Source organism: Schistocerca piceifrons, chromosome 1, assembly GCF_021461385.2.
Source record: "Schistocerca piceifrons isolate TAMUIC-IGC-003096 chromosome 1, iqSchPice1.1, whole genome shotgun sequence".
Lineage (NCBI taxonomy): Eukaryota > Metazoa > Arthropoda > Insecta > Orthoptera > Acrididae > Schistocerca > Schistocerca piceifrons.
The window spans coordinates 124,348,730-124,420,818 of record NC_060138.1 but is presented as its reverse complement, the minus strand read 5'-3'; the positions used below and the strand labels follow the sequence as shown (position 1 = coordinate 124,420,818).

The window sequence follows — 72,089 nt, the reverse complement described above, 5'->3', positions numbered from 1 at the left end:
AAGCCACATACTTATTTCATGAACTACATTATTTGATACTGTTTCAATATTACACACAAGATCCTTCACTACCATGCTGGTGTCATCAGCAAACAGACATATTTTTGAATCACCTGTAATACTAGAAGGCATATCATTTATATAAATAAGAAACAGCAGTGGCCCCAGCACCGACCCTTGGGGAACGTCCCACTTAACAGTGCCCCATTGTGACTGAACATCACTACCACTCTCAATATTGCGGAGAATTACCTTCTGCTTTCTGTTCTTAAAGTAAGAGGCGAACCAATTGTAAGCTACTCCCCTTACTCCATAATGGTCCAACTTCTGCAGTAATATTTTGTGGTCAACACAGTCAAAAGCCATCGTTAAATCAAAGAAAACACCTAGCGTTCGCAACCTTTTATATAATCCGTCCAAAACCTCACAGAGAATATGGCATTTTCAGTTGTTAAACCGTTTCTAAAACCAAACTGAACATTATGTGAACATTATGTGAATTTAAATGTTCCAGTAACCTTGTATATACAACCTTCTCGATAACTTTAGCAAACACCGATGGCATAGAAATAGGTCTAAAATTGTCAACATTATCAATGTCTCCCTTTTTATAAAGTGGCTTCACTACCGAGCACTTTAATCGGTCAGGAAACCGACCACTCCTAAAGGAAAAGTTACAGATATGACTAAGTACTGGGCTAACATACATAGAACAATACTTCAGTATTCTGCTAGATACCCCGTCATATCCATGAGAGTTCTTGGTCTTTAGTTATTTAATTATTAACTCAATCTCCCTCTTGTCAGTATCATGGAGGGGCATTTCAGGTAACAGTCTCGAAACACTTTTTTCTAGGAGCGCTATATGATTCCCTGTTGGGACTAGGTTTCTGTTTAGTTCACCTGCTATATTCATAAAGTGATTATTAAATACTGTACACATATGCGACTTATCAGTAACACGGACATTCCCACTACGCACTGATTCTATATCCTCTACCTGTCTCTGCAGACCAGCCACTTCCTTTACGACTGACCATACGGTTTTAATTTTATCCTGAGACTGAGCTATTCTATCTTCGTACCACATACTTTTTGCCTTCCTAATAACATTTTTAAGCACCTTACAATACTGTTTGTAATGAGCTGGTACATTTGGATTTTGACTGTTTCTAACGTTTTGATATAATTGCCACTTTGTTCTACAGGATATTCTTATCCCTCTAGTCAGCCACCCAGGCTGCCTGTTTGTCTAGTACCCTGTTTTGAACGTTCTAACGGAAAGCAACTTTCAAAGTGCACGAGAAAAGTCTTGAGAAAAGCATTATATTTATCGTCTACTGTATCAGCGCTATAAACATCTTGCCACTCTTGTTCCTTGATAAGGTTTACAAAGGTCTCTATACAGCAACTGGATCAGCTTTCCTAAACAGTTGATGACTATATTTAGCACGTGTTGCAGCACAAAAATCTTTTAGAGTTAAAATTTGTGCATCATGATCTGAAAGGCCATTCACCTTTTTGCTAACAGAATGCCCTTCTGGTAATGAGGAAAGAACAAAAATGTTGTCTATGGTTGTTCTACTGTTCCCTTGCACTCTCGTTGGAAAGAATACGGTTTGCATAAGATTATATGAATTAAGGAGGTCTACCAGCATCCTCTTCCTTGCACAATCACTTATACAATTAATATTGAAGTCACCACATATGATGCGAGAACTGTGGGAGACAGCGAGATTCCAAGATACTGCATAGCTTGGTACAAAGCTGGAAAGTGAGTTGTGTAATCAGGAAACGCCATATGGCCTCCTAATCCAGTGTGAGCGCCACGCATGGGGAGGATCCTATGCTTTGTAGAAGTGGGTCCAAAGGAACGATTCATTAGAGTGGACTGAGGAACACCTTACAAGGAATGTTGACTCACCGTTAATTTGCTCCCTGCTGGTCACGTTTCTGGTAGAGATCGGAAATGGGGCGTTTACGTGCTCTATTTTGCAGGTTGCATACTTTATAAATCAAGGCCCGGCTGTTACACCTGGAAAGACGACTTCGATTTTTATCCCGCCTCTGTCTGTCCATCTCCTCCTCCCCCCTTTCTCTGTCCACCTCATCCTCCCCCATCCCCCAGTCACTCTCCATCTCTCTCCTTCTCCCTCTCTCTCTCTCCTTCTCTCTGCTCAGCGGTGACCATCTGCACATAAGACCCCTGGCAAGCCTTGCAATACAACCTGCACAACACATTAGTCGTGCAGGAAGCCTGGATTCAGGGGGGTGGGGTTACAAAATGAAAGAGAGAAATAAAACCCAACCCCCATCCCTATTGGAACTACGTGGTTCTTACCACCACGTACTTCCTCCAGCCAATAAGTACCAAAATTGGTTGAAATCGATCCTTGGGTTAGGAGGAGGTGTGGAGCGCTCGCGCGCACGCGCGCGCGCTCACACACACACACACACACACACACACACACACACACACACACACACACACCGACAGATTTACTTCAAATTTTTACCCAAAACTCTCATAAACATTTGGACAGATATATGTTATGTATTCCTTACTATACATATTATATTACTATGGGCACGTCAAAAATTACCTACATTTTTCATTCTACGATTTATTAACATGAAGCTAGAGCTATACAATTCACATAATTTTTCTACGTAATCTCCCTTTTTCTCAATGCACTCGGCCCAACAGTCAACAAGCTTTCGTATTTCTGCCAAATAAAAGGCTTTCGGTTGGTCGTGAAGCCACTTTTGCGCCGCATTTCAAAAATGATTCAAATGGCTCTGAGCGCTATGCGACTTAACTTCTGAGATCATCAGTCGCCTAGAACTTAGAACTAATTAAACCTAACTAATCTAAGGACATCACACACAGCCATGCCTGAGGCAGGATTCGAACCTGCGACCGTAGCGGCCACGCGGTTCCAGACTGAAGCGCCTAGAACCGCTCGACCACACAGTCCGGCCGCCGCATTTCGCACGTCCACATCTGAGGCAAATCGGCGACCATGTAAAGCACCCTTGAGTGGCCCAAACAAGTGAAAGTCACTTGAAGCAAGGTCTGGGCTGGAGGGAGGGTGTTCCAGTATCTCAAATTTCATATTGTTGATTGTTTCAATAGTGTGACGGCCCGTGTGTGGCCATACATCGTCATGCAACAACAACACCTTCTCCGACATCGGCGTTTGGTGCGAATTGCTGGCTTCAGCTTCTTTTCCAACAATTCACTACACCCCACGCTGCTGATAGTTGTTCTGTTTTCCATGATCTGCCAGTATGAGTCCCTGTGAGTGCCAAAACACGGTTAACACAACCTTTCCTGCAGATGACCCGACTTGAATTCTTTCTTCGTCGGCGATCCAGGGTGTTTCCACTGCATACTCTGGCGCTTTGCCTCAGGCTCGTAGTGATGCAGCCATGTTTCATCTCCGGTGACAGTTCTGCTCAAAAATGCATCACCTTCGTTGTTGAAGTGAGTGAGTAAGCGATGGCAGACCCTAACATAGGTGAGCTTATGGTCGTCGGTAAGCCTTCTTGGTAGCCACCGCGCACAGACCTTATGGAAACCAAGCTCGTCGTGGATGATGTGATGGGCGGACCCATGGCTGATGCTCAAAGAGGATGCTACCTCTTCGATAGTGATTCGCCTATTCACCAGAACCATCTCTAGAGCTTCTTAAATGTTGTTATCTGTAGTGGAGGCTGATGGCCGTCCCGCTCCCTCTTCATGCATTACGCTTGTTCGACCACTTTTAAGCTTCTCGATCCACAAAAACACAGTGTTACGTGATAGTGCACTTCTTCCATATTGTGATGATAGCATGCGATGAATGTCTGCTCCTTTGACACCCTCTGACCAGAGGATCACTGCCCGTTGTTCCTCTCTGGTGCGCACTTCTAATGGAGCTGCCATGCAATATCTGCAACAGAAGGAAGGACAATGACTGTCACGGCATTACCACAACAGTATAACAATGACAAGTGCGAGGACAGAAGACAACGCGCGCAATGTAACAAACCTTATGGCAAAAGTGTATCTAATTTTTGACTTGCCCTCGTATATAATATATGAAGGGGAAACGTTATTAGCTAAAATCTATAAAAGTTCTTGACCGATTTACTCCAAAGTTTTCCACGATACTCTGAGACACCGTTCACACCGAGATGATACGAAATTCGATCGAATCATTGCAATAAAGATCGTGCGATGCGATCCTCATTGGTGAGACAATCGTGTTCCGACTGGGATGGTTTGACATGCGATACATGATTTGGCTCGCCATACAGCAGGCAACATGACATCACTTTTCTATTTCAGTTGCGATAATGATCTATTCTGAAGAGGACATTATTGTGGCTTATCATTATTTAAAGCTCAAAAAATTGTAAAGGAAATGCTGGCTGCACCATACAGTGCTATCTCAAGTATAGTTCACTGTGATTTCTCGTCAGCTCTGCCACCACGAACACAAATTCCACTTATTCTGCAGAAGGAGTCCAGAGAGTTTCCACATCCTGGTGCTACTAATATCAGCTACTCTGACAAAGCAGTAGACAGATTTTCGACTTTCTGCTAGTCCTGCTGAGAAGCTACTCGCTGCAATTAAGCAAGCTGATGTAAGTGTTTGAGTGATGTTAAAAATGTCTCAATGGAAGTTTCATTTTTAGTAGGACCACCTAGTATGCTACTTTTTTTCAGTGTGTGCTTATATAAATAAAGGTTACAAATTAGTAAAGCTAATATAGTATTACTACGACTGTTCCATTCCACAAAGTCATATATGATACCGATTGAGGAGTATTCAGAAAAGACGTTGCTGGATTGGAAGGCAGATCAAACACCATCGACGGTGTACCTGTAGGTGGTGTTCTCTGCGTGTTTGAAGAAGTGGAAGAAAGCCATGGTGATAAGGGAAATCCTGATGTGTCCTTCTCGGCTTCGTCCAGCTACTCATGCAGAAGTAATAGAAATTTAACTTTCAGGTTTCTTTTAGAACTGTTGCAAAATCTCCTGAAATCAGAGAGCATGGACAGAAAGGAAAAACAGTCAGCATAGCCAGATGGCGGGTCCCAGCGTTTTTTATTTATTTCAGTAAGCTTTTTCATTTCCAGCTTCGGCTTGTACGGGCTTGTTTTTACCAGTCCACAGCAGATACCCAGATAATGCAATATTACTTGGCGGTGACCTTAACCTACCGAGTATAGATTGGGACGTTTATGGATACGGTGCAAGAGATGCAGACACACTGTTTTACAAAGAACACTCTACGGCATTGGCCCCTTAACTAGCTTGCATTTATCCGTGAATCTCCCGCCCAGCACAAAGTCCCTAGCGACTGGAAAAAAGCGCAGTTGACTCCAGTATATCAGAAGGAAAAGAACGGATCCACAAAATTAAAGAGCAATACCCCTAACCTCGGTTTGCTGCAGAATCCTTGGACATACACTACCTTCCACAAGTTTGGAAACACCTGGCAATTATAGACAATGGAAAGGAAATACATTATATAAATGCATTTTGTTATTGTCCAAATGTTTATTAAGCTCAAATAATACACAAGAAGATGCAACAAATAAATTTTCGATTCCTCAAAATAGGCACCCTTTGCTTTCATCACTGCCTTGCACACTCTCGGCATGCGTTGCGTCATTTTTCAAGGTTTCAGTTGGAATTAATCTCCATTCTTGCTGCAGGACCTCGCACAATTGTGACCCACTCACGATTTCCCGTTTCCGGATCCTCCTGTCCAATTCATCCCATAGTAGCTCGATTGGGTTACAATCAGGGGATTGGGGCGGCCAGTCAATTTTTTTCAATATTTTACGAACTTCTAGAGACTTCATATAGTTGTGACACAAACGAGACGTATGTTTCGGGTCGTTCTCTTGCTGCAAGACAAAGCCTTTCCTATCAGACGCAAACCAGATGTCTTAGCATGTCACTGGAGAATGGCATGATAATCCTTTTGGTTCAATTTTCATTTATTTTCACCAAATCTCCGACTTTATTCCCTCCAAAGGATCCCCATACCATCACAGAACCCCATCCATGCTTTGCAGCTGGAATTACGCACTGAGGATTCAAGCGTTCATGGGGTAAACGGCGTACAAATTGACGGCGTTTACTTCCAAATATTTCGAACTTGGATTCATCAGAGAATAAGACTCTTTCCCAATCCCTCGCTATCCAATGTTGGTATGTCTTAGCTCACTGAAGCCTTTTCTTCTTGTTGACAGGACCCAACAGTGGTTTCCTTGTTGCTACATAACCTCGGAGGTTGTTGTCTGCCAGGCGTTGTCTCACTGTTGACTCACTCACCTGTATATCCCTCGTTGCGTTTAATTCATGGACGGTTTTTAATCTGTTATGTTTACTGGTCACCACCAAATACTTTTCCTGGCGTTCTGATATTTTCCTGGGTGCTCCTGAGCGAGGACGATCTCCATAGGAGCCTGTTTCTCGATGCCGGTTTATGGTTTTGATAACTCCGCTGATGGAAATCATCAGTCTCTTTACTTGTCGGACACTATTGCTTTCTTGCTGCAAAGTGATTATCATTACCCGCGATTCATGTGGAATCTGGCACTTTGGGGCCATTTTGAATTACGTTCGCGGCGCGTTATACTTTTATGCAAACGCAACTACAAGTGAACATAAATGTAAACAACGTACCTCTACATCGCCATGCGGTCTACTGGCGCCACCTGGCGTGTTTAGTATGTATGTATGTATATGTACAGTAATTAAGTGTATAATACTGTACGTGTCATTATTAAGAGTTATATGAGCTTGCTATTCCGTATTCTAACCAATAACTCACATAGATCAATTCTATCTTGCTCTGTTGTAATATGCAGCATGGTGTTTGCAAACTTATGGAGGTCAGTGTATTCTCAGTTCAAATATAATAAACCTTCTTGAGACTGAGAAGCTTACGTCCACAAATCAGCAAGGTTTTAGAAAGCATCGCTCATACGAAACTCAGCTCACCTTTTTCTCACATGATACACTGAGAACTATGGATGAAGGACAAGAGGCAGATTATACATTTCTAGGTTTTCGGAAAGCATTTGACACAGTGCCCCATTGCAGCCTGTTAACGAAGGTACGAGCATATAGAATAAGTTCACAGATACGTGAACGGTTCGAAGATTTCTTAAATAATAGAACCCCTTATGTTGTCCTCGACAGCGAGTGTTCAGCAGAGACAAGGGTATCGTCAGCAGTGTCCCATGGAAGTACGATACGACTGCTGTTGTTCTCTGTATACATCAATGATTTGGTGGACAGGCTGGGCAGCAATCTGTGGTTGTTTGCAGATGATGCTGTGGTGTTCGGTAAGGGGTCGAAGTTGAGTGACTGTGGAAAGATACAAGACGACTTAGACAAAATTTCCAGTTGGTGTGATGAATGGTAGTTAGCCGTAAATATGGACAAATGTAAGTTAATGCGGATGAGTAGGAAGAACAAACCTGTAACGCTCGGATACAGTATTACTAGTCTGCTGCTTGAAAACACTCAATATCTGGGCGTAATGTGGCAAAGCGACACGAGGTTGAATGAGAATGTGAAAAGTGTGGTTGGGAAGGCAAATGTTAGTCTTCGATTTATTGGGAGAATTTTAGGAAAGAATGGTTCACCTGTATAGGAAAGCGAATATAGGACGCTGATGCGACGTATTCTTGAGTACTGCTCGAGCATTTGGGATCCGTACCAGGTCGGACTGAAGGAAGATAACGAAGTAATTCAGAGAAGGGGTGCTTTATTTGTTATCGGTAGGTTCGAACAAAACATAAGTGTTACGCAGATGGTTCGGAACCCAAACGGGGATCCCTGGAGAGAAGGCGTCGTTCCTTTCGGGAAACACTATTGAGAAAAATTATAGAACCGGCATTTAAAGCTGACTGCCGAACAATTCTGCTGCCGCCAACATACATCGCGTGTAAGGACCACCAAGATAAGATACGAAAAATTAGGGTTCATGCGGAGGCGTACAGACAGTTGTTTATCCTTCGCTCTACGTGGGAGTGGAACATGAAAGGAAATAATTAGTAGTGGTACAGGTTACCTTGTTCCACACACAGCACGGTGGCCTACGGAGCATATGTGTAGACGTAGATATAGATACGAAAAAGGGAAACAAGAGGCAGCTCCGCACTCCGCATTGTACACCATAGCGCAGTGATCGTCAAAGCTTTTTACTCGAGAGTCAGTATTAACACTGAGGGACGACACCTCGGGCCGCATGTGCACCAATCTTATTACTAATTGCTAAGCTATACAAATCGGGAAGTTGGAAGCGTCCAGTAGACTAGTAGTGGTAAGGGCGCGATAAGTCGGCAACCGTCCCTCATGTAGTGATTGTTAAAAATCGGTACCATTCAGACCACTTCGTGTCGGCTGATCTCTATTTCAGACTGTTGCACCCTCAGCGACCCCAAAGTCGTAGCACAGCTCTGCCTAACTAAGTCTTGTGTTGTCTGTGTGAATGGATGGTTAATTGTGTTGTGGATTGGCAAGAGAGCCAACCCACTATGAAGGGAAGCCGAAAGGCACGCGTTTTAGCTCACGCCGGCCGGCGTGAGGTCTGGAACAGGACAAGGAAGTTAGACTAGAAAAAGAAGGATGTAGCTGGTGGAATACTTAACTTTAATCCATTAATGTTGAACGTAGCTCTTGTCTGTACATTATTTACAATATCAATAGCAACTGATAACGGCGCCTTGCTAGGTCGTAGCAAATGACGTAGCTGAAGGCTATGCTAACTATCGTCTCGGCAAATGAGAACGTATTTTGTCAGTGAACCATCACTAGCAAAGTCAGCTGTACAACTGGGGCGAGTGCTAGGAAGTCTCTCGAGACCTGCCGTGTGGCGGCGCTCGGTCTGCAATCACTGATAGTGGCGACACTTGGGTCCGACGTATACTAACGGACCGCGGCCGATTTAAAGGCTACCACCTAGCAAGTGTGGTGTCTGGCGGTGACATCACAAATTGGTTAATAAAAGCAACTGTACTTATGATTCACAGCGTTATTCAATATCAGACACTATGACATACACTCCTGGAAATTGAAATAAGAACACCGTGAATTCATTGTCCCAGGAAGGGGAAACTTTATTGACACATTCCTGGGGTCAGGTACATCACATGATCACACTGACAGAACCACAGGCACATAGACACAGGCAACAGAGCATGCACAATGTCGGCACTAGTACAGTGTATATCCACCTTTCGCAGCAATGCAGGCTGCTATTCTCCCATGGAGACGATCGTAGAGATGCTGGATGTAGTCCTGTGGAACGGCTTGCCATGCAATTTCCACCTGGCGCCTCAGTTGGACCAGCGTTCGTGCTGGACGTGCAGACCGAGTGAGACGACGCTTCATCCAGTCCCAAACATGCTCAATGGGGGACAGATCCGGAGATCTTGCTGGCCAGGGTAGTTGACTTACACCTTCTAGAGCACGTTGGGTGGCACGGGATACATGCGGACGTGCATTGTCCTGTTGGAACAGCAAGTTCCCTTGCCGGTCTAGGAATGGTAGAACGATGGGTTCGATGACGGTTTGGATGTACCGTGCACTATTCAGTGTCCCCTCGACGATCACCAGTGGTGTACGGCCAGTGTAGGAGATCGCTCCCCACACCATGATGCCGGGTGTTGGCCCTGTGTGCCTCGGTCGTATGCAGTCCTGATTGTGGCGCTCACCTACACGGCGCCAAACACGCATACGACCATCATTGGCACCAAGGCAGAAGCGACTCTCATCGCTGAAGACGACACGTCTCCATTCGTCCCTCCATTCACGCCTGTCGCGACACCACTGGAGGCGGGCTGCACGATGTTGGGGCGTGAGCGGAAGACGGCCTAACGGTGTGCGGGACCGTAGCCCAGCTTCATGGAGACGGTTGCGAATGGTCCTCGCCGATACCCCAGGAGCAACAGTGTCCCTAATTTGCTGGGAAGTGGCGGTGCGGTCCCCTACGGCACTGCGTAGGATCCTACGGTCTTGGCGTGCATCCGTGCGTCGCTGCGGTCCGGTCCCAGGTCGACGGGCACGTGCACCTTCCGCCGACCACTGGCGACAACATCGATGTACTGTGGAGACCTCACGCCCCACGTGTTGAGCAATTCGGCGGTACGTCCACCCGGCCTCCCGCATGCCCACTATACGCCCTCGCTCAAAGTCCGTCAACTGCACATACGGTTCACGTCCACGCTGTCGCGGCATGCTACCAGTGTTAAAGACTGCGATGGAGCTCCGTATGCCACGGCAAACTGGCTGACACTGACGGCGGCTGTGCACAAATGCTGCGCAGCTAGCGCCATTCGACGGCCAACACCGCGGTTCCTGGTGTGTCCGCTGTGCCGTGCGTGTGATCATTGCTTGTACAGCCCTCTCGCAGTGTCCGGAGCAAGTATGGTGGGTCTGACGCACCGGTGTCAATGTGTTCTTTTTTCCATTTCCAGGAGTGTATGATTTGAACATCAGTTTTCTTCTAGTCATTTCACTGTATTATAATATCTTTAATGGAATGTTCCTCGCTGCAAGTAAGTATCACATCTGAAGATGACCGTCTCTGTAACCCGCATTGCCGGCCGCTGTGGCCGAGCGGTTCTAGGAGCTTCAGTCCGGAACCGTGTGACCGCTACGGTCGACGTGGATGTGTGTGATGTCCTTAGGTTAGTTAGGTTTAAGTAGTTCTAAGTCTAGGGAACTGATGACCTCAGATGTAAAGTCCCACAGTGCTAAGAGCCATTTGAACCATTTTGTAACATGCATTCACAAACCCATGTTACTTCCGTCTCAAAATTCATACAGTAGCAGCTGATCGCTGCGAGACGCTCGCACACGTGAGTTATCGGTACTGGAAGACAAAACAATAAACGTTTCCCGGTGTAACGCAGCAGTGGCCGCGCTTCTTGACATACCCCTGAGGTAACTTTACTTAGCTCATGAACGAATTCATCAACATCGATTAAAATTAAGCACATCTTAAAATCGTGACTGGCTGTGTAATTATTTTTTGTTACTAAGCAGGAAAACTACAGCTCTTAACGTTAGTTGACGTTTTGGATTCGGCTGTTAGTTGTCAGATGCATATTGTTATAAAATGCGGCTGAGAATCGTGGGCCACAAGAATACTTGATTCGGGTCGCATGCCATACGACGACCACTGTCATAGCCGGTGAGAATTCCGTCTCATGTGGCACCTAGCTGCCGATCTCGACGTGGACAACCTCGAATATATCTCACATTTTTTCTCGAGAACGGAAAATGGCATCGCTCTCCATCCAACCTTTAACACTTGCGGTTTGTTATCTATATTTTGTAAGCCTCAACGAATGACATAAAACTGGCTGTGACTTCGTTTTTCACTACTGCACGTCGCCACTGCGACGGCCACCACCGCTAGCAGCGAAGGGCGCACTGGTGTGTCACGTGGGCTAAGCCACTTGAACGGATCTTGTCCCGTGCTGTGCGAAGTGCTTCGTACCTCGTCATATTGCTACATCTATAACGACCCTGCTTTGTTTCTGGACAGTCTCATCTAGGCCATTGGTGTACATTCAGTGTGTGTCTTATGATAACTCTTATTGTAGTGTCACCGCCAGACACCACACTTGCTAGGTGGTAGCTTTAAATCGGCCGCGGTCCATTAGTACATGTCGGACCCGCGTGTCGCCACTGTGTGATCGCAGACCGAGCGCCACCACAAGGCAGGTCTCGAGATACGGGATAGCACTCGCCCCAGTTGTACGGACGACGTACCTAGCGACTAACTGACGAAGCCTCGCTCCTTTGCCGAGCAGATAGTTAGAATAGCCTTCAGCTAAGTCAATGGCTACGACCTAGCAAGGCACCATTAGTAACATTGCATGTATCTAAAGAGTCTCACTTGTATCGCCACAATCTCCAGATGTACCAAAAGGATGGATTAAAGTTAAGTATTCCAGAAGCTACGTACTTTTCTTTATAGCATTCATTATGTATCCTGTTTCAGACCTCACGCCATCCTGCTTTAGCTTAGCGCGTGCCTTTCGGCTTCCTCTCATTGTGTCTAGGCTGTCTTGTCTAGACACAACACTTATTCTGTTTGTAGTTTACACTTTCGTAACGAAAGTGGACGGAAAAGATTGACTTAAGGGAACAGAGGCGAAGTGACTGAAAGATACGTCATCCCTCGCCCTCATCCCGCCCACCCTCCCTCACGTCCCTGCCCCATTTACGTGCTTGTGTATCTGTGTTCACAATATTAGTATCTTCTACTACGTGAAATACTGATACTAGTGAGTGGACACTTCGATTTTATAGTGTAGAAACTTTATAAAGTTGTCGCACTTGTGAAAGACTGCGTGACCTAAATACTAGTACTCTCAGTTCTTGGGACAAATGTTTTCTAAAGCGGTTCTTCTACCTTCTACCTTCTACTTGCGTGGAATGAAATGTAGCAAACTGTGTCCCACCTCCCCCCCACCCCCCGACACACAACAAGACCCTGGATCTGCAGTTGACCTGCAGTGATCAGATAATTGAATGATTCGTGGTCAACTTTATGAGGCAACAATATTTCAAATCTGCACGCAATGGGCTTTCCAGAAATTATGTCAATGATCTGTCGTGAGGATTTTGACCCGGGTAACGTCACACTGACTGGTTGAGGAATTTGACAGGGCACCAGGAGTAGACAATATCCCGTTAGAAGTACTGATAGCCTTGCGAGAGCCATGACAAAACTATTCCATCTGATTAGCAAGATGTATGAGACAGACGAAAACCCGCAGGTTTCAAGAAGAATATAAAAATTCTACTTTCAAGAAAGCAGAAGCTGATAGATGTGAAAATTACCGAACTATCAGTTTAATAAGTCATGGCTGCGAAATACTAACACAAATTCTTTACAGACGAATGGAAAAACTGGTAGAAGCCGACCTCCGAGAAGATTTGTTTGGATTCCGTAGAAATATTGGAACACGTGAGGCAATACTGACCCTACGACTTATCTTACAAGATAGATTAAGGAAAATCAAATCTACGTTTCTAGCATTTGTAGAATTAGAGAAAGCTTTCGACAATTTTTACTGGAATACTCTCTTTCAAATTCTGAAGGTGATAGGGGACAAATAGAGAGAGAGAAAGGCTATTTACAATTTGTACAGAAACCAGATGGCAGTTACAAGTGGAGAGGCATGAAAGGGTGGAACCAAGAAAGTGGCTGGGAAGGGAGTGAGGCAGGGTTGTAGCCTATCCTCGATGTTATTCAATCTATATATTGAGCAAGCAGCAAAGGAAACAAAAGAAAAATTTGGAGTAGAAATTAAAATCCACGGAGAAGAAATAAAAAGTTTGAGGTTTGCCGATGACATTGTAATTCTGTCAGAGACAGCAAAGGGCTTGGAAGAACAGTTGAACGGAATGCACGATGCCTTGAAAGGAGGATATAAGATGAACGTCAACGAAAGCAAAACGAGGATAATGGAATGTAGCCGAATTAAATCAGGTGATGCTGAGGGAATTAGGTTAGGAAATGGGACACTTAAAGCAGCAGATGAGTTTTGCTATTTGGGAAGCAAAATAACTGATGATTTCCGAAGTAGAGAGGACTGGCAGTGGCAGGAAAAGCGTTTCTGAAGAAATGAAATTTGTTAACAAAGAGTATAGATTTAAGTGTCAGAGAGTCTTTTCTGAAAGTATTCATGTGGAGTGTAGCCATGTATGGATGTGAAACATGGAGAATAAACAGTGTAGACAAAAAGAGAATAGAAGCTTTGAAATGTGGTGCTACAGAAGAATGCTTAAGATTAGATGGGTAGATCACGTAACTAATGAGGAGGTACTGAAGAGAACTGGGAAAAAAAGAAATTTGTGGCACAACCTGACTAGAAGAAGGGATCGGTTGGTAGGATACGGTCTGAAATATCGAGAGATCACCAGTTTAGTACTGGAGGAAAGCGTGGAGGGTAGAAATGTAAGGGAGTGACCAAGAGATGAATACAGTGAGCAGATTCAGGAGGCTGCAGGTTTCAGTAACTCGGTGATGACGCTTGCACAGGATACAGTAGCATGAAGAGTTGTGTCAAACAAGTCTTTGGATAAGTTTGAAGAGCACAACAGCAAGCAACATCACTCTGCTGCCATGGTCAACGAGATGTTAGTCACAAAGGTACTTCAGATTGTAACAGCATCTATATGAAGAGCAATGCGGTAGGTCATTATCATGCTTAACCAACTTGTGCCAATGCCAGACACCTGCTAGAGATTCAGAGACCACATTCCCATATAAATCAGCTAACTGTTCATTACAGGGCATGGAGAATAATAAAAGGTGTGCAATAGACTTGTAAAACTACCGTATACCAGTATACACTATCACAAGCAAGTGCAGATTACAATAGTTTTCCTAGTAGCTGTGGTCAGTAAGCTCGTACCTGCGTTACCAGAAAGTTAACTATGTTGCATACCTATTGGGCGTTGCCTCATAAAGATCGCTTCGTTTATGTAAGGAGTCAGTTATTACTCGATTTCCCGAAAAACAGGGAAGTAGTGAACCGTCTAGAAACTGAATGAGAATATATAAAGGCTCAGGTAACCTATGGAACATTTTTGTTTTACATAGTTATCCTCCTGTTTGTTATTTAAAAGTAAACAGTGTTATAGTAAAATCTAAACTGTTGGTATGTGACGTGAAACAGGGATGTTGTAGTAAAAATAAAGAAAACAATACAGATTTATCATATAGCGCTAGAAAATGCAGTTTCCTCTACAAAAAGGTAAATAAAAAGAAACCGCAAAACAAAAATATATCTGTTGTGGTTGGCAGGAGAGCCAACACCGTGTTACTAGAGGAGGCCGAAAGGCACGCGTTTTAGTTCACGCAGGCTGGCGTGAGGTCTGGAACAGAACAAGAAAATTAGAATTTAGAAAAACGGACGTAGCTGGTGGAATACTTTAATCCATTAATGGTGAACGTCGGTCTGGACGGTACATCATTCACAATATCAATAGTAACTGATTATGGCGCCTTGCTAGGTCGTAGCAAATGACGTAGCTGAAGGCTATGTTAAACTATCGTCTCGGCAAATGAGAGCGTATTTTGTCAGTGAACCATCGCTAGCAAAGTCGGTTGTACAACTGGGGCGAGTGCTAGGAAGTCTCTCTAGACCTGCCGTGTGGCTGCGCTCGGTCTGCAATCACTGAAAGTGGCGGCACGCGGGTCCGACGTATACTAACGGACCGCGGCCGATTTAAAGGCTACCACCTAGCAAGTGTGGTGTCTGGCGGTGACACCACATTCCTCCCCCGAAAATCGGCGTATGGTTGTGGCATAAGGCTTCCGCCCGCCGTGGGGAGGACCCCACGTTGACGTATGCGACGAGGTGGGGAGCCTAACAACAGGCGAGGCCCTGCCACCCGCACCCTGCCATTCGGACCACGGGAAGCTAGGAAACGCCTGAAAACCTGTTCCAGGGTGCACGCCAACATGCGGTGTGTGCGCCCGCAGAGAGACAGGAGGGGCCGAAGGGTCGACCTCCATCGGGTCGGGGCACCCGACGGGCGAAGACGACATATGGTCCAGAGCTGGCAAGAGTTCCATGTCGGAGGACATTCGGTCACGGGAAGCGATCGGCGGCTCGTGACCCAGGGAGGCGCCCGGCGGTTGCAGCGACGCGTCCACTGCAGGCGTCGCCGGCGGGAGAACAGGCGGCGGCGGCGGTTCAGGCGGCGCGTCGCCATGGGGCAAAATGGAAGGCAGCGTCGGTAACACCTGGGGGTGAGGCGTGCCAGTAGATGGGTCCCCAGGGCGCTGACCAGACGGCACCGTCGCTGAAAGCAGACGGCGAGCGGCAGATCACATGCGACGACAGAGGCGTAGATGGTTGAGATGCCGGCGCACCTCACCAGAGGCCCCCAAAACCAGATACATAGCGCGTCCGAGGCAGCGAAGAATGCACCCGTCGAACCAACGCCGTGAACCTCGGTAGTGACGATAGTAGACAACGTCGCCTGGAGCAAAAGCAGGTGTCTGCCGCTGCACAGGAACCTGATGCGGCGGATGTAGCAAAGACATCAAGGTTCGATGGGGACGACCGTGGAGCAACTCACCCGGCGAGCGATCATCTCGGGGCTGAGAGCGATACGAGGACAAAAAGAGCAATAACGCGTCCTCCCGAGAATGCGACTCTTTCAACTTCAATATCTGTGACTTGAAAGTCCTGACCAATCGTTCAGCGGCACCGTTTGACTGTGGCGAAAACGGCGCGGACGTCAGATGTTGAATACTATTGGCCTTGCAGAATGACTGAAATTCTGCGGACATGAATTGTGGGCCATTGTCGGAAACAACAGTCTGTGGAAGACCTTCAAAGCAAAAGATAGCAGATAACGCTTGGATGGTGACAGATGACGTCGTGGAAGACATCCGGACAACAAAAGGAAAATTAGTGAGTGAATTTACCACAACCAACCATCGAGCATTCCAGACTGGACCAGCAAAATCGATGTGTAAGCGTTGCGAAGGGGAAGTGGCTTTTGGCCATGCAAAGAATTTCCGCGGTGATGCCGATTGTTGTTCGGCACACACCATGCAAGAAGAGTACATATTCGTAATCGTGGCATCGATTCCGAACAAAGTACAGTGCTGACGAGCAAGTTGTTTCGTTCTCACTATACCCCAATGTCCTTGGTGGAGAAGCTGTAATACAGAGGACTGTAACGAACGTGGGACCACGACCCTGGACTGATCATTATCAGAACGCAACAGCAAAACACCACGTCGAACAAAAAGTCTCTCCTGGTGAGCAACAAATCGGCGAACCTACGGATCCCCGATCCGTGACTTTGACAAGGTCCATTGCGTAGCAACAAAACGCAGAACGGTAGCAAGGAGAGGGTCGGCAGCTGTGGCTGTAGCTACATGACAAAAATCAATCGGAAACGATTCGACCACGTCATCGGTTTCCGCATCAATGAACATGCAAGCAAGTTCGGAAGAATCGAATGCTCTGTCCTCAGCAACAGGCAAACGGAACAACACATCGGCGTTTCCGTGTTTAGCAGTGGGCCGATACAAGATATCGTAGCGGTACTGCGAGAGGAAAATAGACCAGTGAATGAATTTGTGCGCTGTACGGGGAGGTACAGGCTTGTTCGGATGAAAAAGCGATGTCAAAGGTTTGTGGTCTGTGATGATGGTAAAGTGACGACCATACAAGAAATCATGAAACTTTGTAACACCAAATACGAGAGCCAATGCTTCTTTCTCGATCTGTGAATAATTTCTTTGCGCAGACGAGAGTAATTTGGACGCAAAGGCAATAGGGCGATCGTGCGATCCATCTTTGTGCGCAAAGCACAGCACCGATCCCGAAATCCGATGCATCCACCATCAACAAAAGGGGCTTCTGGGGATCGAATGGCGTAAGGCAAGTATTGGAAAGCAACGCAGATTTCAACTGGCGAAAGGCGCGTTCGCATTCCGTCGTCCAGACGAACGGAACACCTTTACGGCGTAAGCGATGAAGCGGAGCTGAAATGGAAGAGGCATGCAGGATATAACGGTGATAATAGTTGATTTTTCCCAGCACACTCTGTAGCCGCTTCAAATTCTGCAGCGAAGGCAAGTCTTGTATGGCACAGAGGTGCTCGGGACTGGGATGTATGCCTTGGGCATTGAGTACATGTCCCAGGTAGGGCAAGTCACGAGCAAAAAACACACATTTGTCCTTCCGCAAGTGAAGTCCATTTTGTCGCAAGACCTGAAATATGTTCTGAGATTGGCTAAATGTTCTTCTTCCGTCTTTCAGGAGATCACAATATCGTCCAGATAGTTTGCTGCAGTAGGGACCGACGCACAAACAGTTTGGAGATAGTGCTGAAACAATGCAGGGGCGGATGCACACCCGAATGGCAGTCGTTTGAATCGATACAAACCAAGTTGCGTGTTAACCACCAAAACGCGCTGGGTGTCTTCGTCCACCGGTATTTGCAAGTACGCATCTGCTAGGTCCAACTTCGAAAAATATTTACCCGGGCACAGTTTGTCAAAAAGATCTTCCGGGCGGGGTAAAGGAAAAGTTGCAAGCACTAGTTGTGGATTCACTGTTGCCTTGAAGTCCACACAAAGTCTCAATTTTCCGGAAGGTTTTGGCAAAATTACTAAGGATGATGCCCAGAGAGAAGCCTGCACACGTTTAATTACACCTTGTGATTCCAAATCGTGTAATGTTTTTGCAACCTCACCACGCAATGCATGGGGAAAATTGCGCGCTCTGAAAAATTTCAGTTGCGCGTTTACTTTCAGTCCCAAATGTGCTTTATAGTTCGTAGTGCACCCAAGGCCCGGTGCAAAAATGTCTGCAAATTCTTCACATAGATGAGAAACACTGTCTGAAGGCACAGTCTGGTTCACTGATAGGGCCTGATTTACTATAGACAAGTTAAACAACTGAAATAAATCTAAACCAAACTAGTTCACTGCAGAAGAAGAACGAAGGACATAAAATGACACAAGTTTTGTTTGTCCCTTGTATGTTGCAAGAAGGCTGCACTGTCCTAACACAGGGATATCTTGTCCTGAATAACTAGTTAACTTAACATTTGCGGCCCGCAACGGAGGTATGCCCAGCTGTTTGTACGTGTCTTGATTGATCAGTGAAACTGCAGCTCCGGTATCGAGCTGGAATGGTATCACTTTGCCGTTAATGTCCAAGTCTACAAAAAGTTTATTGTCCTGCTGACAACAAGAGTGACTGTCTCGTGCAACGTGAACTGACACTGATACAGAATCACTTGCGACTTGACGGGATTTCCGGCGATGTCGACGCACACTATTTGTGGGACGAACACAGTCACTGTTAGAGAGAGTGGCAGTGAGTGGAGTGGAATGAACTACATGAATTTCCATGGGCGAAGTTTCACGAGCCAGAGTATCCTTGGTTCGAATTCGGCGCAAAGCAAAGTGCCTGGAATGGTTGTGAGTTTCCGATCTGAGCTTTCTCTGGCAAACACTCTGAACATGTCCTTTTTTATTACAGAAAAAGCAAATAGCCTGGTGTGACGGGCAATTCTCACGTGCATGTCTAGTAACGGGCATGATTTTAGCACTCTATTTGCTTGCCTGCACGGCACACGTGGCTGAGAGCCTGGTGGCAGCGGCGCGGCCGGGCGCGAGAGCTGTTTACTGCTCCGTGCAGCTCGCCCGGCGGGCTGGTTAACCTGACACACGGCTGGTGAAGTTTCAAATGATTCCTGAGCAAAGTCAAGTGTGTCCTGCCGATCCAATATGTCCATAACTTGTTGAAGGGAGGGATTGACTAGTTTCAAAACCTGTTCCCTTATACGAACATCAGAAAGGTTCTGAGCAATTGCATCACGTACCATAGTATCTGAATAAGGGAGTCCACATTGACACTCAAAAGCACAATCCATTATTGGTGAACGTCGGTCTGGACGGTACATCACTCACAATATCAATAGTAACTGATTATGGCGCCTTGCTAGGTCGTAGCAAATGATGTAGCTGAAGGCTGTGTTAAACTATCGTCTCGGCAAATGAGAGCGTATTTTGTCAGTGAACCATCGCCAGCAAAGTCGGTTGTACAACTGGGGCGAGTGCTAGGAAGTCTCTCTAGACCTGCCGTGTGGCTGCGCTCGGTCTGCAATCACTGAAAGTGGCGGCACGAGGGTCCGACGTATACTAACGGACCGCGGCCGATTTAAAGGCTACCACCTAGCAAGTGTGGTGTCTGGCGGTGACACCACAATATCAAACATTGCTTCAATAATTCGTCGACCTTACATACAACTTGTTTCCGCTATTCACAAACAACTTTCGCATTTATCTATAATAACAGGAAACTTCTGCCTTTGATCATGATGAAGGACGTTCTATTGAGCGCAAAATAGCAATAATAATTATGAATATATATTTTTTATGTTTGTGCGTACAAACTGTACTTGCATCAAAAGTAATTGCTTTGGTTACATAAAAGTGCAGAAGATACGCGGTCAGCTAATTTTTATTGCTTATAAAATGCAATTTGTATTCCTTAAGGCTGTAAAATACACATTGAATGATGTGAGGCTCTAATTAATTGAAAAACAAACAACCAAAACAACAAGAAAAAAAACAAACAAATAGAAGTCTTCGGCTCCTAGTTCCTCTCTTACACATTCATTTGTTTCTTTCCCTACAGATGTTACCAACACTACCGGTAATGCTACCATTTATGTAGTGTACCAAAACTACCGAACGGTAGTTCTGGTAGGGCACAACTCTAGTGTGCCGTAATCCCAACGAACTCTCAAAGTAAAAAGGTGAAAGGTGGCCTAGACTGATAAGAGGCGTAACTCGCTAGAGTAAGTTCTTCGAAAAGCATGATACCTGCTCCAACAGGGTGTAATTCAAACTTTGGTGGCACCCTCGCATGGAGAGTGTTTATGTGAGATAAATTGGGTTTCGTAATGTATCTGTCATCATTTCTCACAGACAGACGTTACAAGAACCTGCTGTTAGATGTAGTTAGTTGCTTATTCGGCTGTAGCGGCCTGCTGGTTACCAATAATTACAAACAGTAAATGTATCAGGCTACCGTTGCCGAGCCGCCTAAGAGTGATTCGATGAGTGCTCCATGGACATAAACGTACATTCATGGTCCTTGAGAGCACCAGGCTTCGATGTCGATAAGCACATCACCGATCCGTTTCTGGATACATGACCGTCTTGACTGTAGTCAGTTGCTATCATTTGTCGAGTAATCACACATGTCTCCAGACTCGGGCGATTCTCGTTCTTCTTTTCATGTTCATTCATTTATTTATACATTCCTTCAGAAGCAGCACCTCTGTAACGTCTACAGACGACAGATATTGACAAATCCTAATCTATTCACAGTAATAGATTACTTTATATGTGTACATTAGGAGAAAAACAACTATTTTGGACGAAGCCACTGCTCCTTCTCCTATACTGCTCAGCATCTGTTCTTATTCATACTTGGAACATAGCATTTACGTAACTTTACAGAGACGAGTATCATCTGTGTATTGTCTGTGACAATGGCAAAGACAAGATTAGTTTTTCGGAATTTACTTCCCCTAGTTCTGATATTCCGATAAACTGTAGGAGTGGCTAATGCTTACATGGTAAGTTAGTTTCATTCTTATCCCTTCAGCGTAGCAAGTTTATAGTTTTTACGATATATTTAAAGATGCTGTTCTGTACGCCGGGCAGTGAGGCAAAGATGTGTTTTTGCTCTCCGGGACGTTCAATTGTCTTCCTCTTTACGGAGGCAACAACGATACCAGAGAGAGCAGTTTGTGTTCATCAGCTCGTTGAATTACACGCTTCTATTACGAATTCCGCCATAACTTTCGTGTTTAAACCAGTAAAAAACCAAAGAGGTAAAAACAATTCCGTTTTGTTGTTTCTCTGTTTATTAATCCAGTCAGAATTTTGCGTTCCCGAGTAAAGTGGCCGCAGAGGGATGGGAAAAAAGATATTTGTTCTATTATTCTCGGTAATTAACTGCTTTAAAGAACGTTAGAGCGAGGAACCCGCGGCGTTATATTATCCACACCAGATAATATTATCGTTAAATAGACATTTGTTGTTGCCATACGACCTACAAGAGATATAATGTGGTAACATTTGGCTTCTGGGAGGTGAGATATAATATGTCTTCTTTCACTTTGATTTTTAATATTTAGAGATTTCTAATTTTCTACCTGCAATGGACATTCGCACCAGGGTATTAAACTCCTCTACAAAGGGACGCATAGTCTATATCGAAAATATTTTTACTTCTAGCAATATGTTTGTGAGTTGTGCTGTTCATCCTAAATTCACTCAATACCATTATGGAGTACATATAATGGAAAGTAAGTTTTAGAATCACTAGGTCCCAGAAGAAACTTCAACAGATGTTCTGTTATCGGCTTCACAAAATATTCATACTATACACTTTTCTCGAATAAATACTCTTTTGTCTTTAGCTGGATTGTCTTGGACACTAGATTATGCCATAGATTAGTACTGACATGCAAAACTACATTAGCTATCCCACCTGCAGGTCAACACATGAGAGAGACTTCAAAGTGCAAACCTGAGAGAACGGAGCTTTCTTGTTAATTGGCCACCTCAGTTAGTTATCCGCCTGGATGCTTACGAACGCCACTTAAGGAACCTCATACAGTGTGTATCCACTGATCTCTATTTCTGGTGGGTAAACCATTCTTATTCGTTTAGGATGTCGTAATATTTTGTAAGATTAAAAGATAAGCTGTTTGCTGTAGATTAGTCGTACGTTTGTTCCACTATTCTCCTAGCTGTGTCTGGTACGAATTCAGTTTCTGCCCGTTATCAGTGTACTTGTACATAAGTAAAAATCATAGTTTTTGAAGTCCCAGATCAAGTAATTATGTAGGTCAAGAAATGGGCTCAAATCAATTACTGTACGTTGCTAAATTCTATGTTTAATGTTTCTCCACTACGAATTTAGTCGTACTCCTGTCGAATAATTTGTCGATGGGTTTCTCTGTCTTTTTATTGTTCAGATGAGTTTGCATCTATACAAGATGAATGCGTTCAATGGAGTACTGATCTGTAAGGGGCAGTCAAATGAAAACGAGACAAATGGAAAAAAGTAAAGTGTTTATTACTTCAAAAGTAATGGTCAGAACTGTTAATACATATAGAGAAGCTCATTTCCATAAGTTGCCAAATCTATGAAATCTAATTTAACAGGAGAGACAAAAAACGCGCCGGCCGCGGTGGTCTAGCGGTTCTAGGCGCTCAGTCCGGAACCGCGAGGCTGCTACGGTCGCAGGTTCGAATCCTGCCTCGGGCATGGGTGTGTGTGATGTCCTTAGGTTAGTTAGGTTTAAGTAGTTCTAAGTTCTAGGGGACTGATGACCTCAGAAGTTAAGTCCCATAGTGCTCAGCGCTATTTTGAACCATATTGATTGTGTGTTACCGCAAGGTTACCCACGAAGACATACAATTCGAAGTGGGGTTACTGTTTGTTGTCTTAAACTGTTCTGCTTACCAAAACATCACGGGTAACTGCACGGTAAATTATTTGCAGTATCCTCGGGTTTATCAAAATTACCTCTCATTATGACACATTTTGGTTAGGAAGCATAGGTTGATAGGAAATCATGTCCTGTGGCGTCAAGGCATAGTTAACTGGAAGGGATGAGTGTGTTTCGGTTGGGTGGTAAAAACTGTAGATGGAGACTTCAGTGTGTGTGAAATCTTACGGGACTTAACAGCTAAGGTCATCAGACCCTAAGCTTACACACTACTTAACCTAAATTATCGTAAGGACACACATACACACCCATGCCCGAGGGAGGACTCGAACCTCCGCCGGGATTAGCCGCACAGTCCATGACTGAAGCGCCTGAGACCGCTCGGCTAATCCCGCGCGGCAGACGGAGACTTATAAACAGACAAGTAAGCAGTCGATCGGAGGTACGATGCAATAATTATGCTGATATGATGAGATTTGCACATGGTAAGTGCTACATCACAACACTCTTCGGACTGTAGGCTACATCTACAAAGACAAAATAACCACGTTCAGATCGTGGGAGGGGAAGGTAAGTGTGACAGATTTAGGCTCAACTATCAATTTCAACACATAATTTATTTTTCGTATTTCTGTGAGCAAAAATAAATACTAAACAATTTTACAACAATAAAAGTGTGAACCACATGCATATGACGGAGCTACGGCTAATGCTCCACAAGCTTGAATCATGTCTTATCAGTCTTAAGTATGTAATGTAATGACAAACATATACACATTATACAAAACGTTTAAATTAGTAACAGTCACATACAGCGTTGTGCTGCGGAACACAAGAGCCTATATTCCATCACAATCTCAGTACTTCAGGCAAATGGTAGTTTGTCCATGAACATTCCTTGCTGAACACAGGCGCTTGTGATGATGCAGTGTCACAACTGTCTTCCAGACAGTTCCCACGGCACTGAATTTTGCTCATATCGCAGAGAGCGAATTAAGATGTAATACTAGTATTTAATGAGACCCGCTTCCTTGCGGAGAACTCTGAGGCGAGAGAAGACTTCGTCCCAGTCGAGGAACTGGCCTATGATGTGCCTCTCGTTGCCCGGTTTGTCGTCGTAGCCTTCACGGGCGTGGATCAGCCGGATGTTGTCGAATGTCAGGATCTCTCCTGGAATCAGGACACGATATTCAGCCAGGCTACACTAAACAACACATTCTCTTTACATCATCGGAGAAACCAATGTTGTTTATGACTAGAAGGTTTTTAGCCTTGAAAATACCTGGACGGGTCTTGAAGCGAACTTGATTCTTTGGGCTGTGTAACTCTTTGGTGAAGACGTTGTACGCTTTATACCAGGCAACAATCTGGTCAAGAGTGGCATTGAAGTGTGAAGATCTCTGAGGCTGGCTGTAATTTATCCTCATGAACTCGCCAAACATGTCATTACTGAAAAGAAGTAGCATTGTTAGAATAGGTGCTTATTATGGTGTTCGGTGTCAAACTGAAAACAGACGAAACGTAGGTCAGTGTCAAACTTTGAAATTGCCAACAATAATTAAAGAAAGTTAGTTTTATGTACCACCAATATCTGCTGATAAAACTTTACTAGCTACCAGTTACGAGCAAAACGATCACCAGACAACATAAAAATGGGTAGCAGCGAAATTGGCATGACATTAAAATACAGAGGGGTCCAAAAAAATTAATCTCCACTGTTTAAAAGTCCATAATTGGCAAACTAATTGATGGAGTTGTGTCATCCTTGGTCGTGTAATAGTTTATAGTTCCGGCAATCGCCACACAAGCGTTGTATTGCGTTGTTTTGTTTTTATTTATTTATTTATTTATTTATTTATTGTTCCGTGGGACCACATTTAGGAGAAGTCTCCATGGTCATGGAACGAGTCAATACATGAAATTATAACACGATTGTAGAAACACATAAAATGAAACAAGTCGTTAGTTTAAATAAAGAAAATCAAGAATGTAACACTGGAATTTGCTTAATTTTTTATCTCTTCCAGGAGCTCCTCGACAGAATAGAAGGAGTGAGCCATGAGGAAACTCTTCAGTTTAGACTTAAAAGTGTTTGGGCTACTGCTAAGATTTTTGAGTTCTTGTGGTAGCTTATTGAAAATGGATGCAGCAGAATACTGCACTCCTTTCTGCACAAGAGTCAAGGAAGTGCATTCCACATGCAGATTTGATTTCTGCCTAGTATTAACTGAGTGAAAGCTGCTAACTCTTGGGAATAAGCTAATATTGCTAACAACAAACGACATTAAAGAAAATACATACTGTGAGGGCAATGTCAAAATTCCCAGACTATTGAATAGGGGTCGACAAGAGGTTTTCGAACTTACACCATACATAGCTCGAACAGCCCGTTTTTGAGCCAAAAATACCCTTTTTGAATCAGAAGAATTACCCCAAAAAATAATACCATATGACATAAGCGTATGAAAATATGCGAAGTATACTACTTTTCGTGTTGAAATGTCACTTATTTCAGATACTGTTCTAATGGTAAATAAAGCGGCATTTAGTTTCTGAACAAGATCCTGAACATGGGCTTTCCACAACAGCTTACTATCTATTCGTACGCCTAGGAACTTGAACTGTTCCGTCTCGCTTATAACATGCCCATTCTGTCTGATTAAAATGTCAGTTCTTGTTGAATTGTGGGTTAGAAACTGTAAAAACTGAGTCTTACTGTGATTTAGCATCAAATTATTTTCCACAAGCCACGAACTTACTTCATGAACTACATTATTTGATAATGTTTCAATATTACACACAAGATCCTTCACTACCAAGGTGGTGTCATCAGCAAACAGAAATATTTTTGAATCACCTGTAATACTAGAAGGCATATCATTTACATAAATAAGGAACAGCAGTGGCCCCAGCACCGACCCTTGGGGAACGCCCCATTTAACAGTGCCCCATTGGGACTGAACATCATTACCACTCTCAATATTGCGGAGGATTACCTTCTGCTTTCTGTTCTTAAAGTAGGAGGCGAACCAATTGTAAGCTACTCCCCTTACTCCATAATGTTCCAACTTCTGCAGTAATATTTTGTGGTCAACACAGTCAAAAGCCTTCGTTAAATCAAAGAAAACACCTAACGTTCTCAACCTTTTATTTAATCCGTCCAAAACCTCACAGAGAAAAGAGAATATAGCATTTTCAGTTGTTAAGCCATTTCTAAAACCAAACTGTACATTTGACAGCAAATTATGTGAATTTAAATGCTGCAGTAACCTTGTATATACAAGCCTCTCGATAACTTTAGCAAACACCGATGGCATAGAAATAGGTCTATAATTGTCAACATTATCCCTGTCTCCCTTTTTATAAAGTGGCTTCACTACCGAGTACTTTAATCGGTCAGGAAACCGACCACTGCTAAAGGAAAAGTTACAGATATGGCTAAGTACTGAGCTAATATACGTGGAACAATACTTCAGTATTCTGCTAGATACCCCGTCATATCCATGAGAGTTCTTGGTCTTTAGTGATTTAATTATTAACTCAATCTCCCTCTTGTCAGTATCATGGAGGAGCATTTCAGGTAACAGTCTCGGAACACTTTTTTCTAAGAGCGCTATATGATTCCCTGTTGGGACTAGGTTTCTATTTAGTTCACCTGCTATATTCAGAAAGTGATTATTAAGTACTGTACATATATGCGACTTATCAGATGACAGTCGCCAGATAGACAGGGTTTTGTTCTTAGTTGCACCTAGTTACTCGAGTAAACATGGCTGGCGCAAGGCTTACATTCGATGACAGGAAGTCAGTTTTGAAGTGGTATTTTAAGTACGAAAACATTAATGAGGTTCAACGGCAATGGCGAAATGAGTATCAAACAGAGCCACCGACACTTTTAACGATTCGTCGTATTCGAGACAAATTTGAAGCCGAAGGCTGTGTTAAAGATGTACACAAACAACGATATGGACGACCTGTTACACTAACAAGCCCAGCTAACTCCCGTAAGTACTACATCCCACGATTGCTACACGCAATGAACGAGCACGACCCAGATCGTAGAATGGAGTACTGCGAGTGGTTTACTTACATGGTGCTCAACGATGAAGAGTTTGCAGAGATGATTGTGTGGTCTGATGAGGCACAGTTCAAACTCAAATCGCCACAATTGCATCTACTGGGCCGCCGAAAATCCAAATGTCCATTTAGACAAAGTCGTGAATTTGCCTTGAGTAAATGTGTGCTGTGGATTGTCTTACCGTGGCTTGATTGGGCCATTCTTCTTTGACGGGACAGTTAACGGTGAGGTGTACCTTCAGAAGCTTCAGACATCCATTTTACCAGCCATCCGAGACTTGTATGGAGACGGAAGAGTTTACTTTCAACAAGATGGTGCCTCAGCCCACTACCAAAATCGTGTTAGGGCGTATCTCGATGAAAATCTACCACAAAGATGGATAGACCGTAGAGGTGCTGTGGAGTATCCACCACGTTCCCCAGACCTAACTCCTCTGGACTTTTATCTGTGGGGAACACTAATAGACATCGTTTATCGATAAAAGCCACGCACATTGGATGAACTTCGAGAATCCATCGTACATTCATGTGCAAATATCCAACTGAACACGTTGCAGTCAGTAGTTCGTGCTGCAGTTCGGCGGCATCGTTTGTGTGTGAATGTTAATGGTGACCATTTCGAACACCTACAGCGATATCTTTAAGTTGGACTTTAAGCTACACTTTCACCAAAACTGAGACAACTCCGTCAATTAGTTTGCAAGTTATGAACTTTTAAACAGTGGATACATTTTTTTGGACTCCTCTGTATTATTAGCCATTTTGCATCACTGTCGTTAAGCGTAAAATAGATTTACAATGGGTGGCAAAATAAAACTGGCGCAGAAAATATTTCATCCACCTCAAGACAGACAGTCCAACTTACATCACCCCCTCTAGTGCCAGATGGTATAAGTTGGGTTGCCTGTTTAAAGCGCATGAAATACTTTCTGGGCCAGTTTTGATTTTGCTCACCCTGTACAATATTGCAAAATCTTACACTACTGTCTGTTTCAATGTGGAGTGCACTCTGCATGTTCAAGTAAATTTCAGTTTAATTGTGGCACATATTCTAACAGAGTCTAACTCATGACAACCTTCAGTACTTACGTATTCAATACAACTCTTGTGTTGCAGGTGCGCATTACACTATTCTTGTACTGGACTTACCATATGACAGGTGCCCTGTACAAGCTGTAGAACGTCTTCCCTCCGTCCTCTCCGATGTCTGCCCACGTAACAGGGACCGTGCTAAGAGCTTTGTAAGCCTCTGGGTTTGTAACTTTCAGCTTTTCGCTCAGGTAATAAGCATCAGCCAATAGGTTATCACCTCCAGCTCCCTCTGTCTGAACCAGACAGTGCAGCATGTTTATCTGAAATGCAAAAAGGTGTTGTTCATATTACTTGTGACTCTGAGCTGTTTCTACCTACAGAATTTCAAGTACTCATTATTGTTTACTGTAGGTTGGTGTGAGAGTCTTACCCCAGGTTTGTACTCGTAGTACATAAGGTCGGTGTGCATCTCTAGCTTCTCCTTAAGATACGCCACATTTGTGGTGTTGGGTTTGTCCCTTATGTGGAACTGCACGCTGCAAATTTAACGAACATTGGATATGAGTTTGTGTATTTTATGTCTCAACAACTTTTCGCTGACACAAAACAGTAAATACTTCAAACAGAGAACCAAAGCATTTATAAAACAGCAAAAAATATGTAATGAATTTTACCCATAATGCGTCCTTCTTGGGAACATCACTTTGTCTCCCAATTCGAGCAATGACTCTTCTGTTGGTGGTGTGTCGTACACTATAGCGACACCATATACAGCCATAGCTTCAAGCCAACCTCGAAGGTGTTCCTTGCTGGAAGTCAAGAGGAGAAAGGCAAAAAAATGATTTAGATGGCTCTGAACACTACGGGGCTTAACATCTGAGGTCATCAGTCCCCTAGAAATTAGAACTACTTAAACCTAACTAACCTAAGGACATCACACATCCATGCCCGAGGCAGGATTCGAATCTGCGACCGTAGCGGTCGCGTGGTTCCACAATGAGTGTGATTGCTACTCTGAGGTGCCACAAGAGAAGAAATCGAGGTTGATCACATCAAACCAGTCAGTAGACTAATGAAAACAAAAAAAATTACTTGTGTAATGTTCATCAGTAGTTCTTTTGGCTTGATGAGTGACTCCAGAAAATAAAAAAAAATTGTGACTTTAGATTAGTTTCATGGGGAGCGGGAAAGGGGTAAATTAATGATCTTGCATAAATTTGTTATCCATAGCTTTTCATCCGAAAGCACATTCTATCGGAATATAAAGTTCTAAAATTATACACAGTTAACTGTCTCGATGTAGATTCACTTCCTTGCAACAGCGAAAATAATTTGCGAAGTTTACGTAATCGAAATTCGTAGAGCAGAAACCGTGCACAGTCATGTAATGGTTTGCCAGTATTTCGTTCCGCCACGCAACAGTGGCTCATTTCTTGATTTAGTTCTTACCTGTTTACAACGTCACTGTACTTGAATCTCTTGAGGATGGAGTTGTAGTTTTCGGCGTTCCAGGCAACCTTTGGGAGCCTGTAGGTGGTGTCGAGCCACTTCCTTTGGTCTTCCGGCAGGAGGCTGCGGTCTTTGAGCCACTCCAGCGTGAACTCGCTCCTGTGGCCGTCTGACCACTTCACAGCTAACTTTTCTTCGTCCGCCTGTCAAAAAGAGTAGAATACGGAGTCACACCACAAATTTTCCGTGAAGTTTAGCTGTGAACATGGTTGTTTCACCTAATGAAAAGATTCTTATTTGCAATATTTGAAAGGCGTTGCTGCTCCAGACGATTAGGTATAAACACACGTAAGAGTGAGCGTCTGAAAATAAGTTCTAGGAAAGTGTCGTGATTATAAAAATAAAACAAGGTTCATAAAGTGTCTTTTAGCTGAAGTTCATTTTCCTCATTAGAATTAATTTTTTTATTATTGTTTATTTGGCAACGGCCTTGGCGCAGTGGACACACCGGTTCTCGTGAGATCACCGAAGTTAAGCGCTGTCGGGCGTGGTCGGCACTTGGATGGGTGACCATTCGGGCCGCCATGCGCTGTTGCCATTTTTCGGGGTGCACTCAGCCTCGTGATACCAATTTAGGAGCTACTCGACCGATTAGTAGCGGCTTCGGTCAAGAATACCATCGTAACGACCGGGAGAGCGGTGTGCTGACCCCACGCCCCTCCTATCCGCATCCTCCACCAAGGATGACACGGCGGTCGGATGGTCCCGGTAGGCCACTCGTTGCCTGACGACGGAGTGCTTTTTTTATTATTTATTTATTCGAATAGGAGTTTACAGCGCACGTTAAAACAATATTTCAATTCTGGCTGCACACAGTCTTCTTCCTCTTCGCCCACATTCGTTTCATGTGTTCCGATCTCTGCTTCGCGCACTTTTTGAAGCAGAGACCTTTCTTGTTCGTTACTGAAGGCAACTTTCTGAATTTTGTTCATTAATAAAGTCCTGTTATGTATGTCCATTATTTTGATGGTTGCTTCTTTGAGTTCTTTCAGTGTCCGTGTAAACCAAACCAGTTATCGTTTCAGGTTCATAACTGCATTACAGATATGCTTCGTCAGCGTGTCCTCATACTTGTACATGTCCAAAGAACAACATTCTTCTTTTGAAGATGGTGCATTGTGTTCTTTACATGTTCATAGATTTCTGTGCTAATTGTTGCCCTTGGGCCAAGTATAATTCTAACCAGTTTGCATTCTATTTTCGTAATTTTATTTACGCACCCTTCCGCACTAGTTATAGCGATTCGGAACCGTAGAGAGCTTCGAGTCTCACTATTTTACTATGATGTTTAATCTTGGTGTCACTCGCCAGAGTCCTCTACTTGTGTATGTTTCTGGTATTCTGGAATGCAATGTTCGTCTTATTTACTCTTATCTCGACACTGTCCTTCTCACTGTCTTTAATGCTCAGCATCTCGACCAAATGTTTGAAAGAGCCGACATCCTTTGTTTTGTTTTGATTTATGAGTAATTTCTGTGAACGATTTTTAATGTTTGTCATAAATTCTATCTCTGGGAAAGCACATTGTCTTTCTCACTGTCGTTTATGCATAGCAACTCAACCAAATGTTTGAAGGAGCCGACTTCCTTTGTTTTGTTTTGATTTATGAGTAATTTCTGTGAACGATTTTTAATGTTTGTTATAAATTCTATCTCTGGGAAAGCAATTTTTAAACTCACTTTTCCTATTTAGGTTTTGGCATTTCCTGGTGCATCTGTTATCAAGGAAATGCCGTCTGCGAATGCAAGGCAATTTTCATAGGCATTATCTTTTGGTCCCCAGTTTGATACATTTCGTGTCGGATTTTCACCGATCTCCTTTTTCAGAGCCCAGTTGAAAAGCGAAGGTTACAGTCCGCCCCCGTTATTCTTCTACTATTGAAAATTCACGTCTACATGCACGCGTGATCCATACATAGCAGTGGGAGTCAAGTACCGACGAGGGGAGGGATCCATCGAGAGACGGAGGCAACTTAGTCACTGAAATCTTCAGGTAATTTACATGCTTACTTTTTTAAAGTGAGAAACTTGGCTTATTGTCGACCTAGAGGATAAGGAATTGGCACTTACCTGTACGTCGGTGGGCTTGACGCTTGTGTCCAGCTCGTCCCAGTAGATGATGCGCGACATCTGCTGGCTGTTGAAGCACTTGGGGCACTGGCAGTTGTCCCTGAGCCACATGGTGGGGAGCTTGTGATGCTCCCCAGAGGGCAGGTGTAGCGACACCAGATCACCGTCCACAGTCGCCACGGGTTTTGGGTGCTGCAAACAACAGCAGTCATTCACATTACTACTAGTGGCGTTATCGTTGGCCCAAAATCGACTGCAAGTCATTGTAAATCACTTCAGAGGAACTGTTGGGATCACAAATTACTGCAACGAGTTTACCTAGTACGCATTGTCAGTGAATTTCTTTCCACCACTAGCTACTTTGTCCCAAAGTGTCCTGCTTACAGCGCTGATGAAGCCTACAGTCCTACTCGACGTCAACGGAAAGCTGACCACTAGCATGTTTATTCCAACATGATATCAGACATTGTTCGAAACATCAAGTAAAATGCGAAACAATAAAATGCTCAACACCGGGCAATAAAAACTTGTCTTTCGAAGAGAGTCCCATCTCTTCAACTCGTCCCACATGATGGCAAAAGCTGCAGGTGTAATCAGTATATAGGCATTTTCAAGTTGAATTTCGTGATGGTGCAACGTGGGTGACTATTGGTTTTCCTTGTTGTTCTGGACATAGTAGTTGTGTGGGACTGAAGGGTTTTTCCATTTCCTGATATGTTGGCTTACAAGACTTATAGACTGAATTGGAGTACATGTATGTGTTCGTTCACAGTATCCACACGCCCAAAGAATCCTGTCGCAGATGATGTTTGATATCTGCTTCCCTTTCCACCTTATACATCTATATCTACATAGATACTCCGCAAACCACCATGAAGCGCATGCCAGGGGTTTAGGCTTTCTACCCATTCGAGTCGCGTATAGAGCGGGGGAAGAATCACTGCCTCGCTTCTTTAAGTGCAGCAATTATTCAAATCTTAACGGCCCGTACGGGAATGATAAGTATGGGCTCAATATTACACTCTACATACGTCACTTAATACTCCTTCCTGAAACTTTGAAAGTAGCCTTTTAGCGTCTGCCAATCCAGGTTTTTCAGCATTTGCATGACTTCCTCTCGTGACGAAAACCTGTCACTTCCCGTTCTTCTGTGTTTATGTTCAATATCTACTGCTAGTCCCATGGTATGTGTCCCGGATACTGAGCAATATTCTAAGATGGAACGCACTAGTGATTCTTAAGCAGTCTCCTTTGTAGATTAACTGCATTTTTCCCGCATCCTGTCACCGATCCGATATTTGCCATCTGCCTTTTCACGAATGAGCCTATGTAACCGTTTCATTTCATATCTCTACAAACTGTTGCATCTTGGTATTTATGTGAGCCGGCTGCTTCTAATTGTAATGCACTGATTTTGTACGATACTTCTTTTCTGCGTTCCGTTAACTGCACAGGTTTGCGTTTGTGAACATTTAAAACAGATTGCCAGTCTTTGCACTACATTGAACTTTTCTCAAGAGCTGACTGCACATTAATGCGATTATTTTCAGACAGTGCTTCATTATAGATTATTGCGTCATCTGCAAAAAGGCCGAGGTTACTATAAATACTGTCTGCCATGTCATTAACATACACAACATGAACAACAAGAGTCCCAACACAGTTACCTAAGGCCCACCTGCATTTCCTTTCACTTTCTATCTTGGATTACATGCTGCGTCCTTCCTCAACCCAGTCATATATTTTGTTTGATACAGTGGAGACGCGATTACACGGTCCTCGGTTACACGGATTCGCGATTATCCGGACTGTGAACCGCGAGCAAGTGTCTTTGTACTGTCTAGTCCGTGTACTATCCGCCCGCGACCCGTGAGACAAACGAACAGCAGCAAAAGCAAGAAAATGAAACAGAAGGAAACAAAGGTGCAGAAGATCATCCAGAACCATCTCATGCAAGTGCATTTCAAGCCCTCGAAACAAATTTCATAAGGTTCTAAAAAATGGTTCAAATGGCTCTGAGGACAATGGGACTTAACTGCTGGGGTTATCAGTCCCCTAGAACTTAGAACTACTTAAACCTAACTAACCTAAGGACATCACACACATCCACGCCCGAGGCAGGATTCGAACCTGCGACCGTAGCGGTCGAGCGGTTCTAGACTGTAGCCCCTAGAACCACTCTGCCGCCCGGCCGGCTCATATGGTTATAAAAACAAACAGAATGTGATCCTGTGAGTTTACTACAATTAAAATGAATTCCGGATGTAGCAGCAATGACGAAAAACTGTTTACATGAAATGACAGTTACCAAATATTTTAAACAAACTTAAACTACAGTGACGTCGTATGCGACTTTTGTTAGATATTCCGTGACTAAGGTTGCAATACTTTAGTAATTTAAGAAAATATGTACGTATGTCTGAAAACGTGTCCCTAGCCTCTTAACAAACCTTGATTTTTGTTGATTTTGGTAAGTTTAATTTGTTTTTCTTGTTTTGAATAAACACCTAACGTGATGTATTAACGGTAGAGAGGCAATTATATTAAAACGTACCTAAAAGATAACCATATGCAGCGACGTAGTTTATCTGTCTAGACTTAATAATACAACAATCACCAATCTTCATATCCATATTTTCGGTTATCCAAGTGACTTACGAAACTAATTAGTCCCCTTAATCGAGTCTCCCTGTACTTCATACAATTGTTATTTCGTTACTAAATGTTGCGGTTGTATAAGTCAACTGCTTCGCGGAAGCCGTGTACCTGATTGCATCGATCCATGGTTTTCGAAATGTCATGAAATAAATGCGTGAGTGCGTTTCCGCATGATGGATGTTTTCGTAATCCATGGTGGTTTTCATGGATAATGTCATTCCTTTCCAGTTACTCCATTACTTTAATGAGAAATCTGCGTCATTCTAAAACGTTAACAACAGCCAGGTATGAGGGAAAACGAAATGATAGAAGTTTTGACTACAGAGGAAGTGAAAGTCAAATAATGCATGGAAATCACCTACCTGATTATCTCGATCCTTGGTTTTTAGAATGTCGTGTAATAAATGCGTAAGTTGCGTTTCCGTATGGTCGATGTTTTCCCAATCCATACTGGTTTGCAGGGAGGATATAATTCCTTTCGAGCTACTCAATTACTTTAATGAGAAATCTACGTCTTTGTAAAACAGGTATGAACGGAAACGAAATGATAAATGTTTTGACTACAGAGACCATACACAGTGGAGATATTATTGTGGCGTCACAATTAAATGGTTCAAATGGCTCTGAGCACTATGGGACTTAAATGCCGAGGTCATCAGTCCCCTAGACTTAGAACTACTTAAACCTAACTAACCTAAGGACGTCACACACATCCATGCCCGAGGCAGGATTCGAACCTGCGACCGTAGCGGTCACGCGCTTTGACTCTAGCGCCTTGAACCACTCGGCCACTCCGGCCGGCGGCATCATAATTAAAGAATTTCTTTGCATAGCTATCCCTTCAGCAGAGAAACGTGGAACAAGGAATTTAATAGGTCCTAAAGCAGTGGGGAAGACAGGCATGTGTAAGGCTAAGCTAGTGGTGCTCCAGTCTTAAGTGTTGGACGTACCTGCTGAACGGCTGCGGCAGCCTGAGTAGCCACCAGACGGCTCTGCCTGCTCATGGGCACCAGAGAACGCGAGGCGCTCACCAACAGGTTACGCAGCATCTTTCCCTTTTCTGGAAGACAGAAAGAACAAGTGGTTATAGCAAGCAACAAAAACAACCTCTGGACAATGTGGATTACGCTCAGGACGATGACCGAATTCGTAAAATTATTGCTGTTGGAAATCTTTGTCAGTTGGCGAAGACTTGACTGTGTCAACCAGGGCCGGCCACGGTGTTCCAAATTTCACGCGTGCAGGTTGTGCGGGTTGCGGGCAGGGCAAGGCAAGGCGCGCCGTGACACTGGGGTTTACACGGTTCTTCTCGGAAGCAGCCGATACAGTGCCACGTTTCATTTAGTCTAGTGGTATGACATTTTTAGGTCGGTACAACTTTATTAAGTTCGGGATTAAGCGACGGGTATTGTAAATTTCCTATGTTACGATATTACAATACTGTGCAGAAAGAACTGAAAGTTAATTGGCAATGAAAACCACAAAATTTACAACTATCGACAGACGGGATTCATTATTCTCTACCTCAAGAAGCACTTTTTGTAAAATTTGCAGTCATGGAGCACGTGGAGCGGTTGGTGATAAGAACAGAATAGTTCTGAAGTCGCAGTTGCTAGAGTTGTCGATAGAACTGAACGAAGACAATGGATCTTTTACATATTATTGCAAAGCACGTTGGTCAAGAGGCATGCTAGGATCGATTTTTCGAATTTTCGATTTAAAACTTACTATCGTTGAATTTATGAAGGAAAAAGGAGTGCAGGAACGAAAATTAGAACATCTGGAACCGATTGCAGACCTCGCATTTCAAGTGGACGTAACTGGATACCACCTACAGTAGGACACTGAAAGGAGAGAAACAACTTGTTTCTGATTTGTTGGGGACACATTTAAAGAGAAATCGCGTTTTATGAGGGACACGTTCTGACCAACACAGTCCAGTTCCCTAAGTTCACTGACGTTAAAAGAAAATGCGAGGTTTGAAGAACACTTTGGGGTCTTGAAAGATTTACATGTTTAGTTTTCTACTCGTTTTGAGGACACTGCCAACCTTACATCTGTTTTTGAGACCGTTTGCCATTTCATTTGAAAGCGACATTGTGTATGTGTAGATGTGACTCACTGACCTGCAAGGTAAGTCCTAGTTTAAAGACAAATCCCTTTAACGTTAACGCTGTCCGGGATGTTTACATCGCTTTTCTCGGGTAGAGTTTCCACGTCTCCATAATGAGATGATCAGCATATGTGTGTTAAAGACGTTTTTTCGATTATGAAACTAAATAATTCACGATTATGCGGCGTCTTGAGTGCGAAAATTTATGAAATTGTTTACGCCTGTCCGTATGTCGGCAGTTTGTACCAGATAAAAACTATGTGGCTTCACTGTGCTAAAAGAAAGTTAAATAACACTGAAAATATGTTTTGCTTTTTATGTGTGTTGTTGAAAACTATGAAATATAAAACCGAGTCCTGCGCAATGCGTCTGCATGGCCATTTAAATGCGGCCCGTTCGCAGTTTCTTCCTCACGTTCAACTTGGTGTGGCGGTGCAGAAATCGTGACCCAGCCCGGCTGCGCTCTATGGCATTCGTGTCACGGCACGGCCTGTGGGCGGAATTCTTGGCCACTCCTGGTGTAAACCATGATATCCACATTCAAAAGTTAAACATTGTGGGAAAGTAGAAGTGCGTTCGTCGTTTTTATCTTATAAGCATGACAGAAAGCTTGGTTTAGCAGTTTCATGTCCCTCACATACCAATTAACACTCATAATTTTGAAACATCAAGACAAAGTGTTCTGCTGGGTTCTATTTTGGATCCAGAATTGCTCACAAACCTGTATCGTCAGTAGATGCTAATTTTGACTAAATTTGCACATTATGAGCAATGTTAGGCTAGATGAGGAAGAAACTGGAATTAAAGTAGCTGGGATAAATATAAAGAACTTTAGATAAGCTGATGATACCATACTAATGGCAGAAGTTGAAGAAGATGAAAGATCCGCTTACCGAAGGTGAAAAAAGAAAGTGCAAAGACTGATCTAATGCTGAATGTCAAGAAAACGAAAAATTATTATCACTTCATAATATATAGGAGCAGAAAAATTGAGGTAGTTTCTGTGTTCAGTTCTCAACGGCTCCCAGATTTCTGGTGATGGTGACTGAGCTACGAAATCAAGAGACGCATGCTATTTGGCAGGAACGTAATGTTCACCCGTGACAGTGTTTTAAAGAGTAGCGACATAACTTTAACTACAAAGGATCGTATAGTTAGGGCTACAGTCTTTGCAGTTGTGATATACGGATGTGATAATAAAGGCTGAACGGCACAGATTCCTTTGAACTGTGGTATTGTATGAAGCTCCTTAGAGTTGCATGAACCGCAAGGAGAACGAATAGGTCAGATTACAGCAAATTAAACCAGATTGCTCCTTGAAAGATCTGATACTGAAACAAAAACTGACCTGCGATGAGCGTATTATAAGAAATCACGAGTCGGTGGTAAAGACGTTAATGCTGGGGAAGATCGACAACAGAACAAGAAAGCGGCAAAGTATGGTATGTATCGACTGAATCACAAAAGTAATGGATTAGAAACTGGAAAGTCTGCGGGAGAAAGTGCAGGACAGAATAAACTGGCGCGCTTTGGTTCGTGGGTCACGGAGAGTCGGAATCGAATAAATGAATAGAGAGAGAGAGAGAGAGACTCAGTACATGCAATCCAGTAATAATCGCAGAACTTAAAAGCTATAAAACATTCTGTTTTAAAAATTAAATACAAGTAGAAAGTGATCACGTTTTGGGACGACAGTTTGCAGCCTTAATTACCAACCCTCACCCCACAAATAATGAAGTGCATTTGTGCAGTTACGTGTAAAGTACGCATGATTACTACTATAGGTGATTTAAACATGAACGAATTAGTTTAATCTGCAGTTACAGAATAATGTTCAGGGGAAACTCAACAAATATTTTCACAATGCGTGAGTGTATTATAAAAATTCCAGTTGGCGATAGTTCTAGAATATGCTGCAAAAGTCTTTAAAAATGTTACATTTTGACAACTGCTTCAGAACAATTAGGTTCATTAATATCATGTGTCTTTAGCAATATTTCACTTTTCTCAAAAAATACCACGAAACATGAATGTAATGCTACGACGAAAAAAAAAAACTCAACGAAGACTTCAGGAGCTCAACAGCAATATACAAAGGAGTCGGATGCATTTAGCAGCATGCCAGAACTTATTAAATTTTCTAATGGGTAATGAGGTGGAGCTTAAGACTGAATTAAAGGACTTACTAACAACAGCTCCTCCTACTTCGCTGAAGGGGTATCTTCATAGAAACTCTTAAAATTATAAGATTCCTAGTTTAAGCAGCAATCGGGGTTTGAGTTAACGAATTTTTAAACCATACATGTGACTGACTGCTGCTCATATTGTAAACCTTATAATAGTACCAGACGCGTTTCTCAACATGCCAAGATGTTGTAGCATTAGTCTTAGTAAAAGTATTTTAGCTCATCTTATAATTAATATTAATAGAGCAATGCAATAATATTTTGCAATAGGAAGCGTTTCCTGAAGCTTTTGAAATGTGATAATACAGAAGAATACTGAAGATTAGGTGGGTAGGTAGAATAATTAATGTGTATGTTCCGAATCGAAATAGGGAAAAAAACTTGTGCCACAATATGAATAAAAGAAGGGATCGTTTGACACGACACACCCTGGAATCAAGGAATTGTCAGTTTAGTAATGGAGGATATGCTAGCAATAAAACTTGTGAGGGATACCAACGCTTGAATACAGCAAGCAAATTCAAATGGACGTAGGTTGCGGTGGTTGAGATTAAGAGGATTCCACAGGATCGACTAGGGAAGAGAGACCTGTATCAAACCAGTTTTCGGGCTGAAGACAAGTTTACTATTGGTTGTTACGAAAAATGTAAAATAGCGCACATCTAATGGAATACAAGCGAAACTGGAAATAGACTGACACTTACTTGTGGTTGCGTCGGGAGAGAGTGAAAGAGTACAAGCACTCGAGAAGGCTGACCCGAAGTGTGGGCTTTGTCAGGCTACAGACTGTATCCACCTAGAATGTGGCCGCGGTTTATATACGCTATCTCGCACATCGTAAAATCCCCGCGAACTAGCTCCGCGTGCGTCTTATCAGCACGCCTTTGCCCCATCGCATGACCTATAAGGCCTCTGTTTGACAATAACAGTGAAACGTGACGCCGGTCACCCAAGAAAATAACTTCACGTTTTCCTCAAGCACGCGGACATCAGGGAAGGTTACAAAAGTCCTTTGCATAGCTCTACAATATTTCGAAGTCTATTCGCTCAGTAGCTTATCAAGCTGCCACGTCACTCACATTGTATCCAGGAGCGTTCTCACAGGTTAGTTAGTTAGTTAATTAGTTCCATGTTCCGTTCATTATTTTACACAGTACATTTTAATGATGTGGAACGAGTCATTTTACATTCACATTGCTCTTTAATTTGTATATACGGTTACATTCCGAACATTAAGTTTTTTGTCCAAAAAGAAAAAAAGATATTCAAATGTTGTGAGTAAGTCCTAACAACCGCCTTTTATACATTACAGGAATAGAAATTCTTCTACGGAATAGAAGGAGTTGTCAAGAGGAAACTTTCTGTTTGTTTTGAAATTTTACTTTGCTGTCTGTCAGATATTTCGTATCGCAGGGTAAGTGATGAAAATTTTTTGTTGCAGCACTGTGCATCCCTCTTTGTGGTAAAGACAGCGTTAAAGTGGAGTAATGAAAGTCATTTTTCCTTCTGGTATTGTAATTATGTACATAATTGTTCCTTTTTAACTGTAGTGGTTTATTTACAACAAACTTCAGGAGAGAACAAATGTATTGCGAAGCAGTAGTCGGAATACCCAGCTCCTTAAACAGACGTCTACAAAGTGATTGTGGGTGAGCACCACATATTATTCTTACAGCACGTTTCTGCGCAGTGAAGACTCTCTTTCTGAAGGATAAGTTAGCCAAGAACATTATTCTATATGAAATTACTGAATGATAATATGCAAAACTTTTCAACCTACTGATTTGTCTATCCGCAAGACTTGCAATGATTCTAAGGGCAAATGTGGCTGAACTAAGATGTTTTAGAAGTTTCAAGATGTGCTTTTGCCCATTTAAGTACTCATCAATATGGACACCCTATTTACTAGTTCCTCGCCATGTGTTACACTTATCATAGGTGTAGTGCCCCTAAATGTACAGACCCAATGTTGTGTTTTTTTTTTTTTTTTTAAATGAGTGTGAAACCATTCGCAGAAAATCAGTCAATGATACTTTTAAGAACTTTGTTTATCATTTTTTTATGTTTCTGTATGTATGCTTGGATTGAAAACAGTACCAATGTTACCTGCAAAAATAACTAATTAGGCTTGTTGTATATTAGACGGAAGATCGTTTAGATATATGAGGAACAACATTGAATCTAAGATTGAGCATTGAAGAAACCCATTTCGTAAATTCTCCCCAGTCAGAATTATGTTACCAGACTATACTGGTAGAATTACTAGGTACAACTTTCTGCATTCTTTTTGTTAGATATGATGGTGCCTGTACAACATAATAACGAATCACCTAAAGTAACTGATAACAATGACCTGTTCTTTATTGCTCTGTTGATTTTATACTGAAGACAGGCATAAAGTAGTAAATATCATTAAAAGCTACAAGTCTATATCCTTCTTTAGGTACTTGACTAAACTGATGTATGTTAGTACCAGTTTGCATGTACACTTAATATTTGGGTACGAACTATGGTTAAACTACCTCCAAAGTGAAATGCTTAATTTTATCATAGCGTCGCTGCTGCTCCAGCCCTTCTTAATAAATGAGAAAAGACTGAACTGGAAATTGTTAGATTATTTGTTCAAAAGAAAGGGTAAAAAGACGTTAACGGTAGTGAACTACATAAAAAATCAGAGAACGTAATATTGATAAATAAACTCAAAAATTAACCAACAACTTGTCTTTGGGCAGCATGTAAAACCAGGCTAGTATTTTAAAGAACATTAACTTGCAAAAAAGAAGGTGGGTAACAGGACACAGGATATGAGCTTTTACTAAACATATTTATTCATGGATAGCCACAACGAATCAGTGGTGGACATCCTATCAACACTCTCAACTGGTGCGTGAACATAAAATAAATTAATTTGCTTTGAGAAAATGAAATTACGTTGTATGTACATGAGGGGAAAGAGAAGAAAAGGAACAGGAAACGCACGACTTCATTCATCCAATGAAGATTCACACAAAAAAGACGAAGTTCAGAGGAACAAAGCACCACAAATACGTCCATGCACTAACCTCGGAGAGGTTTATACAGACTCAAACACCTTGTTACCATAAATACACGACGTGAGAATTCACACACACAACATACAATGAACCGAACTGGCCCCGCAGTGGACTAATCACACATTTAACCGTTCCAAACAGAAATAAGCGGAAAATCACGGGAAGTATGGAATCAGTGAGGGAATACGACTACAGGAACGAAGAGATCATGAATGACACCGAATTGTTATCAAAACAAGCAAGGTGAAAGACGCCACTGGTTCAAGCAAACACGTGGCCCCCACTAAATAAAGGCAGTTACCAAAAGTTCCCACAAAACACGAAGGCCCAACAGCTCAATTAAATCTGTGGTGTCACCGCCAGACACCACACTTGCTAGGTGGTAGCTTAAATCGGCCGTGGTCCATTTAGTACATGTCGGACCCACGTGTCGCCACTGTGTGATCGCAGACCTAGCGCCACCACAAGGCAGGTCTCGAGATACGATATAGCACTCGCCCCAGTTGTACGGACGACATTGCTAGCGACAATACGGACGAAGCCTTCCTCTCATTTGCCGAGAGACAGTTAGAATAGCCTTCTGCTAAGTCCATGGCTACGACCTAGCAAGGCGCCATTAGCCTTACCTAGTTTGAGAGTTATCGTATAAATGTCTCAAGAAGAACGTTGTAAACCAACAAAGATTAAAAGTTAAGTATAAAGCAGCTACGTACTTTTCTTGGTACCATTCAATAGTTATCCTGTTCCAGACTTGACGCCAGTCGGCGTGTGTGTACGCGTGCCTTTCGGCTCCCTTCTCAGTGTGGCGTAACTAGCTTGTTACGCCACAACAGATTGGCGACGAGAGAAGTGTTCTTTCTGATTGCTTACATTTACTTGTGTCATGGCTTCGCCAGATGTACTGTCCGAATTTTATCGCTTGCAGAATCAGCAGACGCAGGCGTTATCGGATGCCCTTGGACAGCTCGCCAGGGTCAACGTGCCATTCAAACCGATGCGGCAGCCGCCGCTTCACCGCTACCGCAGCCACAACTTGCAGTTGCACCGCCTTTTAGGCACTACGATCCAGCGCAAGAATCGTAGCCAGAATGGTCCCGACAGTTTGGCTTTCATCTAGCCGCCTACAGAATTCAAGGTAATGAGCGGCAGCCGTTTTTGCTTTCTTGTGTCGGTGTGTCCACCTACCGTGTGATAATGAAATTGTTTCTCCGACGCGACGTAGCAACTCTGTCCTACGAAGAAATTTTGTCTGCTTTAGACGCCTATTTCAAAGAAACAGTCAATGTAGTTGCAAAACGGTATACGTTTTTTCATACAAAACGTACGGCCGGTCAAACTAATAGGGAGTGGGTTGCAACTTTGCAAGGCCTTACAAGGGACTGTGCCTTTGACTGTGACTGTGGCCCTTCTTATCAGATACAATGGTACGTGATGCAATTGCACAGAACGTTTCTGATGTTCGCATACGGGAGCAAATTTTGAAACTAGTTAATCCCTCCCTTCAACAAGTGATAGACATATTGGATAGACAAGACACACTTGACTGTGCTCAGGAATCTTTTGAAACTTCGCCAGCCGTGTGTAACATTAACCGGCCCGCTGGACGCGCTGCGCGGCCCGGTAACCTTCCCTCGCGCACTTCGACGCAGCTGCAGCTGCGCTCTAAACCAGGTGTGCCGCGCCAGCACCCAAATGCAGTGAAATCATGCCCGCGGTGTGCTACTAGACATTCGCGTGAACATTGCCCGTCACGCCAAGCTATTTGCTTTTTCTGCAATAGGAAAGGACATGTTCAAAGTGTTTGCCAGAAAAAGCTCAGATCAGACAATCACAACCATTCCAGGCCCTTTGCTTCGCGCCGGAATCGAACCAAGGACACTCAGGCTCGTGAACCTTCGCCCATGGACATTCATGTCGTTACTTCCACTTCGTCCAGTGCCACTTTCTCTAACAGTGACTGTGTTCATCCCACAAAAAGTGTGCATCGACGTCGCCGGAAATCACGTCACTTAGCAAGTGATTCTGTACCAGTGTCTGTTCAAATTGCACAAAACAGTCGCTCTTGTCGTCAGCAGGACAATAAACGTTTTGTAGATTTGGACTTTAATGGCAAGGTCATACCATTCCAGCTCGATACTGGAGCTGCAGTTTCACTGCTCAATCACGACACGTACAAACAACTGGGCAAACCTCCGTTGCGTGCCGCAAATGTTCAGTTAAAAAGTTATTCAGGACAGCCGATCCCTGTGTTAGGACAGTGCACTCTTCTTGCAACATGTAAAGGACAAACAAAACTTGTGTCATTTTACGTTCTTCGTTCTTCTACTGCAGTGAACTTGTTTGGTTTAGATTTATTTCAGTTTTTCAGTTGTTTAACATGTCTATTGTAAATCAGGTCCTATCAGTGAATCAAACTGTGCCTTCAGACAGTGTTTCTCGTCTGTGTGACGAATTTGCAGACATTTTTGCACCGGGCTTAGGTTGCGCTAAAAACTATGAAGCACATTTGGAACTGAAAGTAAACGCGCAACCGAAATTTTTCAGAGCGCGCAATGTTCCCCACGCATTGCGTGATGAGGTCGCAAGAACATTAAACGATCTAGAATCACAGGGTGTAATTGAACGTGTGCAAGCTTCTCTCTGGGCCTCACCCTTAGTAATTAGCCAAAACCTTCCGGAAAATTGAGACTTTGCGTGGACTTCAAGGCCACAGTGAATCCACAACTAGTGACTGCTACTTTTCCTTTGCCCCGCCCGGAAGATCTTTTTGCTAAACTGTGCCCGGGAAAATATTTTTCAAAGTTGGACCTAGCCGATGCGTACTTGCAAATACCAGTGGACGACGAATCCCAGCGCGTATTGGTGGTTAACACGCATCTTGGATTGTACAGGTTCAAAAGACTGCCGTTCGGGTGTGCATTCGCCCCTGCATTGTTTCAGCAATATTTACAAACTATTTGTGCGTCGGTCCCTACTGCAGCAAACTATCTGGACGATATAGTGATCTCCGGACAGACAGAAGAAGATCATCTTGCGAACCTACGAACATTATTTCAGGTCTTGCGACAAAATGGTCTTCGCTTGCTGAAGGACAAATGTGTGTTTTTTGCTCGTGACTTACCATACCTGGGACATGTAATTAATGCCCAAGGCATACATCCGAGTCCAGAGCACCTCCGTGCCATACAAGAATTGCCTTCGCCACAAAATACGAAGCAGCTACAGAGTGTGTTGGGTAAAATTAACTATTATCATAACTTTGTGCCGCGCGCTTCTTCCATTTCAGCTCCGCTTCATCGCTTACGCCGTAAAGGTGTTCCGTTCGTCTGGACGACGGAATGCGAACGCGCCTTTCGCCAGTTGAAATCGGCGTTGCTTTCTAATACTTGCCTCACGCCTTTCGATCCCCAGAAACCCCTTTTGTTGATGGTAGATGCATCGGATTTCGGGATCGGTGCTGTGCTTGCGCACAAAGTTGGCTCCCATGATCGCCCTATTGCCTTCGCGTCCAAATTGCTCTCGTCTGCGCAAAGAAATTATTCACAGATAGAGAAAGAAGCTTTGGCTCTCGTGTTTGGTGTTACTAAGTTCCATGATTTCTTGTATGGTCGTCACTTTACCATCATCACAGACCACAAACCTTTGACATCGCTTTTCCATCCGACCAAGCCTGTACCTCCACGTACAGCGCAGAAATTCATTCGCTGGTCTAATTTCCTCTTGCAGTACTGCTACGATATCTTGTATCGGTCCACTGCTAAGCACGGCAACGCCGATGCGTTGTCCCGTTTGCCTGTTGCTGAGGATAAAGCATTCGATTCTTCCGAACTTGCTTGCATGTTCATTGATGCGGCAACCGATGAAGTAGTCGAATCGTTTCCGATTGATTTTCGTCGTGTAGCTGCAGCCACAGCTGCTGACCCTGTCCTTGCTACCGTTTTGCGTTTTGTTGCTACGCAATGGCCTTTGTCAAAGTCTCGGATCGAGGATCCGTTGGTTCGCCGATTTTTTGCTCACAAGGAAAGACTTTTTGTTCGACGTGGTGTTTTGTTGTTGCGTTCTGATAATGATCAGTCCCGAGTCGTGGTCCCACGTTCGTTACAGTCCTCTGTTTTACGGCTTCTTCACCAAGGACATTGGGGTATAGTGCGAACGAAACAACTTGCTCGTCAGCACTGTACTTGGTTCGTAATCGATGCTGCGATTACGAATATGTGTTCTTCTTGCGTGGCGTGTGCCGAACAACAATCCGCACCGCCGCAGAAAGTCTTTGCATGGCCAAAAGCCACTTCCCCTTGGCAACGCTTGCACATTGATTTTGCTGGTCCATTCTGGAATGCTAGATGGTTGGTTGTGGTAGATGCATTCAGTAATTTTCCTTTTGTTGTCCGGATGTCTTCCACGACGTCATCTGCCACCATCCAAGCGTTATCTGCTATCTTTTGGATTGAAGGTCTTCCGCAGACTATTGTTTCCGACAATGGCCCACAATTCATGTCCGCAGAATTTCAGTCATTCTGCCAGGCCAATGGTATTCAATATCTGACATCCGCGCCGTTTTCGCCTCAGTCAAACGGTGCCGCTGAACGATTGGTCCGGACTTTCAAGTCACAGATGTTGAAGTTGAAAGAGTCGCATTCTCGAGAGGACGCGTTGTTGCTCTTTTTGTCCTCGTATCGCTCTCAGCCCCGAGATGGTCGCTCGCCGGCTGAGTTGCTCCACGGTCGTCCACATCGAACCTTGATGTCTTTGCTGCATCCGCCGCATCAGGTTCCTGTGCAGCGGCAGACTCCTGCTTTTGCTCCAGGCGACGTTGTATTTTATCGCAACTATCGAGGTTCACGGCGTTGGCTCGCAGGGCGCATTCTTCGCTGCCTCGGCCGCGCGATGTATTTGGTTTTGGGGGCCTCTGGTGAGGTGCGTCGGCATCTCAATCAGCTGCGCCTCTGTCGTCGTACGGGTTCTGCCGCTCCCCGTCTGCTTTCAGCGACGGTGCCGTCCGGTCAGCGCCCTGTGGACCCATCTACTGGCTCGCCTCATCCCCAGGTGTTACCGACGATGCCTTCCATTTTGCCCCATGGCGACGCGCCGCCGCAGCCGCCTCCGCCGCAGCCGCCTGTTCTCCCGCCGGCGCCGCCCGCAGTGGACGCTTCGCTGCAGCCGCCAAGCGCCTCCCTGGGTCACGCGCCGCTGATCGCTTCCCGTGACCAGCCGTCCTCCGCCATGGAACTCTTGCCCGCTCCGGACCACATGATGTCATCGCGCGTCGGATACCCTGACGCAATGGAGGTAGTCCCTTCGGCCCCTCCAGTCTCTTTCCGGGCGCATCGCTGCATGTTGACGTGCACCCTGGACTAGGTTTTCAGGCGTTTCCTAGCTCCCCTCGGACCGAATGGCCGGGTGCGGGTGGCACAGCCTCGCCTGTTGTTAGGCTCCCCACCTCATCGCATGCGTCAACATGGGGTCCTCCCCACGGCGGGCGGAAGCCTTATCTCACGACCGTTCGGCGATTTGCGGGGGAGGAATGTGGTGTCACCGCCAGACACCACACTTGCTAGGTGGTAGCTTAAATCGGCCGCGGTCCATTTAGTACATGTCGGACCCGCGTGTCGCCACTGTGTGATCGCAGACCTAGCGCCACCACAAGGCAGGTCTCGAGATACGATATAGCACTCGCCCCAGTTGTACGGACGACATTGCTAGCGACAATACGGACGAAACCTTCCTCTCATTTGCCGAGAGACAGTTAGAATAGCCTTCTGCTAAGTCCATGGCTACGACCTAGCAAGGAGCCATTAGCCTTACCTAGTTTAAGAGTTATCGTATAAATGTCTCAAGAAGAACGTTGTAAACCAACAAAGATTAAAAGTTAAGTATAAAGCAGCTATGTACTTTTCTTGCTACCATTCAATAGTTATCCTGTTCCAGACTTGACGCCAGTCGGCGTGTGTGTACGCGTGCCTTCGGCTCCCTTCTCAGTGTGGCGTAGCTAGCTTGTTACGCCACAACAAAATCATTCGGCACTAATCAATTAAACGAGACCGGGCAACATATACAGATGAGGTAATGGGGCTGAAGGCCCACGGAATCAGGAACACATGGGGCAACAAGTACAAGGCTAACCCTATAAAAGGCGAAAGGTAAGTAGAATAAATAACAGGCGAAAGGTAAGTTGAATAAATGAGAAAAATTATCGCACGTACGTGAAGTCACAATTACTCTCACATTCACACAAGATCAAAAGTATCCTACCTCAGCTTAAATATATTCCGTGGAGCACACTCCACACAACAATGTTCCTAACGAACAAAGCAAACTTCGAGCACGGATAAAATTATAAAATTAGCATTGCATAGAACACCCCGATGAATTAGAAGGAACACTTCATTTAGGCTGGAGAAATTAACCATCTTCAACACGTGTAGGCCGCCGTTAAATTTACCACCCATCTCATCACTGGTAGCATACTCCTTACTTAAGAGCTATGAACAACACTCACCAATCGCTAGTACCATAGCGATGCTCCGCTCAGCTCACCCTAACACCCACGTGTGAAACGAAAGCGATCAGAGGAGTCGTTTCTGTCACCAGCCTAACAGACAGATAGCTATCGAACAAAAGAGCTAGATCTCTTTGCCCAGGTGAGAGATACAAGGTTGGTTAAGCTGTGCTCCCAGCAGAAGAAAAGCATCTCAACCACTAAACACAAACAAACCCGAAAAAACACAGGAAAAAATCCATTCACTTACATTCTAGCACACGAAAGGCAAGGTAAAGGAAGAACACGATAAATATTATTCTGGATTACTCATGGGAAACAAATGGATCATGTAAAGTATTGACATATTGATGCAAAGCACTAGTTCCAAGCATAACATTGAATTTTTATTAACTCGACGGCTCAATCTTTCTGGACGAGATAATAGAACTATACTGCAGACAAACTGGGCAGAGGATGACGTAAACAGAATCACATGGGACAAGAAGTCTTATGAAGCGACTCTGCAGAGACTTTCATCGCCTCGAAAAGACCAGAGTCGGCCGCTGTGGCCGAGCGGTTCTAGGCGCTTCAGTTCGGAACGCGCTGCTGCTACGGTCGCAGGTTCGAATCCTGCCTCGGGCATGGATGTGTGTGATGTCCTTAGGTTGGTTAGGTTTAAGTAGTTCTAAGTCTAGGGGACTGATGACCTCAGATGTTAAGTCCCATAGTGCTTAAAGCCATTTGAACCATTTCTGAAAAGATCAAGCTGGCAGCATTGGCTGTAGACCGCATTTGGGCTGTTCAGGACATGTGCCACCTTCCAAATCTTCTCGTCGTCCTTCTGGAAAGTATGTGTCACACAATGGTTTGCTCACTAGCAGGAAGACGAAGAAGTCACAGCTTTTCTTAACTAGAGAACGGGGGACGAGGCAAAATGTGACAGACCACAGAAGCAGCGTGTGTGTCTGTGTCTTGCGCGGAACGACCTGGGGCGTTGTCGTGGAACGAAAACGGCCCCCTGCAGAGCTTCCCGCGACACTTCCTTTTGACAGACTCCTATGAAGGTTTTCTATTTACAAGCATGGTCTGATAGAAAAAAAAGTACGCGCAGCAGCATCGCAGCCAGAGATTTGTATTACGTGAAACACATATATTTGAAATAAAAATATATAATGTTAAATTATTTCTATCTTGCATTTGAAATACTTTTTTTCAAAAAGCATTTTCTGTTCTATTTGAAAAGCTTGAAACACAAGGCGAGTCAAAAAGGGCTTTACAACTTTGGAATGATATAAAAATGTATTGAGATAACTTACAGAATCGGTAGATATATCATTTTGTAGCAGACAACTTTAAGCTTAACATACATATCCAATGAAAAACAGCCCACAGCTACACTAATTATGTTTACACTGAATCTTGACCATGGTTTCAACTATAATAATAAAACCTTCTTCAAAAGGCTTGACGAAGATCGGACGATAGAAAATTTAGTGGTCGATTTGAAGGTCGGACTAGATTGTGCGAAAGTTGAGAAAAGTCAGCAGGTGCGTATTGCACATGAATGTTCAAAATTAAAAAAAAAAGAACGTAAGAAGGTTAGCAAAAATAATGAAGAATATAGGATTATAAGCGGCATTAATATGAAGTTGAAGCAACATGAGGCCATTATTACCAAGCCTGGCAAGGGAAACTCAGTTATTGTAGCGTATTTTAGCGAGTATATTGACAAGGCCATGCAATTTTTCAATGAGAATAACATTGTAGAACTCGAGGTAGACCCGCATGAATAGTTTGCAAAAAGGCATCAGGGATGCTCTTAGTAACACAAAATGCCTTATAGGCGAATACAAAAAGAAGACATTAATTAACATGAATCCGAAGCCAACGAAGTCACGAAGCCAATTTAAGGTTCACAAAAAGGACCATCCGATTCGTCCGATTGTCGACAGTTCCCATAGTGCTCATCATAAATTAGCTGGTTTTCTGCAAAGTAAGTTAAAGGAAGTGAACGTGTTCGAACATGTTTACTCGATCAAAAATTCCTGGGAGTTAGTAGAGAGGCTTAAAACTATCTCATGTTCTTCTATGACTAAATAGTGTCGTTCGACATAGTTAATTTATATTCCAGTGTCCCAGTTGACATCACTCTCGGTATCATAGAACGAAACCTACGGTATCGTAAAAAAATAACAGCGCAGGAAACAACTGAGATGATGACGCTTCTACGTATAACTCTCAAGTACAATTATTTTGAATTTAATGGGAAGATCTATGAACAACCGTATGGCCTGGCCATGGGCTGCCCGCTCGCTGGTATTATGGCAGACATTTTTATCAATTCAAAAGAAACCAGTTTTTTCAACAGCGTTATGGACGTTAAAGATAACATTAGATTCTATGCACGATATGTTTATGATTTGTTGTTTGTGGTAGAAGGGTCCCATGAGGAGCTGGAGCAGTTACATGCTCATTTTAATTCGATGCATGGAAAAATGAAATTCACAATGAAACTAGAGAAAGATTAATTACTTGGATTTGACTTTATCTGTTGTCATCGATGGGATAGAGTTTAATATTTATCGAAAGCCTACGTTTACGGATTGCGTCATTCCCAACGGATCGTCGCATCCGTGGGCGCAGAAAATGTCTTTTTTCAATTCGAGTGTAGACAGGGCAGTAAATTTACCTCTTACCTAGGCTAACTTTCAAAAAGAAGTGTGTACCCTAAAAGAGATTGCCGGTAATAATGGTTATAGCCCCAACATAGTTGATTATACAATTGAGCGCAAGGCAAGAAAGACAGTTTCCACGTTGGCGCGGTCCGTGAGCAACAGGGATGAACAGAGTGCATTTTCTACCAACAATAGCTTAAAATGGAATTTTGGATGTTTTGCCAATAACAATTATAATAAGCTATTGCAATCGGGAATTTATTATTTGCAATGTAATGGTTGGCCGGCGTATTACATAGGGCAGATAGTAGATCTATATCCATAAGATATAAAGAACATATGCCGTCGAATATGGGTACGAATAAGAATGGGTCAACGGTTGCCGAACACATGATTGAAGAAGGACATACGCCCAAAGCTGTTAATGACACTGAGCTATTGTGTAAAGAAGGCAAGGGTATGAAATTAGATTTACTGGAGGAGGTGCAGATATATATACACAAAATGGGTGACAACAGGAATTTACTGAATGATTGGTGTTATTTGAAAAGTTCCAGCTTCCTTGAAGATTTTCAGCCCGTATTGGGCATAGCAGATAGGCGCTAGTGGTGACTTGATTGTGCCATATTGTCATATGATTGAGGTAAACTGCTGTTTTAGGACAATGCTCCAGCAAAAAATTGTCGTAAAGAGGCATGAGCTGTTGTTATGTTAACAGTAGTTTGTGTTGAGACAGTTATGTTAATGTGCCTTTCATTGTCTTGGGCCATGTTACCGCACTTACGCACTAGACTGCTATTCGTAGAACTATCGGTCATTCATTAGTAGTGTGCCTTTGTACAACGATTAAGGTCGGCTGGTAGAATTATCCCTATAAGCTGTTAGAGCGTATGATGTAAGCTGAGGTTTTTTTTCCATATAATATCCCCGTTTCCGAATGATGCTTCGAATAGTGATGCAAACTTCGTTATATGAATTTGTTAATGTTTGACCACTTCTATGATCGTATGCAACAGCATTTTAACTGTTGCACAGTCATATTAATAAGTATATGGTCCTTCAGTTGCACTTGTAGGCTTGTGATTAACATTTTATCGTAGATATCGACTAGTTTCCTGATAAACGGTGCGTTGTAGCTCAATGTGTGGAGCGCCACCTATGGTGCGCGGGATGTAGCACATTTGACGACCGTGAGCCTAATGTAACAGTGGCGTAGGACATATGGTGCCATATGTAGTTTTACTTATGATCGAAACAGGCTTATGTCTGTTGAAGTTATTTTATTTTATTGATCGTGACGCATCCGCTGGGCTAAGACGTTTTTAATTTTAAAAGCTTATGTAAGTAATATGTTATCACATACGTAATTTTAGAAAGTTATGAATAGATTGTATTACTGGTCTAAATGTTATTTTGATCACTTTTTAGCACTTCTGAATAAGGCTATATTATTAAAGTTGATACCATGGTCAAGATTTAGTATAAACATAGTTAGTACAACTGTGGGCTGTTTTTCATTCGAAACAATTTCGTAACGGTTGCTGGTGTTGCTGCCATGATGAAAATAACTTAAGTGTCATATTGGTTCGATGTGACTAGCATTTGTGATGTGGCAAATATCCCACCGGTAATCAATTTTTTCCCACACTCGTTGCAGCAAATAGGGCGTACCTTGTGCAACGGCAACGTAGATTCGGTTTTTCAAGTCAGCTAAACTCCTTAGTAAACATGGTCTTTAAACAGACCCCAGAGAAAGAAATCGAGAGGTATCAAGTCTGGGAAGCGAGTTGGCCATGCGATTGGCACTTCGCGGCCAATCCATCGACCTAGGAAGAGATTATCGAGGAAACCTCGACATTCGGTGAGGAAATGAGGCGGTGCACTGTCTTGTTGGAAGTAAACCCAACTCGGTCATCTTCATCGATCTGTGGCATTAAAAAGTTTTCAAGCAGAAGTTATGACTGATTTTCTGCAACGAGTCTGGGTAGAAATTAACTAACGATGAAATGTTTCCTGCTTCACAAATGCTGACACTTTACACTTTTATGTGAAACGTGAGGTTGTTTGCAACAAAACGGCACATTTACCGATTCTGTAAGCTATGTCAAAAAATATGTATACCGTTCAAAAGTTGTAAAGTCGTTTTTGCCTCAGCCTGTATAGATATTTTGTGTCTGTAGAATGCAATATTCTTATCTTGAATTCTGTATTTTGTTTTTCGTAGTTTTCACTCATTTAATGAGCCACTTGTTTAAGCAAAAGCAGTACCACGACGGATACACGCGCACAAGAAGCTCCAAAGTCGCAAATGTCAAGTTAATATGACCAAGACCATAGTTACCAGGAAAGGCAGTAAGACTTGAGTATGCATTACGTATATGTTTACCATTACTGTTTGTTTAATGTCAAATGTAACGAAATCATCTGATAAGGCCACAGGAACTGAATGAAGGAGGGAGCAAGACCACACGCTTTATATTTAACAGCTTCAACATATATTCATACAAAAAGAGTTATCTTGCAGACATGTCAAAACATCAACCACTTTGGAATCTGTGTCCAAGGTCTCTCAAATCTTGTGAAAGCCATTGACAGTCAACTGGGAAATTTCCCAGTTATCCATGTCTAACACGATGAAATTCTACTGAAGATCTACTCACAGTCAAGGATACACTAAATGAAACTTAAGGAAACTCGGATTGTCAGCTTTTAAAGAAATTGAAATACAATTTCTTGATGAATACATAAGCTGTTCAAAACCTATTTCTGACAGAATAAGAAGTTTAGAAGGAGATAAGTATACCTACTGTAGATGTCTTCTGGTAGAAGTAATGGTGATGAAAAGAATAATATGCAGTTTGCATATGGATAACACTGCTTTTGACAATGTTGACTGGAATACTCTCTCAAATTCTGAAGGTGGCAGGGGTAAAATACAGGGAGCGAAAGGCTATTTACAATTTGTACAGAATCCGGATGGTAGTTATAAGAGTCGAGGGGCATGAAAGGGAAGCAGTGGTTGTGAAGGGAGTGAGACAGGGTTGTAGCCTATCCCCGATGTTATTCAATCTGTATATTGAGCAAACAGTAAAGGGAACAAAAGAAAAATTCGGAGTAGGAATTAAAATCCACGGAGAAGAAATAAAAACTTTGAGGTTCACCGACGACATTGTAATACTGTCAGAGACAGCAAAGGACCTGGAAGAGCAGCTGAACGGAATGGACAGTGTCTTGAAAGGAGAATATAAGATGAACATCAACAAAAACAAAACGAGGATAATAGAATGTCGTCGAATTAAATCGGGTGATGCTGAAGGAATTAGATTAGTAAATGAGACACTTAAAGTAGTAGAGGAGTTTTACTATTTGGGGAGCAAAATAGCTGATGATGGTCGAAGTAGAGAGGATATAAAATGCAGACTGGCAATGGCAAGGAAAGCGTTTCTGAAGAAGAGAAATTTGTTAACATCGAGTATAGATTTAAGTGTCAGCAAGTCTTTTCTGAAAGTATTTGTATGGAGTGTAGCCATATATGGAAGTGAAACGTGGAAGATAAATAGTTCAGACAAGAAGAGAATAGAAGCTTTAGAAATGTGGTGCTTCAGAAGAATGCTGAAGATTAGATGGGTAGATCACATAACTAATGAGGAGGTATATAATAGAACTGGAGAGAAAAGAAATTTGTGGTACAACTTGACTAGAAGAAGGGATCGGTTGGTAGGCCATATTCTGAGCCATCAAGTATTGGAGGGCAGCGTGGAGGGTAAAAATCGTAGAGGGAGACCAAGAGATGAATACACTAAACAGATTCAGAAGGATGTAGGTTGCAGTAAGTACTGGGAGATGAAGAAGCTTGCACAGGATAGAGTAGCATGGAGAGCTGCAACAAACCAATCTCTGGACTGAAGACCACAACAACAACAACCCTGCTTACAGTGGTGTGCTGACAGACATTTTTAAAGAAAGTCTTAAGAGGTTACCTACTATGGAGGTCTTCTGTCGAAACTAATGAGAATGCAAATAACGCTAAGCAGCTTGAAAATTAATAACCTTTGTACTGTAATGTGCTGATAGAAATTATTAAAGTAAGTCTTAATAGGCGTTTTGAGAGATTCTATAAATTAGAAGAACCAAAAGCAAAAGGATGACGTATTATCATCCGTATCTTACCCTTTTCTCAAACTGAAATGGGTACCGAAGGTTAGAAGAGAATACATTAAAGAACTGTGCGCAAGATAAAACGAGAAGAAGGAGATGGGAAAAACTTGCAACATTCTGATAAACAAAGGTTGAATATTATTATATTTTAATTCAGGCTCTGATTCTTCTGCAGCCAGTGATAGTGGCGATACCATAATAGATCTGGAAACACTACGATATTTAAAACATAATGATGATAATTTAGATTCCTTGAACAGCTATCCAACTGCAAAATTTTTTTTCCTTGAATATCTTCCTCTTATTCTGTAGTGGTCAATCCAAGGATTGGTTTGCAACAGCTACAATGGCAGCTTGTCTCCATTCTGTGCGTCTTTCAGCTTTTCTCTTCATTTGTTTATAAGTGTTACATCCCACATCTTTCACGATTTGATCCATGTACCTCAGTCGTGGTCTTCCTTTTGGTCTTTTTCCCTCGACATATCCCTCTATGATTGTGTTCAGGAGTCCTTTATGTCTTAAATATAATACTTATTTACTAAGTTGTGCTCAACAATACACCTTCAGCGTTTTTCATCAGGTGCAGCAGTTGATCGGAAACCCGTATTTACCAGAATATAAGACGACCCTAATTATAAGACTACCCCCTTATTTTCAAGAAGCTTCTTGAGAAAAATTTATTTTTAAGATACACTGATCAAAATTACAAACTGTTTTATTGACAGAAAATATCTGCCTGAAAAGTTAACATTATACTATTCTAAATTAATGCCACCTATTGATGGTCTACATTTCGATAACAGAAGGATAAAATAAATGAAATGGAATGGTTTATATTAAATTGCGAATCGTTTTCTTTTCTGCATATTTTGCTTACTAACCCTATCGTCTGTGGCATCACTATTTTTAATCATCATCCTAATAGCAGAGCTGTGAAATTTATATCTTCGTTTTCATAAATATTTGCCTATTTCTTCGGGATATGTTGCGATTTCTGAGGTTGTGGTTACCGCTGGCCGTGAGAACACAGCTGTTTCTATCCGAATACATGACTAATTTCGCCTCTGTACTGATGTATGTTGCAGTGTCTCTTGCTGCCCGCCGGTTTCTCATTGACTGCGTAGAACCAGCAGAAGACACGCGCCCTTTCGCTCCCGTCAAGTCGTGGATAATGTGACAACATTGCAGCATGAAACCACGCAAGTATGCCACGGGCCCAACTTAACCTTTTACTGTCTCCAGCAGAAATGAATACTATTGTTCAGTATTTGTCCAATTTTAAAGTCAGTTCAGTTCCGATTACAAACAGATTCAGGCAAACTGCAGAGTGTTAAATGTTTCTAAAAAGGCAAAGAACGTGGTATAGATTTCCGTAGTTGGCAACATGACGTAATCTGCTGCCCGCTCGTTACTCCCCTCCCCGCTCTCGTCAAGTTCTCACAAGCTGGTATCACAGTTCCCCCTCCAGTCTTTCCGTAGCGCTGTGTCTGCGATCTATTGACGTCTTTTGATTCTGTCTCCACCACGGGTTTTCCAGCAGTAATTTATCCTCGTAACAGTTTATTATGATTTATTTTTTTGTTAGACATTTTATTCTGGATTAATTTTCCTTCTTGTTTCTACCGAATGCCACTATGTTTTAAAGCTGATTAAAAGCTACTAAAAATTTACCAGGTATTTTAATACGTGAATAGTGATCGAATTTTTCATTTACAACCCACTTAGTAAATCATTACAGTCTCTCATGATCAAACCAAATATTGATCTGGATTCAGAATCCAGTAATGTTTTCTAAAGGGCAAAATTTCCGCTTTACCTAGAAAGGATCATTACCTGGTAATGTTTCTTCACGGCATCCATACATGTATGACAATTTTTATTGTACATCTATTCAAATACAACAGGAGTGTTAGAACGACAGAATTTAATGCTATTCCCTCTTGTGTTCCACTAAGTTGTTAAATTTTAAGCAGGGCAATAGATGATTGTAGTGTCTAGTTCACAGTTTCTCGCGTATCCCTTGCACTAGCGCCGCCCGAGTCAAATATCACGTGGTGCCTGGAGCAACGGTCGATACTCAATCGAGCGTTTCGGCGTGTCGGGAAATCGTGAGACTGTTCGAACGCGAATATCGCTTTGCACAGCCCAGCCCTCCTGAATTCTTCAAAATAAGTCTGCACGTGACGTCAATAGCCAAAGCTTCATCTCTAAACATAAACCGATCCTATATACTTTATTAACCAATGTAAAAATATTAACCTCAGCAGCAATAGTTTCATCTGCGAATATAAGACGAACCTGTATTTCCGAATGACAAATTTGGGAAAAAACCTACGTCCACAATTATTTGCTGGTTGCATTCCAATCTCTGTTTTCCGCTATAGTTTTTACCCTCTACAGTTCCCTATAGTATCATGGAAGTTATTCAGTGACGTCTTAATAGATGTCCTGCCACACAGACCCTTCTTCATCCAGACCTCCTTCTTGTCAGTGCCGGCCGGTGTGGCCGAGCGGTTCTAGGCGCTTCAGTCTGGAACGGCGCGGCCGCCACGGTCGCAGGTTCGAATCCTGCCTCGGGCATGGATGTGTTAGTTAGGTTTAAGTAGTAGTCTAGGGGACTGATGGCCTCAGATGTTGAGTCCCATAGAGCTCAGAGCCATTTGAGCCATTTTCTTGTCAGTGTTTTTCACATATTCCTTACCGAGAGAGGTGGCGCAGTGCTTAGCACACTGGAGTAGCATTCGGGAGGACGAAGGTTCAAACCTGACGGTTCGAACCCGCGTCCAGCCATTCTGATTGAGGTTTTCCGTGACTTTCCTAGGTAGGTTCAGGCAAATGCCGGGAAGGTTCCTTTGAAAGGACACGAGCTACTTCCTTCCCCATCCTTACATAATCCGATGGGACTGATGACCTCTCTGTTGGTCTCCTCCCCCCAATCAACCAACCACATATTCCTTTCTTCACCGATTGTCTGGAGAACCACCCCATCCTTACCTTATCAGTCCACCTAATTTTTAACGTTCTTCTGTAACGCCACAGCTCAAAAGCTTCGATTCTCTTCTTTTCTCGTTTTCCCGCAGTCCATGTTTCACTATCATACAATGGTATTCTCCAAACGTATGAGGTGCATTCAAGTTCTAAGGCCTCCGATTTTTTTTCTCCGGACTGGAAAGAGATAGAAACATGCGCATTGTTTTAAAATGAGGCCGCATTCATTGTCAATACGTCCCAGAGATGGCAGCACCGTACAGCAGATGGAATTTTACCGCCAGCGGCGAGAATGAGAACTGTTTTAAATACTTAAAGTGGCGACGTTTTCCTTACTTGAACAGCGTGCAGTCATTCGTTTTCTGAATTTGCGTGGTGTGAAACCAATTGTAATTCATCGACAGTTGAAGGAGACATGTGGTGATGGAGTTATGGATGTATCGAAAGTGCGTTCGTGGGTGCAACAGTTTAATGAAGGCAGAACGTCGTGGGGCAACAAACCGAAACAACCTTGGGCTCGCACAAGCCGGTCTGATGACATGATCGAGAAAGTGGAGAGAATTGTTTTGGGGGATTGCCGAATGACTGTTGAACAAATCACCTCCAGAGTTGGCATTTCTGTGGGTTCTGTGCACACAATCCTGCATGACGACCTGAAAATGCGAAAAGTGTCATCCAGGTGGGTGCCACAAATGCTGACGGACGACCACATGGCTGCCCGTGTGGCATGTTGCCAAGCATTGTTGACGCGCAACGACAGCATGAATGGGACTTTCTTTTCGTCGGTTGTAACAATGGATGAGACGTGGATGCCATTTTTCAATCCAGAAACAAAGCGCCAGTCAGCTCAATGGAAGCACACAGATTCACCGCCACCAAAAAAATTTCGGGTAACCGCCAGTGCTGAAAAAATGATGGTGTCCAAGTTCTAGGACAGCGAGGACGTAATCCTTACCCAGTACGCTCCAAAGGGCACTACGGTAACAGGTGCATCCTACGAAAATGTTTTTAAAACAAATTCCTTCCTGCACTGCAACAAAAACGTCCGGGAAGGGCTGCGCATGTGCTGTTTCACCAAGACAATGCACCCGCACATCGAGCTAACGTTACGCAACAGTTTCTTCGTGATAACAACTTTGAAGTGATTCCTCATGCTCCTTACTCACCTGACCTGGCTCCTAGTGACTTTTGGCTTTTTCCAACAATCAGAGACACTCTCCGTGGCCGCACATTCACCGGCCATGCTGCTATTGCCTCAGCGATTTTCCAGTGGTCAAAACAGGCTCCTAAAGAAGCCTTCGCCGCTGCCATGGAATCATGGTGTCAGCGTTGTGAAAAATGTGTACGTCTGAAGGGTGATTACGTCGAGAAGTAACGCCAGTTTCATCGATTTCGGGTGAGTAGTTAATTAGAAAAAAAATCGGAGGCCTTAGAACTTGAATGCACCTCGTACATTCTCAGGAATTTCTTCCTCAAATTATGCCCAATGTTTGACACTAGTAAACTTCTCTTGGCCAGGAAATCCCTTTTACCATTGCTAGTCTGCTTTTTATGTCCTCCTAGCTCCGAAGGTCATTGGTTATCGTGCAGCCTAGGTAGCAGAATTTCTTCATCTACTTCGTTCTTCGTCTGCCATTCTTGTTGTTCCCTCATGGTTCTTATATATATTGTATATTACCCGTCTTTCCCTATAGCTTACACCTATTTTCCTCAGAATTTGAAACATCTTGCACTATTTTACGTTGTCGAAAGCTTTTTCCAGGTCGACAAATCCTATGAACGTGCCTTGAATTTTCTTCAGTCTTGCCTTCATTATCAACCACAACGTCAGAACTGACACACTGGTATCTTTATCTTTCCTAAAGCCAGACTGTTCGTCATCTAACGCATTCTCAATTTTCATTTCCATCATTCTGTATATTATTCTTGTTAGCAACTTGGATGCACGAGCTGTTATGCTGATTTCGCAATAGTTCTCGCACTTGTCGGCTCTTGCTATCTTTGGAATTATGTGGATGGTGTTTTTCCGAGTCGGCCGCTGTGGTTGAGCGGTTCTAGCCTCTTCAGTCCGAAACCACGCGGCTGCTACGGTCGCAGGTTCGAATCCTGCCTCGGGCATGGATATGTGTGGTGTCCTTAGGTTAGTTAGGCTTAAGTAGTTCTAAGACTAGGGGACTGATGACCTCAGATCTTAACTCCCATAGTGCTTAGAGCTATTTGAACCATTTGTTTTTCCGAAAGTCAGCTGGTATATTGCCACTCATAAATTCTACATACCAATGTGAATAATCGTTTTGTTGCCACTTCCCCAATGATTTAAAATTTCCGATGGAATGTAATATACCCCTTCCACCTTAATCGATTGTAAGTCTTCCAAAGCCCTTTAAAATTTTGATTTCGGTACTGCATCCCCTATCTCTTCTACATCGACTTCTGTCAGATCGTCACAAGTCTTCCCCCCCCCCCCCCCACCTCCCCTCCTCCAGTGGCCTTCAATGTACTCTTCCCACTTATCCGCTCTCTCCTCTGCGTATAACAAAGGAAATTCCATTGCACTCTTAATGTTATCGCTCTTCCTTTTAATTTCACCGAAGATTGTTTTAACTTTTCTATATGATGTGCCAGTCCTTCCGACAATTATTTGTTTTTCGATTTATTCGCATTTTTACTGCAACCTTTTCGCATTAGCTTCTCTGAACTTCTTATTTATTTCGTTCCTAAGTGACTTGTATTTCTGTATTCCTGACTTTAACTGAACCTTTTTGTGCTTTCTTCTTTCGTAAATATTTCTTCTGTAGCCCATGGCTTCTTCGCAGTCACCTTCTTTGTAGCTTTGTTTTTCTTTCCAACTTTTGTGATTGCCCATTTTAGAATGTCCATTCCTCTTCAGCTGAATTGCCGGCTGAATAATCTCTTATCGCAGAATCTATATCCTCAGAGAACTTCAAGCACATCTCTTCATTCCTTAGTACTTCCGTATCCCTCTTCTTAACGCACAGATTTTCCCTGACTAGTTTCTTAATCTTCAGTCTACAATTCATCACTACTACATTGTGATCTGAGTCTATATCCACTCCTTGGTACGCTTTACAATCCAGTATCTGATTTCGGAATATCTGTCTGACCATGGTGTAATCTAATTGAAATCTTCGAGTATCTTCCAGCCTTTCACAGATGTAACTCCTCCACTTACGATTCTTGAACAGAGTATTCGCTTTTACTAGCTGAAATTTGTTCCAGAACTCAATCAGTCTTTCTCCTTCCTCATTCCTTGTACCAAACCCATATTCTCCCTGATCCCTTTCTTCTACTTGTTCCCCTACAACTGCAATCCAATCCCACATGACTATTAGATTATCGTCTCCCTTTATGCACTGAATTACCCGTTCAGCGCCGGCCAAAGTGGCCGTGCGGTTAAAGGCGCTGCAGTCTGGAACCGTAGGACCGCTACGGTCGCAGGTTCGAATCCTGCCTCGGGCATGGATGTTTGTGATGTCCTTAGGTTAGTTAGGTTTAACTAGTTCTAAGTTCTAGGGGACTAATGACCTCAGCAGTTGAGTCCCATAGTGCTCAGAGCCATTTGAACCATTTACCCGTTCAGTATCCTCATATATATTCTCTAACTCTTCATCTTCTGCTTGCGACCTCGGCATGTATACCTGAATTATCGTTGTCGGTTTCCGTTTCCTGTCGATTTTGATGAGAAGAAACTTATCATTGAATTGTTCTTAGTAACTCATTTCTGCCGTACCTTCCTGTTCATAACGAATCCTACTCCCGTTATACCGTTTTCTGCTGCTGCTGATTCATCTGACCGTAAATCCTTGTCTTCTTTCAGTTTCACTTCACTGAACCTCACTATATCTAGATGGAGCCTCTGCATTTCCCTTTTCAGATTTTTTAGCTTCCCTATCAGACAGTTCTCTCTTTACTTATTCTGATCGTCACAATATTTTAGCGCAACGCAATCTGACTTTCAATAATCCCTACAAAAGAATGGCCCTGACTAATAATAACCTATACCTTTCATGAATCACTTACCTCACAAAAATATTCGTTACTCGAACTACTGCAATACAGCGAGCGCCAATACTGCCAGCGGCCGGAGTGGCCGAGCGGTTAAAGGCGCTACAGTCTGGAACCGCACGGCCGCTACGGTCGCAAGTTCGAATCCTGCCTCGGGCATGGATGTGTGTGATGTCCTTAGGTTAGTTAGGTTTAAGTAGTTCTAAGTTCTAGGGGACTTATGACCACAGCAGTTGAGTCCCATAGTGCTCAGAGCCAGCCAATACTGCCAGCTAAATAAAAGATTCTAACAACTGAAGGCACTAACTACTGACAGGCATAGTTAGCAAATGAAAGATTTTGATAGAGAACAAACAATATATTTACCTTAATAGTGTTCAAGAGTCATATATATACACTCCTGGAAATTGAAATAAGAACACCGTGAATTCATTGTCCCAGGAAGGGGAAACTTTATTGACACATTCCTGGGGTCAGATACATCACATGATCACACTGACAGAACCACAGGCACATAGACACAGGCAACAGAGCATGCACAATGTCGGCACTAGTACAGTGTATATCCACCTTTCGCAGCAATGCAGGCTGCTATTCTCCCATGGAGACGATCGTAGAGATGCTGGATGTAGTCCTGTGGAACGGCTTGCCATGCCATTTCCACCTGGCGCCTCAGTTGGACCAGCGTTCGTGCTGGACGTGCAGACCGCGTGAGACGACGCTTCATCCAGTCCCATACATGCTCAATGGGGGACAGATCCGGAGATCTTGCTGGCCAGGGTAGTTGACTTACACCTTCTAGAGCACGTTGGGTGGCACGGGATACATGCGGACGTGCATTGTCCTGTTGGAACAGCATGTTCCCTTGCCGGTCTAGGAATGGTAGAACGATGGGTTCGATGACGGTTTGGATGTACCGTGCACTATTCAGTGTCCCCTCGACGATCACCAGTGGTGTACGGCCAGTGTAGGAGATCGCTCCCCACACCATGATGCCGGGTGTTGGCCCTGTGTGCCTCGGTCGTATGCAGTCCTGATTGTGGCGCTCACCTGCACGGCGCCAAACACGCATACGACCATCATTGGCACCAAGGCAGAAGCGACTCTCATCGCTGAAGATGACACGTCTCCATTCGTCCCTCCATTCACGCCTGTCGCGACACCACTGGAGGCGGGCTGCACGATGTTGGGGCGTGAGCGGAAGACGGCCTAACGGTGTGCGGGACCGTAGTCCAGCTTCATGGAGACGGTTGCGAATGGTCCTCGCCGATACCCCAGGAGCAACAGTGTCCCTAATTTGCTGGGAAGTGGCGGTGCGGTCCCCTACGGCACTGCGTAGGATCCTACGGTCTTGGCGTGCATCCGTGCGTCGCTGCGGTCCGGTCCCAGGTCAACGGGCACGTGCACCTTCCGCCGACCACTGGCGACAACATCGATGTACTGTGGAGACCTCACGCCCCACGTGTTGAGCAATTCGGCGGTACGTCCACCCGGCCTCCCGCATGCCCACTATACGCCCTCGCTCAAAGTCCGTCAACTGCACATACGGTTCATGTCCATGCTGTCGCGGCATGCTACCAGTGTTAAAGACTGCGATGGAGCTCCGTATGCCACGGCAAACTGGCTGACACTGACGGCGGCGGTGCACAAATGCTGCGCAGCTAGCGCCATTCGACGGCCAACACCGCGGTTCCTGGTGTGTCCGCTGTGCCGTGCGTGCGATCATTGCTTGTACAGCCATCTCGCAGTGTCCGGAGCAAGTATGGTGGGTCTGACACACCGGTGTCAATGTGTTCTTTTTTCCATTTCCAGGAGTGTATATCAGTTCATGACATCCAGTCTTACAAATTTCCTATTTCTGGCGGACACACGTCCAGATCGTCCGCTCTAAAAACTATGGCATCTCTCTCCCCACATCCGCCACTGCTGGCGGCTCACCTCCAACTGCCCACCGCTACGCGCTGTTCACATCCAACTGCCCAACACTACACAAGCAAATATTCCAATAATGAGTCCAACCAGCCACAGACTGCACACAGTGCAGTCAGCGATTTTCATACACAGCACTACGTGGCATTACCAACATAAAAACCTAAACAGCCTACTTACAGTTTTAAGAGAACACTTTCATTTTATTTATTTATATCTTAGGGTAAGTTATGGTAACTTAATATTCTGTTTAAGGTCAAAAGACTACATGAAGCATGAAAATCAAACACGATCGCAGTGGTGCCCAGTCATTCTGCAGTACGTACATTTCCCAAATAAAATGTGATAGTGCACTTGAGATATAAAAATATGAAGTAGCATTACGCGAGTGAAAGGACGCGCAGGCGTAATAGGAGCCAACACACAGGTCAGCAACCTCAGCACAAGCGCACAAAGAGTTTAGCACAACACGCTGCTTTGCACGGCGGATTCAACACAAACTTGGCGTCTAGCCACCAAATAAGCTATATTCTCCAAATTGTAATGTAAGTTAATTACTATTAAAATGAAGGTGTTATAACGAAACAGCCATCCCGAAAATTCTAATGAAATGTCTGATACCACCTTTATTATATATGCATCCGGATAATTATCGGACAATTTAGTGCTACCTAGGGACTTGTATGTGTGTCTTTATGTACATCATTCTGTCCAATTTGCCAAAACACTTGATATTCATTGTGAAAGCAAATAGAAGGTTCTGGAGAAACGTATATTATCATGATTGTCAGGGGATTGTTGTCATTAACAAAATTATGTACATGTTCCAAACCAAAATCCTAGTTGAGAAGTTGAAGTGACATACATTTAGTTGTTTTTTTTTTTTTTTTTTTTTTTTTGGTCATCAGTCTACTGACTGGTTTGATGCGGCCCGCCACGAATTCCTTTCCTGTGCTAACATCTTCATTTCAGAGTAGCACTTACAACCTACGTCCTCAATTATTTGCTTGACGTATTTCAATCTCTGTCTTCCTCTACAGTTTTTGCCCTCTACAGCTCCCTCTAGTACCATGGAAGTCATTCCCTTATGTCTTAGCAGATGTCCTATCATCCTGTCCCTTCTCCTTATCAGTGTTTTACACACATTCCTTTCCTCTCCGATTCTGCGTAGAACCTCCTCATTCCTTACCTTATCAGTCCACCTAATTTTCAACATTCGTCTATAGCACCACATCTCAAATGCTTCGATTCTCTTCTGTTCCGGTTTTCCCACAGTCCATGTTTCACTACCATACAATGCTGTACTCCAGACGTACATCCTCAGAAATTTCTTCCTCAAATTAAGACCGGTATTTGATATTAGTAGACTTCTCTTGGCCAGAAATGCCTTTTATGCCATAGCGAGTCTGCTTTTGATGTCCTCCTTGCTCCGACCGTCATTGGTTATTTTACTGCCTAGGCAGCAGAATTCCTTAACTTCATTGATTTCGTGACCATCAATCCTGATGTTAAGTTTCTCGCTGTTCTCATTTCTACTTCTTCTCATTACCTTCGTCTCTCTCCGATTTACTCTCAAACCATACTGTGTACGCATTAGACTGTTCATTCCGTTCAGCAGACCATTTAATTCTTCTTCACTTTCACTCAGGATAGCAATGTCATCGGCGAATCGTATCATTGATAACCTTTCACCTTGTATTTTAATTCCACTCCTGAACCTTTCTTTTATTTCCATCATTGCTTCCTCGATGTACGGATTGAAGAGTAGGGGCGAAAGGCTGCAGCCTTGTCTTACACCCTTCTTAATACGAGCACTTCGTTCTTGATCGTCCACTCTTATTATTCCCTCTTGGTTGTTGTACATATTGTAAATGACCCGTCTCTCCCTATAGCTTACCCCTACTTTTTTCAGAATCTCGAACAGCTTGCACCATTTTATATTGTCGAACGCTTTTTCCAGATCGACAAATCCTATGACAGTGTCTTGATTTTTCTTTAGCCTTGCTTCCATTATTAGCCGTAACGTCAGAATTGCCTCTCTCGTCCCTTTACTTTTCCTAAAGCCAAACTGATCGTCACCTAGCGCATTCTCAATTTTCTTTTCAATTCTTCTGTATATTATTCTTGTAAGCAGCTTCGATGCGTGCGCTGTTAAGCTGATTGTGCGATAATTCTCGCACTTGTCAGCTCTTGCCGTCTTCGGAATTGTGTGGATGATGCTTTTCCGAAAGTCAGATGGTACATCGCCAGACTCATACATTCTACACACCAACGTGAATAGTCGTTTTGTTGCCACTTCCCCCAATGATTTTAGAAATTCTGATGGAATGTTATCTATCCCTTCTGCCTTATTTGACCGTAAGTCCTCCAAAGCTCTTTTGAATTCCGATTCTAATACTGGATCCCCTATCTTTTCTAAATCGACTCCTGTTTCTTCTTCTATCACATCAGACAAATCTTCACCCTCATAGAGGCTTTCAATGTATTCTTTCCACCTATCTGGTCTCTCCTCTGCATTTAACAGTGAAATTCCCGTTGCACTCTTAATGTTACCACCGTTGCTTTTAATGTCACCAAAGGTTGTTTTGACTTTCCTGTATGCTGAGTCTGTCCTTCCGACAATCATATCTTTTTCGATGTCTTCACATTTTTCCTGCAGCCATTTCGTCTTAGCTTCCCTGCACTTCCTATTTATTTCATTCCTCAGCGACTTGTATTTCTGTATTCCTGATTTTCCCGGAACATGTTTGTACTTCCTCCTTTCATCAATCAACTGAAGTATTTCTTCTGTTACCCATGGTTTCTTCGCAGCTACCTTCTTTGTACCTGTGTTCTCCTTCCCAACTTCTGTGATGGCCCTTTTTAGAGATGTCCATTCCTCTTCAACTGTACTGCCTACTGCGCTATTCCTTATTGCTGTATGTGTAACGTTAGAGAACTTCAAACGTATCTCGTCATTCCTTAGTACTTCCGTATCCCACTTCTTTACGTATTGATTCTTCCTGATTAATGTCTTGAACTTCAGCCTACTCTTCATCACTACTATATTGTGATCTGAGTCTATATCTGCTCCTGAGTACGCCTTACAATCCAGTATCTGATTTCGGAATCTCTGTCTGACCATGATGTAATCTAATTGAAATCTTCCTGTATCTCCCGGCCTTTTCCAAGTATACCTCCTCCTCTTGTGATTCTTGAACAGGGTATTCGCTATTACTAGCTGAAACTTGTTACAGAACTCAATTAGTCTTTCTCTTCTTTCATTCCTTGTCCCAAGCCCATATTCTCCTGTAACCTTTTCTTCTACTCCTTCCCCTACAACTGCATTCCAGTCGCCCATGACTATTAGATTTTCGTCCCCCTTTACATACTGCATTACCCTTTCAATATCCTCATACACTTTCTCTATCTGTTCATCTTCAGCTTGCGACGTCGGCATGTATACCTGAACTATCGTTGTCGGTGTTGGTCTGGCGTCGATTCTGATTGGAACAACCCGGTCACTGAACTGTTCACAGTAACACACCCTCTGCCCTACCTTCCTATTCATAACGAATCCTACACCTGTTATACCATTTTCTGCTGCTGTTGATATTACCCGATACTCATCTGACCAGAAATCCTTGTCTTCCTTCCACTTCACTTCACTGACCCATACTATATCTAGATTGAGCCTTTGCATTTCCCTTTTCAGATTTTCTAGTTTCCCTACCACGTTCAAGCTTCTGACATTCCACGCCCCGACTCGTAGAACGTTATCCTTTCGTTGATTATTCAATCTTTTTCTCATGGTAACCTCCCCCTTGGCAGTCCCCTCCCGGAGATCCGAATGGGGGACTATTCCGGAATCTTTCGCCAATGGAGAGATCATCATGACATTTCTTCAAATACAGGCCACATGTCCTGTGGATACACGTTACGTGTCTTTAATGCAGTGGTTTCCATTGCCTTCTGCATTGATATTTAGTAACAAATGTAAAAAGGCTGTGGAAATGTTGGCATAAGTGGTTGGCGCCTCTAATTATCATAATGAGAATTGAATAATAAGTAAACACAGAAAACATCTTTATCTTGAGAAACAGTTTAAAAGTTATTACCAAGCGATGTATTTTCATTTGTTATATATTTTTATGTCCTCCTCTGTATTTAATATCATTTGTAATTGCATTTCTAATTAACTCTCCAATTGTTTACATCACACAATTTTCCGATTTTCTGAATTTGATGCCTTATTTGTAACTTTCTCGTATGCAGTCGGATAAAGCACCAGATTTGTAATGTCATTGAATGTTAGTAACCAAATCCAAACTGTAATTAATTACGTAACTAAAGTAATACAAGAGACATTACTGTAATTAAACTTCAGATCGATTTTCATATTTAAAGCTAGTGATGATACTATAAAAAAACATCAGTGAATATTGTATTTTTTACCTTATTCAGCTGTAACATCAGTTTCTTTACGTTTTGTAAATTTTAATTGTAACATTGAAATTGTACAAATTTAATAGTGGACTTTCCTCTATTGAGTGATTCCAGTTGCTTTTCTATTCCTTGGACACTTATTTCGATGTCAGCCATTTTTTCGTTTGTGCGAGGATTTAGAGAAGGAACTGCAGTGCGGTCTTCCTCTGTGAAACAGCTTTGGAAAAAGGTGTTTAGTATTTCAGCTTTACGCGTGTCATCCTCTGTTTCAATGCCATCATCATCCCGTAGTGTCTGCATATGCTGTTTCCAGCCACTTACTGATTTAACGTAAGACCAGAACTTCCTAGGATTTTCTGTCAAGTCGGTACATAGAATTTTACTTTCGAATTCAATGAACGCTTCACGCATAGCCCTCCTTACGCTAACTTTGACATCGTTTAGCTTCTGTTTGTCTGAGAGGTTTTGGCTGCGTTTAAACTTGGAGTGGAGCTCTCTTTGCTTTCGCAGTAGTTTCCTAACTTTGTTGTTGTACCACGGTGGGTTTCTCCCGTCCCTCACAGTTTTACTCGGCACGTGCCTGTCTAAAACGCATTTTACGATTGCCTTGAACTTTTTCCATAAACACTCAACATTGTCAGTGTCGGAACAGAAATTTTCGTTTTGATCTGTTAGGTAGTCTGAAATCTGCCTTCTATTACTCTTGCTAAACAGATAAACCTTCCTCCCTTTTTTTATATTCCTATTAACTTCCATATTCAGGGATGCTGCAACGGCCTTATGATCACTGATTCCCTGTTCTGTACATACAGAGTCGAAAACTTCGGGTCTGTTTGTTATCAGTAGGTCCAAGATGTTATCTCCACGAGTCGGTTCTCTGTTTAATTGCTCGAGGTAATTTTCGGATAGTGCACTCAGTATAATGTCACTCGATGCTCTGTCCCTACCACCCGTCCTAAACATCTGAGTGTCCCAGTCTATATCTGGTAAATTGAAATCTCCACCTAAGACTATAACATGCTGAGAAAATTTATGTGAAATGTATTCCAAATTTTCTCTCAGTTGTTCTGCCACTAATGCTGCTGAGTCGGGAGGTCGGTAAAAGGAGCCAATTATTAACCTAGTTCGGTTGTTTAGTGTAACCTCCACCCATAATAATTCACAGGAACTATCCACTTCTACTTCACTACAGGATAAACTACTACTAACAGCGACGAACACTCAACCACCGGTTGCATGCAATCTATCCTTTCTAAACACCGTCTGTACCTTTGTAAAAATTTCGGCAGAATTTATCTCTGGCTTAAGCCAGCTTTCTGTACCTATAACGATTTCAGCTTCGGTGCTTTCTATCAGCGCTTGAAGTTCCGGTACTTTACCAATGCAGCTTCGACAGTTGACAATTACAATACCGATTGCTGCTTGGTCCCCGCATGTCCTGACTTTGCCCCGCACCCGTTGAGGCTGTTGCCCTTTCTGTACTTGCCCAAGGCCACCTAACCTAAAAAACCGCCCAGCCCACGCCACACAACCCCTGCTACCCGTGTAGCCGCTTGTTGCGTGTAGTGGACTCCTGACCTATCCAGCGGAACCCGAAACCCCACCACCCTATGGCGCAAGTCATGTTTCGTTGAATGTTTCGCACGGTGACACTTGTTGATGGCCCAGCATTGAAATCTGCAGCAATCTGCCAGAGGGTTGCACTTCTGTCACGTTGAACGATTCTCTTCAGTCGTCGTTGGTCCCGTTCTTGCAGGACCGTCTTCCTGCCGCAACACTGTCGGAGATTTGATGTTTTACTGGATTCCTGAGATTTAAGGTAGATTCTTTGAAATGGTCGTCCGGGAAAATCCCCACTTGATCGCTACCGTGGAGATATTGGGTCGTATCGGTCGTGTGCCGACTATAACACCCCTTTCAAAGTCACTTAAATCTCGATAAACTGCCATTGTAGCAGCAGTAACCGATCTAATAACTGCGCTAGACACTTGTCTTATATAGGCGTTGCCGGCCATATCGCCGTGTTCTGGCTGTTTATGTATGTCTGCAATCGAATACGCTTGTCTATATCAGTTTCTTTAGCGCCTTAGTATATTAAAAAAAGGCTTCTTTCCATTCTCTGTCACAATTCCTTATAGATCAGTAGACTAGAGGGAGACGGGACTAAACGTAGCTACGTCTATTCAATTGGCTCTAAGCACTATGGGACTTAACATCTGAGGTCATCAGTCCCCTAGACTTAGAACAACCTAAACCTAACTAACCTAAGGACATCACACACATCCACGCCCGAGGCAGGATTCGAACCTGCGACCGTAGCAGCAGCGCGGTTCCGTACTGAAGCGTGTAGAACCGCTCAGCCACAGCGGCCGGCTAGCTTGGTCTGTTAGTGTTGGTTAACGCGTAATTAAGATTTTTTTTCTCTTTCGCTAGCTGTCTAGATTTACAGGCGCGTGAGGGCAGTGGGTTATGCATATCATCAAACTGGATATACACTCCTGGAAATGGAAAAAAGAACACATTGACACCGGTGTGTCAGACCCACCATAGTTGCTCCGGACACTGCGAGAGGGCTGTACAAGCAATGATCACACGCACGGCACAGCGGACACACCAGGAACCGCGGTGTTGGCCGTCGAATGGCGCTAGCTGCGCAGCATTTGTGCACCGCCGCCGTCAGTGTCAGCCAGTTTGCCGTGGCATACGGAGCTCCATCGCAGTCTTTGACACTGGTAGCATGCCGCGACAGCGTGGACGTGAACCGTATGTGCAGTTGACGGACTTTGAGCGAGGGCGTATAGTGGGCATGCGGGAGGCCGGGTGGACGTACCGCCGAATTGCTCAACACGTGGGGCGTGAGGTCTCCACAGTACATCGATGTTGTCGCCAGTGGTCGGCGGAAGGTGCACGTGCCCGTCGACCTGGGACCGGACCGCAGCGACGCACGGATGCACGCCAAGACCGTAGGATCCTACGCAGTGCCGTAGGGGACCGCACCGCCACTTCCCAGCAAATTAGGGACACTGTTGCTCCTGGGGTATCGGCGAGGACCATTCGCAACCGTCTCCATGAAGCTGGGCTACGGTCCCGCACACCGTTAGGCCGTCTTCCGCTCACGCCCCAACATCGTGCTGCCCGCCTCCAGTGGTGTCGCGACAGGCGTGAATGGAGGGACGAATGGAGACGTGTCGTCTTCAGCGATGAGAGTCGCTTCTGCCTTGGTGCCAATGATGGTCGTATGCGTGTTTGGCGCCGTGCAGGTGAGCGCCACAATCAGGACTGCATACGACCGAGGCACACAGGGCCAACACCCGGCATCATGGTGTGGGGAGCGATCTCCTACACTGGCCGTACACCACTGGTGATCGTCCAGGGGACACTGAATAGTGCACGGTACATCCAAACCGTCATCGAACCCATCGTTCTACCATTCCTAGACCGGCAAGGGAACTTGCTGTTCCAACAGGACAATGCACGTCCGCATGTATCCCGTGCCACCCAACGTGCTCTAGAAGGTGTAAGTCAACTACCCTGGCCAGCAAGATCTCCGGATCTGTCCCCCATTGAGCATGTTTGGGACTGGATGAAGCGTCGTCTCACTCGGTCTGCACGTCCAGCACGAACGCTGGTCCAACTGAGGCGCCAGGTGGAAATTGC

General features: G+C 43.6%; 1 protein-coding gene and 1 pseudogene across 1 annotated transcript; one reads left to right on the top strand and one right to left on the bottom strand.

Annotated features, from left to right (window-relative positions):
- Positions 1-23,651: 23,651 nt before the first annotated feature.
- On the bottom strand, positions 23,652-39,471 carry LOC124795445 (gamma-butyrobetaine dioxygenase-like). The gene is made up of 9 exons (XM_047259470.1): positions 39,402-39,471; positions 35,349-35,458; positions 31,741-31,932; positions 29,612-29,814; positions 28,837-28,971; positions 28,593-28,698; positions 28,280-28,482; positions 24,336-24,502; positions 23,652-24,223 (listed from the first exon to the last, which is right to left on the bottom strand). The coding sequence occupies exons 2-9, from the start codon at positions 35,445-35,447 to the stop codon at positions 24,060-24,062; spliced, it is 1,269 nt and encodes a 422-aa protein (XP_047115426.1). The 5' UTR covers positions 35,448-35,458; positions 39,402-39,471; the 3' UTR covers positions 23,652-24,059.
- On the top strand, positions 30,092-30,209 carry LOC124721932 (annotated as a pseudogene).
- Positions 39,472-72,089: the final 32,618 nt, after the last annotated feature.

Bases quoted from the DNA above. Each gene is read 5' to 3' on its own strand.
- LOC124795445 (XM_047259470.1), bottom strand. From the start codon at position 35,447: ATGCTGCGTAACCTGTTGGTGAGCGCCTCGCGTTCTCTGGTGCCCATG. The intron at 29,815-31,740 runs GTAAGTGCCAAT...TCTTTTTGACAG, and splicing joins TCAAGCCCACCGACGTACAG to GCGGACGAAGAAAAGTTAGC. The intron at 24,224-24,335 runs GTATTTTCAAGG...TCCTGATTCCAG, and splicing joins TCGCTTCAAGACCCGTCCAG to GAGAGATCCTGACATTCGAC.